The sequence below is a fragment of the Neoarius graeffei genome, chromosome 2 (genome assembly GCF_027579695.1).
Source record: "Neoarius graeffei isolate fNeoGra1 chromosome 2, fNeoGra1.pri, whole genome shotgun sequence".
Classification (NCBI taxonomy): Eukaryota; Metazoa; Chordata; class Actinopteri; order Siluriformes; family Ariidae; genus Neoarius; species Neoarius graeffei.
The window spans coordinates 77,017,164-77,089,252 of record NC_083570.1 but is presented as its reverse complement, the minus strand read 5'-3'; positions in this window follow the sequence as shown (position 1 = coordinate 77,089,252).

Here is a 72,089-nt window from a genome sequence, read left to right as displayed (position 1 = left end):
TTTGGTAGAACAACTTGTGTGCTTAGGGTTGTTGTCTTGCTGCATGATCCACCTTCTCTTGCGATTCAGTTCATGGACAGATATCCTGACATTTTCCTTTAGAATTCTCTGGTATAATTCAGAATGCATTGTTCCATCATTGATGGAAAGCCGTCCTGGCCCAGATGCAGCAAAACAGGCCCACACCATGATACTACCACCAAGTTTCACAGATGGGATAAGGTTCTTATGCTGGAATGCAGTGTTTTCCTTTCTCCAAACATAATGCTTCTCATTTAATCCAAAAAGTTCTATTTTGGTCTCATCCATCCACAAAACATTTTTCCAATAACCTTCTGGCTTGTCCATGTGATCTTTAGCAAACTGCAGACGAGCAGCAACATTCTTTTTGGAGAGCAGTGGCTTTCTCCTTGCAACCCTGCCATGCACACTATTGTTGTTCAGTGTTCTCCTGATGGTGGACTCATGAACATTAACATTAGCCAATGTGAGAGAGGCCTTCAGTTGCTTAGAAGTTACCCTGGGGTCCTTTTTTGTACCTTGCCAAATATTACACGTCTTGCTCTTGGAGTGATCTTTGTTGGTTGACCAGTCCTGGGGAGGGTAACAATGGTCTTGAATTTCCTCCATTTGTACGCAATCTGTCTGTCTGTGGATTGGTGGAGTCCAAACCCTTTAGAGATGGTTTTGTAACCTTTTCCAGCCTGATGATCATCAACAGCGCTTTTTCTGAGGTCCTCAGAAATCTCCTTTGTTCGTGCTATGATACACTTAAAGTCAGGTGTTTTCAATCAATGGGATGACAATCAGGTGTGAGTGGACACCCTGTTTTATTTCAAGAATAAGGAGCTATCAAAGTCTGATCCTCACAATACATGTTTGTGGAAGTGTATCATGGCAAGAACAAAGGAGATTTCTGAGGACCTCAGAAAAAGTATTACTGGCAGTAACTGGTTCCACCAATGCTGTATGGAACAGTTCCGCTGGATCCTGAGATGAAGACTTTTCTTCCTCAGTTGTCAACAGTGGGAGCCATGACAAACCATCAGCATTACTTTGTTGCTTTGTCCTTTTGAACTTCATGTCATAAGAGTGTGCTCCCAAGAACAGTGCCCACCGTTGTAGTCAGGTAGCTGATATCACAGGGATCCCTTTCCTGGGACTGAAAATGGATGCAAGAGGCTGGTGGTCTGTCAATAAAATGAACCTCTGGTCATAAAGGTAGTGATAGAACTTCTTTATGCCCCACACAAGACCAAGGGCCTCTCTGTCGATCTGTGCATAATTGTATTCTGTGCTCGTCAGTGACCTCGAAACAAAAATTAACCATATTGAAGACAGATTAAGTCTTGCTTGCATGAAAAAATGATGTCTGTCTGACCCCAGCTGTAATTATCACGTGATGTGTGACATCATGCACAAGGGGTATATAAACAGTAGGCATACCATTCTACAACAGCAGGGGTATGTAAAATAACTTGGAAAGCAGTAAATGAAACCAAGATTAAGAAAACAGCCAAGACATAATGGCGGATACGTAGAGAGGGATGTTTTTAGGAACTGAAATAAAAGATCAGAAAGCTTAATATTTGTGGTGCTGGTTCGTGATATATGCTCATTCCAACTTGCCCGGTCAGGCATGTCGGGGACATATCGCACTTGCCCGAATGCATGTTTCACTTGCCCCGGGCAAGTGGGCAGTGCTTAATGTCGAACCCTGTTCACTCTTCTTTTGTAGCTCTGAAGCATCCTTGGCTGCAGTATCCACTGAAATAGCAATAGCCAATGCTTTATCCAATTCCAAATCCTTTTCTGACAGTAGCCTCTTTTGTGTGCTTGAGCAATGCATGCCACATACCAGCCTGTCCCTTAATGCATCAGAAAGTCCATCTTTGAAACCACAATACTGTGAAAGTTTGTGTAGTTTGGCAATATAATCTGTACAGAGCCGCTCGAGCTGACCTGAAAAGAGGAAATAAAAAAGCCAAGGTGGACCATAGGCTGCGTATAGAGTCCCACCTGTCTAGCAACAACACACAGGAGGTGTGGCGGGGCATACAAGACATCATGAACTTCAGAGACTGTGATGCATCAACAGGAGACTGGAGTGCGCCACTGGCAGAGGAGCTAAATTGCTTCTTTGCTCACTTTGAAACATCTCAGCAGCACGCAGCACTCATCTGCTCCAGCCCTGCCCCACCACCACACAGTTCCTACACCACTCCATTCACTGTACAGGAGCATGATGTCAGACGGGTGTTCCTGGCAGTGAACCCCAAGAAAGCTGCCGGCCCAGATGGAGTACCTGGTAAGGTGCTCAGAGCGTGCACCCACTAGCTCGCCCCTACCTTCACCAGGATCTTTAACCTCTCCCTGGCTCAGGCAGTCATCCCGCCCTGCCTACAATAATCCCAGTGCCGAATAAGTCTCCTGTCACCAGCCTGAATGATTACCATCCTGTGGCCCTCACTCCGGTAATCATGAAGTGCTTCGAAAGACTAGTTCTTCAGCACATCAAGGACCACCCCCCCCCCGACCAGTTCGCATATCGTGCAAACAGATCTACAGAGGATGCCATCGCTGTAGCTCTTCACTCTGTGCTGAACCACCTGGAGCAGCAGCAGAGCTACGTCCGCATACTCTTTGTGGATTACAGTTCAGCTTTCAACACAATAATCCTGGACATCCTCATCAGTAAACTGGACACTCTCGGCCTCCCCCCCTCTCACATGTGCCTGGATAAAGGACTTTCTTACCAACCGGCTCCAGACTGTGAGACTTGGACCCCACTTCTCCTCCATCTGCACGTTGAGCACTGGCTCTCCACAGGGCTGTGTGCTGAGCCCCCTCCTGTACTGCCTCTACACCCACAACTGTAGTTCGACCCACAACAACAACCACCTCATCATCAAGTTTGCTGACAACACCACAGTGGTCAGACTCATCTCAAAGGGAGACGAGGCAGCCTAGGGAGGAGGTCCTGAAGTCGGCAGCCTGGTGTTCAGAGAATAACCTCGCTCTGAACACCAAGAAAACCAAAGAGCTTATTGTTGAATTCAGGAAGCACAACACCGACCTAGACCCCCTTTACATCAACAACGAGTATGTGGAGAGGGTCCACACCTTCCGGTTTCTCGGCGTCCTCATCTCCGCCAACATCTCCCGGTCAGATAACATTACAGCAGTCATTAAGAAGGCTCAGCAGCGGCACACTTCCTGAGAGTCCTCATGAAGCACAACCTAAACTCCAACCTGCTGCTGACCTTCTACTGCTCATCCATCGAGAGCATGCTGACATACTGTATCACAGTATGGTAAGGCAGCTGCACTGCTGTAGACAGGGAGAGGCTCCAGAGAGTAGTAAAGGCAGCACAGAAGATCACTGGCTGCCCTCTCCCCTCCCTGATGGACATTTACACCTCCTGCTGCCTTAGCAGAGCTAAGAACATTATCAAGGACAGCTCCCACCCTGCCTTTGATCTGTTTGACCTGTTGCACTCAGGGAAGTGCTACAGGTGCATCAGGACAAAAACAAATAGATTCAAAAACAGCTTCTTTCCAAAAGCCATAACTGCCCTGAACTCAGATATGCTCTGACTTTATAGCCTAACCCCCCTGTGCAATACTTCATAATGTGCAATATTTTATTTTACAATGTGACTCTCTTCATGCAATAATTTATAATGTGCAATACTTTATAAGGTGACTCTCTCTGTGCAATACTTTATAATGTGCAATACCTCACTCCATAATGTGAAACGCAACACATACACCTCAGGACTGTGCACCCTACACACAACACATACACCTCAGGACTATGCACCTTACACACAACACATACACCTCAGGACTGTGCACCTTACCTTAACTTGCAATACTTCATAATGTGTAATATTTTATTTTATAATGTGACTCTCTTTGTGCAATAATTTATAATGTGCAATACTTTATAATGTGACTCTCTCTGTGCAATAATTTATAATGTGCAATACCTCACTCCATAATGTGAAACGCAACACATACACCTCAGGACTGTGCACCCTACACACAACACATACACCTCAGGACTGTGCACCTTACCTTACCTTGCAATACTTCATAATGTGTAATATTTTATTTTATAATGTGACTCTCTTTGTGCAATAATTTATAATGTGCAATACTTTATAATGTGACTCTCTCTGTGCAATAATTTATAATGTGCAATACCTCACTCCATAATGTGAAACACAATACATACACCTTAGGACTGTGCACCTTACCTTAACCCCCTTACAACCTCTTTTTTTTTCTTCTCTACATGCTGTTTGCACTGTTATTGGAGTTGCTTTTAATCTCATTGTACATGTGTATAGTGACAATAAAGGCATTCTATTCTATTCTAAATGCTCTCATCCTTTGACTGATTTCTTTTATGAGATTTGAATCTTTCTGCTATCACTAGAGGTTTGGGGTTCAAGTGGTTTTGCAAGGTCTTAACAATTTCATCAAATTTCTTGCTAAACAGTTTGTCTGGGCTTACTAGGTTGCATAGGAGATTGTATGTCTCATCTCTCATCTCTAGCTGCTTTATCCTGTTCTACAGGGTCGCAGGCGAGCTGGAGCCTATCCCAGCTGATTACGGGCGAAAGGCAGGGTACACCCTGGACAAGTCACCAGGCCATCACAGGGCTGACACATAGACACAGACAACCATTCACACTCACATTCACACCTATGGTCAATTTAGAGTCACCAGTTAACCTAACCTGCATGTCTTTGGACTGTGGGGGAAAACGGAGCACCCAGAGGAAACCCACGCAGACACGGGGAGAACATGCAAACTCCACAAAGAAAGGCCCTCACCGACCACGGGGCTCGAACCTGGACCTTCTTGCTGTGAGGCGACAGTGCTAACCACTACACCACCGTGCTGCCCTCATAACCCCATAATTTCAAAATTTCCAGGTTAATCACTTTAAAGAAAAATAAAATGCACCTTGAGTTGTCAAGCCTGTCTCCAATTTCCTCATTTCCCAAGACCCTTTGACTGTTACAAACCCCTATTCTAAAAAAGTTGGGAAAAATATGTGCTCATTTTGAAGTTAATGCCAGCAACGCATTAAAAAAAAAAATTGGAACAGCAGCAACAAAAGACTGAAAAAGTTGTTGTTTAATGCTTAAAAATTTTAATTAATTAAAAAAAATCTAATTGGGTTCATTGGCAACAGGTCAGTAACATGATTGGGTATAAAAAGAGCATCTCAGAGAGGCGGAGTCTCTCAGAAGTAAAGATGCCCACTCTGTGAAAGACTATATGGACAAGTAGTGCAACAATTTAAGAATAACACTCCTCAACATAAAATTGCAAATAATTTGGGGCCCACATCATCTACGATACATAATATCATTAAAAGATTCAGAGAATCCTGAGAAATCTCTGTATGCAAGGGACAAGGCCAAAAACAACAACATTGGAAGCCCATGATCTTGGGGCCCTTAGACAGCATTGCATTAAAAAAAACATACGATTCTGTTGTGGAAATCGCTGCATGGACTCACAAACACTTTCGAAAACCATTGTCTTTGAACATAGTATGTCACTGTATCCACAAATGCAAATTAAAATCATATATAAACAATATCCAGAAACACTGAAACCTTCTCTGGGGTCATGCTTATTTACAACAAACTGAGGCAAAGTAGAAAACTGTCCTTTGGTTGAAATGATTCGAAATTTGGAATTCTTTTTGGAAATCACGGATGCCGTGTCCTCTGGGCTAAAGAGTAGAGGGATCATCTGTTTTGTTTTGTTTTGTTTATTTGGCCATAAACGTACAATAAAAACGGTACAGGTGTGGCAGGGATAACACAAAAAAGCATAAAAACTTGTTTCCATTGTGGTCCCTTACAAGTCCCATCTGGCTTGTTATCAGTGCACAGTTCAAAAGCCAGCATCTTTGATGGTATGGGGTTGCACTAGTGCACATGGCAGGGTATGAAATGGCACAGTAGCTTGCACATCTGGGAAGCCACCATTAATGCTGAATGATTTATACAGGGTTTGGAGGAACATGCTGCCATACAGATGACATTTTTTTTCACAGAAGGCCTTGCATGTATTACAACTGCATGGCTCCATAATAAAAGAGTCCAGACCACATTTCACTTTCAAAACTACAGCAGTTGGTCTCCTCATTTCCCAAAAGTTTACAGAGTGTCATTAAAAGAAGTGGTGAAGCAACACACATGCCCCTGTCCTAACTTTTTTGAAACATGTTGCTGGCATCAAATTCAAAATGAGCACATGTTAAAAAAACAAAACAAAACATAATTTCTCGGTTTCAACATTTGATATGTTTTTGTACTATTTTCAATAAAATATAGGGTTTCTATGACTTGCAAATAATCATACTCTGTTTTTATTTACATATTACACAGCATCCCAACTTTTTTGGAAACAGAGTTTTAATTATCTAAAATCTGTTAACTTAGAATATTTTACCCCATGTGTAAGATTGATATTTCATCAGGTAAATGGAAAAAAAAGGCTGAAAATGGCCCACTACTTCCTACATAAGTGCCATACATTTAGCATGAATACTGGCTTCCATAGCCTTTGTCGTTAGTACATGAAGTCATTTGGGTGTCAGATTTTGATTCCATTACCAGCTATTTGAATGGACATGCCAGCATTTGGGTTTCATGGCTATCATGTTTTGAATTCATGAGCAATTTGTGAGCTAAATCTAGTTACATTGCATTACAAGCGTGCTTGACTTTCCCAATGATATGTACTGTAATTTGAATTAAAGACAATAAAACCTTTTTCAAATCATTACCTGTCTTCGGATACACTTAGTGGGAGCTTTATTCAGTAATATTTACTATTTTAAAACATTATCTGTGTTATTTCATGACATCCTCCTCTCTACACTCATCACACACTGCATCCCACTTTCACATGCAAGCTTAAGAGATAATGAATTTTCCCCCTATACCGTATTTTCCAAATTTGCAGAAAAGGCAAGAAATCAAGGGTGGACATACTCTGTCTTATATAGAGTTGTGTTGTCCAGCTTATATGAACAATAATTATGAACAAAGTTTGGTTATGTCACTGACTCAATCACCACACTTTTTCCTATCACCACCATTTTGTGGGAAAAAGATCTTTTCATACTGAATGAAGCCTTTTTTTTTACTTTCACATCAGGTTTTATCAGAGCATTAGTTAAACTCCAAAATTGGCTGCAAACACGAGAAACGTGTCCACAGAAATATATTGGGGTCTTACTTAGCTCATAACCAGAAATATTCCAAAGAATTTTCCAAGCATAAATGACCTGGAAGAAGGATCACCACTGTATGGCTTAAAAAATAAGCTGCTTTTAATGGACTGAAATAAGTTTGTCCCAAAGGGGAATTTTATTTTATTGCCATTTTGTGTGTTTTACATGGTGTCAGTGATTGAGATTGTGATCCATTTTAATTACATTCACATCACACATCACATTATCTCTAGCCGCTTTATCCTTCTACAGGGTCGCAGGCAAGCTGGAGCCTATCCCAGCTGACTACGGGCGAAAGGCGGGGTACACCCTGGACAAGTCGCCAGGTCATCACAGGGCTGACACATAGACACAGACAACCATTCACACTCACATTCACACCTACGGTCAATTTAGAGTCACCAGTTAACCTAACCTGCATGTCTTTGGACTGTGGGGGAAACCGGAGCACCCGGAGGAAACCCACGCGGACACGGGGAGAACATGCAAACTCCACACAGAAAGGCCCTCGCTGGCCCCGGGGCTCGAACCCAGGACCTTCTTGCTGTGAGGCGACAGCGCTAACCACTACACCACCGTGCCGCCTCACTGTAAGCTTGCAGTTCTTAATTAGGCTTGTGCAATGACAAAGTTTTGTAACTTTGTGTAACTGGCTGCTTCATTATACCTACAGCAGTTGTGGAATTAAATTGATATACAGTACCAGTCAAAAGTTTGGACACACCTAGTCCTTCATAGGTTTTTCTGTATTTTGGCTTTTTTTTGACATTGTAGAAAAATATTGAAGACATCCATCCATGGGCGGCACGGTGGTGTAGTGGTTAGCGCTGTCGCCTCACAGCAAGAAGGTCCTGGGTTCGAGCCCCATGGCCGGCGAGGGCCTTTCTGTGTGGAGTTTGCATGTTCTCCCCGTGTCCGCGTGGGTTTCCTCCGGGTGCTCCGGTTTCCCCCACAGTCCAAAGACATGCAGGTTAGGTTAACTGGTGACTCTAAATTGACCGTAGGTGTGAATGTGAGTGTGAATGGTTGTCTGTGCCTATGTGTCAGCCCTGTGATGACCTGGCGACTTGTCCAGGGTGTACCCCGCCTTTCGCCCGTAGTCAGCTGGGATAGGCTCCAGCTTGCCTGCGACCCTGTAGAAGGATAAAGCGGCTAGAGATAATGAGATGAGATGACATCCATCCATTATCCATAACCGCTTATCCTATGCAGGCAAGTTGGAGCTTTCCCCAGCTGACTATGGGCAAGAGGTGGGGTACACCCTGGACAAGTCGCCAGGTCATCGGAGGGCTGACACATAGAGAAAAACAACCATTCACACTCACGGTCAATTTAGAGCCACCAATGAACCTAACCTGCATTTCTTTGGACTGTGGGGGAAACCAGAGCACCTAGAGGAAACCCATGCAGACATGGGGAGAAAATGCAAACTCCACACAGAAAGGCCCCTGTCAGCTACTAGGCTCGAACCCAGAACCTCTTGCTATGAGGCGACAGTGCTAACCACTACACCACCGTGTCAGCTATATAGCAAAGACATCGAAACTATCAAATAACATATGGCACATATATAGAATTGTGTGGTAAACAAAAAAAAGTGTTAAAATATGTTTCATATTTTAAATTCTTCAAAAAAGTAGAAGATAATTTTATATCTCAAGACTGCTGTTGAGAGCATCACAATGTGTTCAGATTTCTATTTCTGTGGCCACAGTTATATTATCTTTTGTGCCAGGCTCTGTTTTACAAGGGTCAGTAGGTCACACTATGGAATGTACCTCTGTTAGCTAGTTTAGAAAGTCAGTACTCTCTCATCCCAATATTGTATAGGCCTGACACACATACACACACAGAGCTGCATTAGTTTGCTACAATATTTTTTCAAAGATCATGGTGAAATTATGTTGCAATATTTCTCCTTAATTTATGATATACTTAGGAGGTATTCTGACACTAGGCTCCATTAAGCTGAGCCTAGGAACAATTTGTTTAAATATTTAGAGGCATTTGTGTGTAATTATCTCAAGTTCTTCACCACTGATTGTCATCATTGTAAGGGCATTTCGCATGACAAAAACAGACTCACCATTGTGGCATAAAACTCTTAAAATATCATGGTAAGAAATACAAATGGGTTTGTTTTATTTGAAAGATAGTGGAAAGTATATTTTAGCCAATGAGAAGCCTGTACTGGGCAGCCAATAAGAAGTCTGTGTTCAAACAAACAAACAAAAAAAATTACAATGATTTTAGGGTGGTTTTGGGGCAGTTCTAGGATTGGTCTCTTGTAGCGGGGAAAAATATTTAAAAGCTTATGTCAGAACTTTAGAATTTTCAGTGTGTGTTCCAGACCTACTCAAGTGCTTGAATTGTGAATGCAATAAAGGCACTTTTTCAGGTAACTTCTTTTGTGTAAGTGTATGTTTGGCTACTTTTGAGGTTTAGACTTCCACAACAGCAGGCACCATTTACCTTGATGACAGCTTTGGACATTATTGGTATTATGTTAAACAGCTTCATGAGGTGGTTACCTGGAATGCTTCTCAATTAGCAGGTGTGCTTTGTCAAATGTTAATTAGTGGAATTTTTCCCATATTAATCTGTTTGAGATGACCAAATAGTAAATAATAAAAGTAAATATTCCTACTTGACAAATGTAATTATGTCCAGAACCACTCAAATGAGTAAAGAAAAATAAGTCCATTGTTATTTCAAGACATGAAATGTCTTTTAATTAATTAAACTAAATAAAATCCATTGAATTAGGTGTGTCCAAACTTTTGAGTAGTACTGTTCATCAACATGTATTTCCAATCTTTACCAGTGGCAGGTTGCTGAGGACTGAAATTTTCCCTTTTACTGCCTAAAATATGTTTTAATGTTATCACTATGTGGCAAGCTACGGTAAGTTATATTTAGGATAACAAACTTACTGTATTTCTTGGGAGGAAATTATAATACACTCTGTGTTGTGTTTTTACCCTTACACAAATGGTCAGTAATACCGGAGTCAGGTTTATGAACGTTACTTGCTGCTTGCAACTCGTACAGCTTCACTTCAATGTGTTTCTTCATTCACTCTGAACAATATCAATGCTTAATAAGAAACATATAGGGCCGCATTACTCAACATAAAATAGCTCCTTTGAACATAACAGCTCCTCCCTTCTAGCATTGAGGTACATTACAGTCGAGGCTCAAAACACATTGTACAGAATACACAAACTTTCTTTTATCATAGTAAACATTTTCTCAAATCATAGTCTAACATGTAATGGCATCACAAACATGTTAAATCACACAACAGTACTTAGTATAAAACAAAGTAGCTACTTTAACTACATATCTAATCTACATGTTGGTTGTCACACCTGGTCAGGGTAACGCCATTCTTGGGAATCAGGAACTAGTCTAGACAAATCTGGATCAGCAGTCTCTGAAGCAGGTGTGTCCACCACAGCCTATGATGTATCTGATGTGAACTCCTCAGAATTCTCTGTGCTGCTTACACCACTTCATGTGTTGTTGTTGTTCGTGGAGTGCAGGGTTGTGATTTCAAGTAACTGATCCACATGTCTGTGCCAGATCAATCCAGGTGACATGTTTATAGTGTAGGTCAGTGGGCCGGTTTTTGAAACAATCTCACCAGGTTGCCATTTCTTGTTTACTTGACGATAGTCTCTAGCAAGCACAGATTGTCCCACTTCAAAGGTTCTCACTGGTGACTGCTTTGTCTCTTTGACAGATCCCTGTGCAGGTCCAGCTTTAAGAGGTCCAGGAGTGATCTTAACAATCTCCCCATAAACAGGAAGTTGGCTATTTTCTCTGATAAGGACATTTTTTTTGTGTTTGCCATAGCTTTCATGGATTGTTTGAAAGTTTGGACAAATCGCTCGGAGTCCATTTGTTGCAGGATGAAATGGCATGGTAGTAATGTGCTTGATTCCATTCCTTTTTATAAATGACTGGAATTCTTCTGATGTAAACTGACTCCCATTATCGATAATGGCAGTCCTGTACAAGCAGAGTACAGTGAGCATCTATCATCCCTGTTGTTGTTGCAGTCTTTACTGGGAACACGTCAGGCCATTTAGAGTAGGCATCGACCACCACTAGAAACATCCTGTCAAGAGAGGGACCAGCATAGTTGATGTGGACTCTCTGCCACACAGTCGTGGGCCACTCCCATGTGTGTGGGGGAGCTGCTTGTGGCTGACGCTGGGTTTGCTGGCATCCTGAACATCACTTAGCTATGTCCTCTATTTCACAATTAATGCCAGGCTACTAGACATATCTTCTGGCCAAGCTCGTCATTTTAATAACGCCTAAATGCCCTTCAAGAAGAGATTCCAGCACTCTGTGATGAAGCTTGGGCGGTATAATGACCCTGATACCCCACATGATACAGCCTTGACATACAGACAACTGATCTTGTTGGCTTGCATATTCAGGTAAGTGTGCATCACCTTTCTGAGACCACCCCTTCACTGTAAGATCAAAAGCTCTTGTCATTGTTGGATCTCAGCCTGATTCTCTCTTCACTTCCAGGCAAGTAAAAGGTAGATTCTCCATTTGCGTCAGATAAAGCAGTTCAGCTGGACCTGTGGACACAGTAGTGTCTCTTGGCTCATGATGTAGATGAGAAAGATCATCTACATTTCCATGTAGCTTTGTGCATTTAAAATAATGGTGTAATCACAGGCACCTAAGAATGATGCCCATTGCTGCAGAAGTGCTGCCATCATGGCAGGGACTGACTTGCTGAGGTTGAAGATTGCCACAAGAGGCTGATGGTCAGTAATCAGTGTGAAAAGTTTGTCATAGAGGTACTGATTAAATCACTTTAACCCCCAGACCAGGCTCAAACCTTCCTTATCAATTTGGGCATAATTTTGTTTAGCCTTGTTGAATGATCTTGAGGCAAAAGCAATAGGCCATTCAGTGCCATCCATCATCTTATGGGAAAGCACAGCCCCATTTCCATATGGTGAAGCATCACAGGCTAAACACAGTGGCAAATCTGGGTTGTAATGTGTCAGTACCTTCTCTGGTGTTATGAGCTGTTTTGCAGTCATAATTGCCTGCGTACAGGCTTTTGTCCATTTCCATGAATTTTTCACTTGCAGTAAGCTGTTCAAGGGGTGCAGCACTGTAGATATATTTGGTAGGAACTTGGCATAAAAGTTGACAAGGCCCAAAAAGAAGCACAGTTGATTAATATTTTCAAGACTGGGTGCCTCCAAGATGGCATCCATCTTGTCTTGTGTTTTATTGAGACCTTCTTTGTCAATCCCGTGGCTGCAATATTCTATTGAGTCTTTAAAGAACTCACAATTTTCTTTGTTTGCTCTGTCAGAACTCTGCTAGTCTCTTTAAGACTAGCTTGAGGTTAGTAAGGTGTGCATTTTCATCACTACCAGTCACTATTATGTCATCTAAATAGCACGGAGTGCCAGGAATGCCCTGATGGACTTGGTCTATGGCTCTTTACCATACAGCAGGGGCAGATGTTACTCCAAAAACAAGCCTGTTGTACTGGAAAAGCCCTTTGAGTGTTTCAGATATTTCTTTGACAAATCATCCAACTCCATTTGCAGACAGGCCTGCACTAAGTCTATCTTTCAGAAATGCTGACCCCCAGCCAGCAAGGCAAAGATGTCCTCTACATGGGGTAGCAGATACTGGTCTGTATAGAGCACTGGATTTATACTGACTTTAAAGTCACCACAAATGCATAGAGCACCACTCTTCTTTACCACAGGTATGATGGGTGTTGCCCACTCTGACCACTCCACCTTTGACAAGATTCCTAGGTCCTCTAGGCACTTGAGCTCTGCTTCTACCTTTGGGCATAAGGCATAGGGTAGAAAGCATGCTTTGTGGAATTTTGGTTGCACATTTTCTACTATGGCTATTTTGGCATTTATTTGTGCCAGAATTCTAATTCCATCTTGAAAAACAGGTGCAAAACTATCCAGTAAGTTTCTCAATCTTTTGGGGGTAGGCTGAGTGCTTTGCTTAGAAGTTTCCATCACTTTGATTGATTTTCCAGTTAAGATGGATGCTTTGCAGCCATTCTCTTCCAAATAAGGGAACATTCTCATTTTGCATAACAACATGTAGGTCCAGCACTCGTCTTGTGTTCTCATATTTTAATTTCACTTTTAATTTTCCCAGTGGGTTGATTTTTTTTTTTTCTCCTGTATAAGTCTTAAGTGTCAGTGAGGTGTGCTTCATTTTGATTTTGGCGAACCTGTCTTTATAGGCCTTGTATGAGATGATTGACAGGGCTGACCCTGTGTCTAAGGCCAAGTTTACATTAGGCTGCTGGGCCATAGAAGGTTCACGCTGCACGCTACACGTTCACGTGAAGAACCGGACCCTGGGCCATTAAACTTCATGCTTGGATGTTCACGTGTTGCGTCTGTTCTACTTTGACCGAGTAACCAACAATATGGACTCTTCGGATGACGACGATTGCCTCATTCTGCTTTTACTGAGACAGAGGAAGAGAAAAAGGAACAGAATTTGGAGCCGAGAACACTTCCTTCTGAGAGAAACCCGTGGTGAATTTCACCGAACATTCTATAATCTGCTTGACAATCCCGATGAAGAACTATTTTTCAATTATACCATTCAATTATATTTTTTCTGAAGTTTTCCCCTGAAAGCATAGAGTTATCTCCCTAGACCCGTTCTGATTGGCTGGCGCGGCGGTGACTGCATGCATTGACTGGAATTTCCGTCTTCACGCCTAGAAAAAAGTGTGCATGTTCATTTCATGCTTCACGCGTGAAGTGTGCAGCGTGCAACGTGAACGCCGTTCTATGGCCCAGAGCAAGTCATGCTACGTTTGTCCACTTTTCTTTACACGCGTGTAGCGTGCAGCGTGCAGCATGCAGCGTGCAGCGTGAACCTTCTATGGCCCAGCAGCCTTAGACCATATCTGTCTCGTTTTCTTCGCGGATGCACTGTCCGTTTACATTAAAACGCCGGGAAACGGGAATCCGCCAGGGTCCACGTATTCAATCTAGATCGTGTCTGGTCCGGTGCTGTGTAAACATTGAGAATACAAAGATACGCGGATACGCTGTGCTGAGCTCTAGCTGGCGTCGTCATTGGACAATGTCACTGTGACATCCACCTTCCTGATTCGTTGGCGTTGGTCATGTGACGCGACTGCTGAAAAACGGCGCGGACTTCCGCCTTGTATCACCTTTCATTAAAGAGTATAAAAGTATGAAAATACTGCAAATACTGATGCAAATACTGCCCATTGTGTAGTTATGATTGTCTTTAGGCTTGCCATCCTTCCACTTGCAAGTGGTAAGTGATATGCACTGGGATCACACACACACACAGCGGCTCAGTCCCAAATCACTGCTCGTGCGCTATACTCGCGCACTCTGTGAGCTGCGCAGGGCCAGAGTGCGCACCCTCCAGAGGGCACTCGCTGTTCAGGGCGGAGTGATTTGGAGCGCAGGATGCCTGCAGAGCCGAGCGTATCCGTGTATTGGTGTTGCTGTGTGCACGCGAATCGTGTATTAGTGTTGCTGTGTGCACGCTAATCGTTTTAAAAATGTTAATCTGATGATCCGCTGATACGGTCTAGTGTAAACCCCACCTAACTCCATTTTGAGTTTCTGCCCTTCAATTACTGGTGTTGCCCCAATGACTTTGTATTGATTTTCTTTGACAGAGTGAAGTTCTAGGCATGCCAAGCTCTTTTCATATTCATCCGAATCAGTTTCATTCAAATCAGCTTTATTCAGTTCATTAATCTTTTGGTTTCTCATTTAGAATTTTGGCTCTCATTTTGTTTGGTGCTGCATATTTTCTGTAATACCTTTTTCTGTTGCAACAGTTAGTCTTTGAACCAGCATTTTGCATGGCTATTGCATTTCTTCCAGCATTGAAAACAAGCTGCCATTTTCTCAGTGTTTTGTTGCAATTTTGTTTACTGTGCATGCACTAGTTTTCTTTTGCAGTTCTAGTGCATCTTTTTATAGCTGTTTCCATTGATATGGCTATTTCCAGAGCATGGGCAAGTGTAAGGTAATGAGCCTCTTCTGTGTGCCTTCATGTTGGAGGCCACACACCAATCTATCTCGCAACACGTCTGACAATCCTTTTCCAAACTGACAGTGCTCTGATAGTCTATGTAATTCAGCAATGTATTTCATGATAGACTCTGTTTTCTCATCTCATTATCTCTAGCTGCTTTATTCTGTTCTACAGGGCCGCAGGCAAGCTGGAGCCTTTCCCAGCTGACTATGGGCGAAAGGCGGGGTACACCCTGGACAAGTCACCAGGTCATCACAGGACTGATACATGGACGCAGACAACCATTCACATTCACACCTACGGTCAATTTAGAGTCACCAGTTAACCTAACCTGCATGTCTTTGGACTGTGGGGGAAACCGGAGCACCCGGAGGAAACCCACGTGGACACGGGGAGAACATGCAAACTCCACACAGAAAGGCCCTCGCTGGCCACGGGGCTCGAACCCAGGACCTTCTTGCTGTGAGGCGACAGCGCTAACCACTACACCACCATGCCGCCACTCTGTTTTCTTTTGATTTCAATTGTGAAACCTAAACCTTTCTGCTATAACCAGTGTTTTTTAGTTTAAATGGTGCTTTAATACATCCACAATCTCTTTTAAACTCTTCTGTGCAGGTTTAGTTGGTGCTGTTAAATTACAAAGTAGATTGTGCATTTTTGTGCCAATTACCCTCAACAGCACGGCTACTTTTCTGCTGTTCTCTATCTTGTTAGCAAGACAATACTGCTCAAGTCTCAATGTATGTAGCCCATTCTTCAAGTGTTATCAAAAGCATCCATCTGTTCTACACAGCTGGCCATCTCATTTAAATGTTTGCTGGTTTCCAAATACTCCATAACTTAGTCCATGTTTTGTTTTCTTCAGTCATCTTGCTTCACATTACTTGCTGTTAGGCTTCATGCATTCTGTTTCCCTCTTCCAGTCCTAGCTAGTTGGTCCTTCCAGAGAAACGTGTTTCAGTGTGGGGATAAGCAAAAAAAAAAAACAGACAGAAAAAAAAGTAGACCCATTTTCTTTGTGTTATATCCACTGCACATATGAATAAAGTCTTGTTGCCAGTTGTTGTGTTTTTACTCTAACATAAACAGACAGTAATACCAGAGTAAGGTTCATGAACTTTATTTGCTGCATGCAACTCAAACAACTTCACTTCAATGCATTCCTTCATTCACTCTGAATATCAATGTGTGGTTTAATAAGAAACATATAAGGCCACAGTACTCAACATAAAATAGCTCCTTTGAAACCAACACTCTGCTTACATGAGAGCAGCACCATTCTGTCACTGTAGAAATTATTTGTTAGAAACAGTTGTGCTTTCCAGTCTCAGATTTGTAATACCACTATATTGTACATTCAAATATGTTTGTTTTTTCTGCTCCACCTTTGCTGAATTCATTAAACTTTTTTTTTTTTTTTTTGCCAGTGAAAAGGTAATGTGATGGTTATTTATTTGTTTGTACAATTGCCTTAAATGAACACACTTTTTAAATCCACTTTGTTACAAGAATGTGTGTTACCATTTCCTGTGACTCCCTGTTAATACAGACGCGAAGATAACGTGGTACATTTGCAACCCAAGTTCAATAGAAATAGGCTACTTCATCCAAACTGACCACATCCTCAGATTTTATTGTTTCAGCTATAAGAAAGGAGAACAATAAAAGCTCAGTTATGCCTACTAAAGGTCATTTCACATTGAACACTTATATCAAGAACTTTTTAGCCATGCAAAATGTACTTCTTTTTCTATTTATTGCACTTCATAAGAGATCAGATCACCTCTCCTGGATTGCACTTCACTTATTTTCTCTCTCTGAGGGCCTGCATTTAATGCCTTACACGTAGGGGCACTTAGATGATGACAATCAAAATTCCCAACTCTATATACACACACACAAAACTTAAAAGAAAAGAAAACCCATTTTTAAAATACAGTTATGAAGATACATGATATAAACTAATGATTCATGTGAATAATTGAAAATAAGGAGCTCACACAAGTAAGATATCCATCTCCAAAACTCAGTTTCTATGCAGAATGGATGAGTTCACAGAGGCCGCCATTGAAAATATTTTAACCAATCAGAAAAATCCCCGGGGCGGCACGGTGGTGTAGTGGTTAGCGCTGTCACAGCAAGAAGGTTCGGGTTCGAGCCCCGTGGCCAGCGAGGGCTTTTCTGTGTGGAGTTTGCATGTTCTCCCCGTGTCCGCATGGGTTTCCTCCGGGTGCTCCGGTTTCCCCCACAGTCCAAAGACATGCAGGTTAGGTTAACTGGTGTCTCTATATTGACCACTAGGTGTGAATGTGAATGGTTGTCTGTGTCTATGTGTCAGCCCTGTGATGACCTGGCGACTTGTCCAGGGTGTACCCCGCCTTTAGCCCGTAGTCAGCTGGGATAGACTCCAGCTTGCCTCCGACCCTGTAGAACAAGATAAAGCAGCTAGAGATAATGAGATGAGAAAAATCCCTCCGATCGTTTCCGGCAGTTCTCTGACATCATTTGGGTGCAAGATACGGAAGCTCCGCATAGCGAGTAAGACTTGAAGCTGGCCCTGGCTGGAGATTATTTCATTAAAAGTTTACATTAAAAAAATGAGATTCCATTTCTCTAACAAACAAGTGGAGGGGGAAAGATAATACTGATGTCACTGATAAACAGCGAGAGAATAGTGAACAGCTGATCTACTCATATGTGACTGAATGGGGAAGGTCACTTTTCATATTTATATCCCCGGTACAAGTAGTGCTGCCCTGATAGCCTCATTCTGCGGACTGTAACCTTGCTAGACTACCTACAAACAGATCTGGATAGAATCTGACTAACCTAAATCTGTTGAAGAGGCAAGTGGGCGAGTTTTTACACATTCCTGGCAGCATAAGCACACTCGTTAGCATGCTTAGCATGCTTTTGACTCATTCATGAAAAACTTCCTCATCAAGACATCACCAGGCTAGCCTACCATAATTACTGTAGTAGACAGTCCAACCCCCATGACAATGCAGAAAGAGGGTAAACAAACACTGCTTTACGCAGCTCGTGTGCTCGGAACATTTTGAAGAAAATTGTTTCACTCAAACAACTTGGATGCACTGGCATTAGGAATACTGCACAAGCCAGTGCTGAGTCCAGATGCAGTTCCCACAATCTTCAGCCAAAAAACAGACAGACAAGACAAACGAAACACGGTCAGTAGTCTGCAAAAGAGAAGTTCAAAGGGTAAGAAAACAATTGTTATGCCTTCCCTAACTTTTTTTTATTAAGCATGGTATGTTATTTTGAGTTTCTTTGGGCATAAACGTAATAATTGCTCATGCAGCTAAGCAGCTTGATATTTGCTGGATGTCTTGATTTGATTTAGTGTTGTCAGAAAAGCTTCGGTAATGACTAACTAAAATAACTCTATAAATATTGTTCACTTGTGTGTAACTAATTGATATGGTAATGCTTGTTTATCATGATCATTGCTATTCATGTCATTGTCTGAAATACTCGAGTAAATCAGTAAAGAAATGTCATTTGTATTGACAAAAGTTATTTGTATTGTATTCAAATGTATTTTTTTTTGTTTTTGACTTTCATCATTGTTTATATAATTTTGTCAATTTATTAGTGTCTCTTATTGTTTCCTGCTGTCATCAAGAGGACCACATTGGAAATAAGTGTATTTTATACTTTGTGTTATCCTCGGTGCTATTTATACTGTATCTTTTTACATGTATGAATTTTACCAAATAAATCTCTACCATACCAGCAGCTCAGGTGTTTCTGGCAATATTTCCACCTTTTTCCCATACAAGTGCATCTTCCTGTAATGTTCACATGAATCCTGTATAGTAAAGCAGTGTTTGGTTACCCTCTTTCTGCATTGCCACAGGGGTTGGACTGCCTACTACGGTAATTACGGTAGACTAGCCTGGGGATGTCTTGATGAGAAATTTTTTCATAAATGAGTTGAAAGCATGCTAAGCATGCTAGCGAGTAGTAGAACACAGTTTCAGCCTGGTTTTACAGGTAAAGAGTTCAGGTTTGTCCATAAATCAGGGTTGCAGCTCATTAATACACTATTTCAAATGTATAGTGAAAAAAAAATGTCACCTTAGTAGACCTTTCACTTTGCCCCTTCAGTACTGAAGTATACACTCAGCCTTGCATGCAAATGATGCCACGCATCGCCCTTCCAACAGGCAACATGGCAGCCTCCTGGTGGCATTAGAGAGTAGTGATACAAAAACACTCATAACTTTCTTATAATTGGTCAAACATGCCTGAAACCTTTCTTACGGCCTCTCAACATTACAAGCTACCAACCCATGCATGTATTTACTCTGCATTTTCTATTCCTTTAAACAAATTTGTGAAATTGTCCTTCACTGTTAAAGTTGGTATCAAACAGATTATCTAATATATACAAATTTCTGGGGCTTGGGGTTGATCTGATGGCATTCTGAATAAAATCAGATGGAAGCATCTTCATCAGAGGGGAAATTTGAGACTTTTTTTTTAACATACACTCTGTTATACCCTTAACTGCAGTACCTGATCATGTGATACCATACTTACGTAGATACACTCAAAATCTATAAGATTGACAATTTAATATTAGCAATTAAACTTTTAAGCAGACTTGAACTATACTAAACTTTGTGACGAGTTCTTGTGTTTTCCTGAAAGACCATTAAAAAAGCTTTCAAATGATGCATAGATCAAGAATTTTGACTGATACACCATTGAGATATGGGCATTTGAAATAGTCAGATTTTACTTCTTCTAAACGTCAGAAATTGAGAAATCTGCTTGTAGCCCTCGTCTCATCTCATCTTGTCTTCTTCTGCTTATCTGGGGCCGGGTCGCGGAGGCAGCATTCTGAGCATGGAAGCCCAAACTTCCCTTTCCCCAGACACTTCGGCCAGCTCCTCGGGAAGAACACCGAGGCATTCCCAGGCCAGCCGAGAGACATAGTCCCTCCAGCATGTCCTGGGTCTTCCCCGGGGCCTCCTCCCGGGGGGAGATGCCTGGAACACCTCCCCAGGGAGGCGTCCAGGAGGCATCCAGGAGGCATCCGAAAGAGATTCCTGAGCCACCTCAGCTGATTCTTCTCGATGTGGAGGAGCAGTGGTTCTACTCCGAGCTCCTCCTGAGTGACTGTGCTTCTCACCCTCTCTCTAAGTGAGCACCCAGCCACCCTGCGAAGGAAACTCATTTAGGCCGCTTATATCCGCGATCTTGTTCTTTTGGTCATTACCCAAAGCTCATGACCATAGGTGAGAGTCGGAACGTAGATCGACTGGTAAATAGAGAGCTTCACCTTTTGGCTCAGCCCCTTCTTCACCACGACGGACCGGTAAAGTGACTGCATCACTGCGGAGGCCGCACCAATCCACCTGTCGATCTCACGCTCTAGCCTTCCCTCATTTGTGAGCAAGATCCCAAGATACTTAAACTCCTCCACTAGAGGCAGGACTTCTCCACCAACCTGGAGAGGGCAAGCCACCCTTTTCTGGTCGAGAACCAGGGCCTCGGACTTGGAGGTGCTGATTCTCATCCCAGCCACTTCACACTCAACTGCAAACCACCCCAGTGCATGCTGAAGGTCCTGGTTTGAAGAAGCCAACAGGACAACATCATCTGCAAAAAGCAGAGATGAAATCCTGTGGTTCCCAAACAGGATTCCTTCCGGCCCCTGGCTGCACCTAGAAATTCTGTCCATAAAGATTATGAACAGAACTGGTGACAAAGGGCAGCCCTGCCGGGTTCGGGGATTGCCGCCACGACAGGCACCGGAGACCTTGTGGCCACAGCTCCGAACAGCTGCGTCGACAATGAAGGCAGAGAACATGGTCCACTCATACTCAATGTCCCCTGACTCCCTTGGAAGCTGGGAGAAGCTCTCCTGGAGGTGGGAGTTAAAGACCTCCCCGACAGAGTGCTCGGCCAGATGTTCCCAGCAGACCCTCACCATACGTTTAGGCCTGCCAGGTCTGTCCGGCTTCCTCCACCAGCGGATCCAACTCACCACCAGGTGGTGATCAGTTGACAGCTCAGCCCCTCTCTTCACCTGAGTGTCCAAGACATAGGGCCAGAGATCCGATGAAACGAGAACAAAGTTGATCATCGACCTCCGACTTAAGGTGTCCTGGTGCCATGTGCACTTATGGACACCCCTATGCTCAAACATGGTGTTCGTTATGGACAAACCATGACTAGCACAGAAGTCCAATAACAAAACACCACTCGGGTTCAGATCGGGGAGGCCGTTCCTCCCAATCACACCCCTCCAGGTATCACTGTCATCGCCCACTTGAGCGTTGAAGTCCCCCAGCAGAACAATGGAGTCCCCAGTCTGAGCACCTCTCAGCACCCCTCCCAGGGACTCCAAGAAGGCCGGATACTCTATACTGCTATTTGGCCCATAGGCACAAACAACAGCAAGAGCCCTCTCCCTAATCCGAAGGCGCAGAGAGGCGACCCTCTCGTTCACTGGGGTAAACTCCAACACATGGCAGCTGAGCTGGGGAGCTATAAGCAAGCCCACACCAGCCTGCTGCCGTTCACCATGGGCGACTCCAGAGAAGTGGAGAGTCCAGCCCCTCTCGAGAAGCTGGGTTCTGGAGCCCAAGCTGTGCATGGAGGTGAGCCCGACTATCTCTAGCCGGTACCTCTCAACCTCCCGCATGAGCTCAGGCTCTTTCCCCCCCAGTGAAGTGACATTCCATGTCCCAACAGCTAGCCACTGTGTTCAGGAATCAGGTCGTCGAGGCCCCTGCCTTCGACTGCCACCCAATCTGCACTGCACCAATCCTCTACGGCTACCTCTGTGGGTGGTGAACCCACAGGAGGTCAGGCCCACGTCACCGCTTCGGGCTGAGCCCGGCCAGGCCCCGTGGGCAAAGGCCCAGCCACCAAGCACTCGCATATGAGCCCCAACCCCAGGCCTGACTCCGGGGTGGGGCCCCAGCTGCGCCATACTGGGCGACGTCACGGTCCTTGATCGATTGTTATCCATAAGGGGTTTTGGTGAACTGCTCTTAGTCTGGCCTGTCACCTAGGACCTGTCTGCCTTGGGAGACCCTAACAGGGGCGTAATGCCCCCAACAACATAGCTCCTAGGATCATTCAAGCAAGCCACCCTTGTAGCCCTGTGCTATATATTTCTTTTATTTTGTTTTCTATTGTAAAATATTAAGAAATGTAAGTTTTGAATGCATATGTCGACATGTATTTATTTTTCTAAGGCCTGTATTTTATTTGAATTTTGAATGTTTAAATTTAATTTTTGTATTTTTATTGGTTAAATCTTTATGGTGAACTTTGAACCCTGACTGGTTAGAACAGAAATGGGGGAGTTATGAGAAGAAGAGGAGAGAGGATGGCGGAGAGCAGACAGCTAGTCTGAGCTCATGAACATTACCATTAGAATTACACGGATATTTTCCACATGTAGGCTTTAGAAGTGGAGAGTTACTAATGATAGTTTATCGGACTTTAACTGCACTTTTGGTGACCGTGTATGTTGAGTACTGTCCGAGTTTAATTCAACGACAGCCTGCCTCAAGAAGACGCCTGGCCGCCATCTTAGCAATGTGCTCCAGGCACATCACAGCTTCATCGTTCTCTGTGCACAGAGAGATACTGCTAAGACAACAGCGAACCCCGTGTTCATCTGGACAAGTTGGATGCATTAGGGATTTGACGCCAGCGCGAGTCTGCGTGAGGAGAAATTCTTCTTGTCCGAATTCAGGTACCTGCTCTGTTTTATTTTGCTCCTTGAGTGAAGCGACCACTCACATTTCTGGGTCTCACTGCTCACAAGCACCGAAATCAGGCCTGCAGCAAGGGTTTTATTTTCATTTACTTGCCAGCATAGGGGGTTTAATTTTGAACTGTTTGAACTGAGTTATTAAGAACTGGTTGAATTTTTGTGTGACGGCGTGACGCACGAGGGTGTGTGCGACCTTTACATTGGGTGCGCTAGTGGGCGTATTTCAGTTTAAAGATGCGATAGCCTATTTGGTTATGTTTAAAGGGACAATACGTCAATTTTCCCATTGAACGGGAACTTAGGATTTTTGACTTTAAAAGAAGTTTGGAGGTTCAAGGAACCCATTTCCATTTGAAAGACATTTTGTTATAACAGCATAACATTTGAAAAGGTAAAAAAAAAAAGTATAATTTCATATATTTTGTTTTTGTGCAATTTCATTTTTGATATAAAAAAACAATACAGGAGAAAGTAAAATATTTTATTTCATTTAATTCATTGTTCTGGGAATTGATTCTTTAAAAAAAAACATTAATAGTTAAGTACAACATTGAGAACTATCAGAGCACATTATAAAAAACCCTTTAGATATACACATATATTGTGTTGTCGCTAAAGTTACAAGAACTTAGGGTGCCCCATAGTGAGTTTGAAGGTTAATATTATTGCATGCCAGTTCCAGTGGCATGGGGATGCGACATGCTTTTAAACTTTACTGCATAAACTTATTCACAATACATTTCAAAAAAAGATATTAAAATAAAAATCGGAGGACATGCTCATTATACCTTCACAGATGCACACACCAAATTTGTTTCACTGTACCTTTTGAGGAACATGTTATAAACATTTACAAAATGTAGATTTTTTTTTTTTTTACTGGTACATGATGTTGCAGGAGGGACATGATCAAGCGCTGGTTTGTGAATGGAGAGCGAAGCCAAAGAGTGAGCTGCAAAGTGATCACACCTGTGGGTAATTAATGTGCTCTTTGCTCTGTGTGTGTGTGTGTATACTACTGAGGACCAAATGTCCCCACAAGGATAGTAAAATCTGACAATTTCGACCTGGTGGGGACATTTGGGTTGTCCCCACAAGGAAATTGCTGTTGTGTTTTGTAAAAAAAAAAAAGTGTTTCCTTTTCATTACTGAGGTTAATGTTAGGGTTAGGTGCAGGCACAGCATTAATTAACTGCAAAAATAATTATGTCAGTGGAAGATCCTCACAAGGATAGTTAGACAAGCATTGTGTGTGTGTGTGTTTTATCAGTGACAGAGAGCAGATAAAAAGGTGGAGTGGAGAGAAGGAGAGAAATTACTTGTGTACTGTGTTTGTGTGTGCGTGTGTGTCAGTGTGACTATTTGAGAGCTGAAAAGCTTAAATAAAAAAGGTTCCATAGTACCCTGTCCACCTGTCCCAGTGCTTCAGTGTCCCACCAGTCCCAACAAGAGTACTACACTGGTGTTGAAACCCAGGAGAATTGAAGCAAACCACCATCATGAAGTCCTCACCATTCAAGGAGCTCATCCATGCCCTCACTGCCATACAGCAGAACTAGCACCAGATGCTGGGTTCAATGCACAGTGAGCAGGAGCGGTGCTTTAGGAGTGGTGCAGACCCAGCAGGAGGACTGTCAGACACTCCTGCATCTCATGCCTGCAGGTGCATCAGCCAGAGTCATTGGGCTTCCCCGATGCCACCCTTGTGAAAATCAGGCCCAATGATTACCCTGAAGCTTTCATCATACTCTTCAAGTGAGCTGCAGAGGTGTGGGAGTGGCCAGGCGAGCAGGAAGCAGCTCAGCTTCCGTCGCTCCTCACAAGCAAAGCGCAGTTTGTGGCCCAAAAACTGCTTACTGACAGCAGGCTGGACTATGTAGGCTTGAAGTATGCTATCCTGCAGTGAGTGACCTGTGCCCCTGAGCAACGCTGTCAGTGCTTCTGCGTGCTGATACTGCAGGAAGTCAGCTGGCCATTTGCCTATGGCCAGCAGCTGCAGGATGCCTGCCAGCAGTAGTTGGGGGCAGAAGACCATGACATCAAGGGGGTCACCAATGCAGTGGCACTGGAGTAGTTCATCATGGAAGCCCTGAGTAGTTCATTCATGGAGAGTGGGGAGCACGCCGGCCCTCCCCATTCTCTCAGGGATTCCCTAACATATTTCCCTCTGGAGCAGGTGCAAGATGAATCCCTGCAGCAGGAGTTTGACCAAGTGACCGTAGTTGATGGTCAGAACCTCCAGCCGAATGGTGCACTCTCCCACCCACACTTTTCTATAATTAAAAGGTTATATTGAGTGAGGCATAGACTCAAACCAGAGAGCAACTCCAGGAGGGAACTCCTTTTCCATGCAGCTCATGAAAACCCAGTGGCCAGTTACCTTGGGCAAGACAAAACATGAACTTGAATCATGGCTTGGTTCTAATGGACAGGGATTCACAGGGATGTCTGCAGGTGGTGTGTCGCATGCAGTGAGTGCCAACTGGTAAATCCAACAGCCACTCCAAAAGTGCCATTGTGCCCTCTTCCCCAATCAAAACCCCCTTTGAAAGAACTGGGATGGATCTTGTCAGGCTATTAGATCAGACTGCATGAGGGTATCACTATTTTAGTCTTGATGGATTATACAATGTGTTACCTGGAAGCAGTGCCACTGCCTAACATTTCAGCACATAGCATCACAGAGGCACTGTTTAAAGTTATCTCCCGAGTCAGGATTCTGAAAGAAATCCTGACTGAACAGAGCAAAAGATTTATAAATCATGCACACTTGGCAAACACCAAGTTATTAAGGGTTAAATCAGTCTGCATGTGTTTATCGTCCATAAACAGACAGCTTGGTCAAGTAATTTAACCAAACCCTTCAGAACTAAATAAGTTTGTGCATGAAGACACTCGTAATTGGGATAAATGGCTCAAATCTCTGTTGTTTGCAGTACAAGAGGTCCCACAAGCCTCCACAGGGTTTTCTCCATTACATTTGAATTTCTATCCAGTGGTGCTTGAAGGTTTGTGAACCCTTTAGAATTGTCTATATTTCTGCATAAATATGACCTAAAACATCAGATTTTCACACAAGTCCTAAAAGTAGATAAAGATAATGCAGTTAAACAAATGTGACAAAAATATTATACTTGGTCATTTATTTATTGAGGAAAATGATCCAATATTACATATCTGTGAGTGGCAAAAGTATGTGAACCACTAGGATTAGCAGTTAATTTGAAGGTGAAATTAGAGTCAGGTGTTTTCAATCAATGGGATGACAATCAGGTGTGAGTGGACACCCTGTTTTATTTAAAGAACAAGGATCTAGCAAAGTCTGATCTTCACAACATGTTTGTGGAAGTGCATCATGACACAATCAAAGGAAATTTCTGAGGACCTCAGAAAAAGCATTGTTGATGCTCATCAGGCTGGAAAAGATTACAAAACCATCTTTAAAGAGTTTGCACTCCACCAATCTGCAGTCAGACAGACTATGTACAAATGGAGAAAATTCAAGACCATTGTTATCCTCCCCAGGAGTGGTCGACCAACAATGAACACTCCAAGAGCAAGGCGTGTAATAGTTGGCGAGATCACAAAGGACCCCAGGGTCACTTCTAAGCAACTGAAGGCCTCTCTCACATTGGCTAATGTTAGAGAGAACTTTTTGGTTTAAATGAGAAGCGTTCTGTTTGGAGAAAGGAAAAAAAAACACTGCATTCCAACATAATAACCTTATCCCATCTGTGAAACATAGTGGTGGTAATATCATGGTTTGATATTACATACAGTTTACAGTTGTTTACATACAGAAATACGCATGAATGTCATGGCAATATTGGGCCTTCAATGAGCTCTTTAAACTGTTCTGTTTCTGGGGCATAATGACTGTACAACAGACAGTATAGTAGAAAGTTTTTATGAAATCAACACAGGGTCATATATATATATATATATATATATATATATATACATATATGTGTGTGTGTAGAAGCTGCTCAGATGTGGGTGGAGCACAGAAGTACAGCAGGCATTTGTTAGCATTTAGATGCATTTTTTTTTATTATGGTTTTCAGTACAACACTTTCCCAACTAGGACAGTCACACACAGACACATGCACACACCATCGTGTTCTAGTCCCAATCCACCACTCCTCTGCTCTCTCACTCCTTTTATGCAGCACCGTCATTGCAAGAGACACACAGACACACATTAATTGACAACAGGTGTAGCGATTTGGCCACTCATCTTCCCGAATCCGAATTCCATTCACAAACTGATGTTCGGCCACACCCCTGCTGCCACATACCCCCACCGCCCAACTCAGGCCTGGGAGCTGTCCAGCCTACAGTGGACTCCGCCCTCCCCCGACGGGACAGGAAGTCCGCCACCACCATCTGCGCCCCCGGCCTGTGGAACACCTCAAATTTGAATGGCTGGAGAGCGAGATACCAATGGGTGATCCATGTGTTGGCATCCTTCATGTGGTGGAGCCACTGGAGGGGCGCATGGTCCAAACAGAGAGTGAAAGGGCATCCCAGTAGGTAGTACTGGAGGGTGAGGACCACCTACTTGATAGCCAGGCACTCTTTCTCTATTGTGCTGTACTTGCTTTCACGCATTGGTAACTTCTGGCTAATGTACAGCACAGGGTGCTCCTCCCCCTCCACCTTCTGGGACAGAAGGTTCGTTTTATTACGAATGCCAAACCACACACTCATCATTGCACTCTCTATGAGTTGACTGGTTTCAGCTCTCTCTCACTGCGCAGATGGATCCACTGGCATATTTTTTATCTATAAAGGTATTATTGGCAAATTGCCTTCATATCTTTCTAATCTACTGACTCAAATGCACTCATCTTATAGTTTGCGTTCAAATAACATTATATTCTTAGACATACCACGAACACAGACTGAGTTAGTTAAGACAGCTTTTAACTTTGCAGCTCCCTGGTGCTGGAATCTCCTTCAAAAAGATCTTAAGTTATCTGTTGCTATTCCTCTTAACCATTTTAAAAAGCTACTTAAACACCTTAGATCTGACCGTTGTAAATGCTTTCACTAACTAACCATTCAGTTATTTTTACTGTAGGTCTGCAAAACAGGCTTTTCTTGATCCATTGTTCGAAGTAAAATGGGTCATTCCATGTCAATTCACACACCCTCCTCAGTGACACCTCTTCAATTTGCCTGATATTTATTTTATTAGTGCCTTATGATGTCAAAAGAAAAAATCCAAAATTTTAGCTTCCTAGCTGGAATGGTTTTTGAATTTTGGCCCTTCAAATTTTGGGTGCCACGCCCACTTTTGGGGTCCAGGAATTGTACACTTAATTTGCAAGCACTTTTGGAGGCCCATATCTTTTGTTCTAAGGGGAATATAGACCTGTAAATTGCTATATCTATGTATTCTGGCCCTATCTATCTGATTCTGCACCTAAAAATAGCACAGGTTTACTAACTTTATAGATATTAACCCCTTAAAAGTGGATTTTTTTTAATGACAATTTTTTTTTGACATTTCAGGGGTCCATATCTTGGAAAGTTTTTTTGTTGATAGGGTTTAAACTGATTTATCATCATATTTGGGAACTCTACTGTGTACTTGGAGAGTTTCAGGGCACTCAGAGCTTTGGTGGGGGTACAGGAGGGCCCCAAATATGGCTTCGGGACAAAATAACCATTTGGTACGTCCTACTTCAGGCTATTAGTTGGCCATGTGGGCACATGATGAATAGAATGAGCCTTTAACCCTATTAACAGACACCTTTTATCAAGCTTTTAAGCCAAAAAAAAAACCCTTTGATTATCCAACTCCTTCAATATAAACTAAGCATTTGTATATGGTACTGTTTTTGTATATTTTCTGAAAAATCCGAAAAGTCTGGAAAGTCACACACACATCACATTATCTCTAGCCGCTTTATCCTTCTACAGGGTCGCAGGCAAGCTGGAGCCTATCCCAGCTGACTACGGGCGAAAGGCGGGGTACACCCTGGACAAGTCGCCAGGTCATCACAGGGCTGACACATAGACACAGACAACCATTCACACTCACATTCACACCTGCGGTCAATTTAGAGTCACCAGTTAACCTAACCTGCATGTCTTTGGACTGTGGGGGAAACCGGAGCACCCGGAGGAAACCCACGCGGACACGGGGAGAACATGCAAACTCCGCACAGAAAGGCCCTCGCCGGCCCCGGGGCTCGAACCCAGGACCTTCTTGCTGTGAGGCGACAGCGCTAACCACTACACCACCGTGCCGCCAAGTCTGGAAAGTAGGTCAGCTATTGTTTTAACTGCCAATTCAAATCAGAAGGTACTAAAACACATTCAGATTATAAAATAGTAAGATTAAAACAAGGATCATATCACTGAACACATATATTTGAATATATAAACTGACAGTTTACATTTCTTAACCCTTTGCACACTGTACACACACACACGTAACTTAAACTACACTTACTTAAGAATAAATTAGTCATGTGATCAGATCAGACAATTTTAATGAGGCATGGATGCCATTTACTGCTGTAAAATGCATGTAGGCACAATACAAAATGATTCAATTCAATATAAAACCATAACCAGGCTTGCTGACTGACACTGACAGTTAAGCATGAATGTACTTTGGAAGAAGCATCTCAATTCTTCCTACATCAACTGCAACAAGTTTATAATGCCGAGCACTACGACCTTGAATCTCTGGCGCATTTACACAACATATAATGTCTTGAAATGGCACCCAGCATGGTGGATTTTGGCAGTTTTCAGCAGGCCAAAACAGAGTCGTGTTTGACCGTTTCATGAAATGACAATATACATCGTGTTCATCAGAACGGTCAACAATGTCTGCCACATACCAGTTGTTGTCATACACACAAGCAATATATTGCTCAGGCTGATATGAACTGAAATCCTCTGCACAATCACAAGCATGACTTGGGGTTGCAGTAGAATCAGTACCATCAGTGGCACCACGGGCGATTGCTCTAAGACAACGAGGGAGGCTCAGCCTCCTCTAAAAATGACGAACATCGTGTAGGATGAATTGCGCTAGGCTTATGTTATAGCCGACCTTATAACATTGCTATTTCAGATCCAGAATCATAGAAATATATGTGCTCAACCCAACTACAGTGCAAAATCATTCCCTTATAACTTTCCCCAGTTCGCCTAATGTGCGTGTGAGTTTTTCCCCCTCGTGACAGCGCGATGCAGCCCAGCCTCAGTGGATTGGGAGCTATGTGCTTGTCAATCTCAAAATGCGAGACGATTATTGGACAAATACTGCGAAAACGCCCGCCCACGGAGTCTCACGGACTCCCAGCCTCAGTGGACTTCAACGGCATTTGGGAGCTATGCGCTTTTCAATCTCAAAATGCAAGACGGTTATTGGACAAATACTGCAAAAATGCCCGGACTCCCAGCCTCACATGGGAGGGACATAGCAGTTTCCGCGAGGAGACTGGTGATTGGTGAAAGCGGCCGGATATTTTCTTTGATTGAAAGCTCATTTGAACTATAGACAGGCAGCACAGTGTTGCCAGATTGGGCAGTTTTAAGTGCATTTTGGCGGGTTTGAACATATTTTGGGCTGGATAACATCAGCAGTATCTGGCCACATCAGTTCAGTCCCATGCAGATTCGCAAGTGCTGTGGTGTATTGTAAGAGATCGGCTTACATTTCGATTTCATTCATTACATACGGTTTCTACCAGCTTTTTTAGTTTGTATATATTTTCAGTGTAAATATAGTGTTGTCAAGTTTGCTATCTTAGTTCCAGAAATTTCGTTTATTTGAGTGACTGAACTTGAACTTGAGGGGGCTAGTCAGCTAGCAAGAAAGCTGCACACGGATGCCAAGCATTGCTGATTTAATTTTGGCGAAGCCATTTGCCAGTCTTCCTTTCGAGGAAAAAATTAAAATTAAAGAGCAGCGTAGACCAACGCCTCAAATTGACTTGGTGAAAAAGGTAGGGAATAATACTTGTTCCTTCAGCTCTCCTGGTACGAGAAAGTGAATTGGCTAACAGCAAGTGACCCACATCAACAACAGTAAATAGGCTACTTTAGTAATATGTCATGGATGGACCAAAAATATAGAATCTATTTAAAATGTTTATGCTGAGTATATTATATTGGAATATATGTTTTTCTGGATATGAATTAAACACCGCTACAATTTGGAAAACATTTTTAAACAAAAACACAGCCGAGGTCAATTTTTAAACAACATGCCACAATTTTAAAATATAAAATGTTAAAATATACCCCCCCCCAAACACCACCATCATGTATATTGGACAGTAGGCTAATGGGCCAAAAGAACCTGTTATTTCACAGTTTGTGACCCTGCCAACAATCAGCCAGATCAGAGGCAAGAGTATGGGCAAAATTGATGTTTTTTCTTTTAAAATCTGGAAATATCGTAACCGACCAGCCTCCCCTGTTTGAAAGACTACTAGCCGCCACTGATTTCTATATGTCCAGGTTTGAATTAAGTCATTTTGGCAAGATTTAATTTAATACAAAACAGAAATGGTCAGACACAAGCACGCCAAGCACATGGGAATGTATTTTGCCAATTTTGACAGCGCATGTTTTTTTAATGCCACACCGTAGACAGTGAACGTTTAAACATGATCAAACATAGGAAATGAACGACACAAAGCATGGCTCAAAAACAAAAAAGTTAAATAAACCCTGCTGATAGTTGATGGTGTTGCAACACATCAGTGTTATAACCCAATCTCTACCCAACCACCCGTCATTTTAATTCTCCTCGGATCAGCACCTACCTCACATTTGGCCTTGGGAGAGTTCAGTTGACGGAAATCCGTCACACAACGGAAAACTTTAATCCATGTGTTTAGATACGCTTCTTCTTTGAACTATAGAGTTTTAGCTGGCAACGGCAGATGGCATGGTGAATTGTATTCACAGATAATGTTCTCTGGAAATATTCTTGAGCCCATTTTGTGATTTCCAATACAGAAGCATGCCTGTATGTGATGCAGTGCCGTCTAAGGGCCCGAAGATCATGGGCACCCAGTATGGTTTTCCGGCCTTGACCCTTATGCACAGAGATTCTTCCAGATTCTCTGAATCTTTTGATGATATTATGCACTGTAGATGATGATATGTTCAAAATCTTTGCAATTTTACACTGTCGAACTCCTTTCTGATATTGCGCCACTATTTGTCGGCGCAGAATTAGGGGGATTGGCGATCCTCTTCCCATCTTTACTTCTGAGAGCCGCTGCCACTCCAAGATGCTCTTTTTATACCCAGTCATGTTAATGACCTATTGCCAGTTGACCTAATGAGTTGCAATTTGGTCCTCCAGCTGTTCCTTTTTTGTACCTTTAACTTTTCCAGCTTCTTATTGCTCCTGTCCCAACTTTTTTTGAGATGTGTTGCTGTCATGAAATTTCAAGTGATCCAATATTTGTCATGACATTTTTCAAAATGTCTCACTTTCGACATTTGATATGTTGTCTATGCTCTATTGTGAATACAATATCAGTTTGAGATTTGTAAATTATTGCATTCCATTATTTACAATTTGTACTTTGTCCCAACTTTTTTGGAATCGGGGTTGTAAAATGTACAGTAGCAGGCCTGATGCGGTGCTCGTGTTCGTTGTGGCCCAAAACTTAATGGACACTTCACTCGTCAGTGAAGCGAATGAAAGGTATCAAAATGAATGATACCCAAGTTAACGTTCCAGTCCCATCCTTCCTCCCACAGTCACAGGTGCAGCTCAGCATCAGATCAGCATCTCACCACAGACTCCACCTGGTTCTCTGTTCTCTTCCCACATTGCCAGAATAACTCACGAGTGAAGTCCTGGTTGCTCTAAGCGCTGTCTGGGTCTCTTCTCTGTCTTCAGGTTGAAAGCAGCAGATAAACCCTTCAAACAGTTCATTTGATGGAGTCAAACTTTAACTAAAAAATGTCTGTTCACTTGTAATGGACTGACTCAAGCTTATACGGTACTCCCAGGTGGCTAAGCGTTAGCATTAGCGGTGGCACAAACCGTAAACAGTCTCTGAACTTTGTGTAGAAATTCCTCCCATTTCTCAACATGCAGCTTGTCACTCTTCTCACTGATTGTCGTGCAAACAATCATAAGACACAAGTTACACACTGGTTTGGGCACTCCTAACTTTCAAATTAAAACAGAAAATCTCTGTGTCACGCTCACTCTTTAGCTTCACTCTAGTTACTCTCTCAGACTGTGTCTTGCTCTCTTGTCCATTCTGAAACCTGACACTTCTACCAATTGTTATTAATCCCATAAATGCTGGTTTAGACAGTTTTCAGAAATACATTGTCTTTTAGATAAACAATAAAGATAAGGTTAGAAGCAGTTAAAAATCATCATAACTTAAAATTTCAACCTTTTTAATCACACTATTTATATGCTTTGAATACTAAATGATCACTTAATACCTCATGTTTTTAACCGGGTTATACAAAGAATGGTTAAAGAAGAATTAAGTTAATGTTTTGGAATGGCCAAGTCAAAGTCCTGACCTTAATCCAATCAAAATGCCAGCATGCAGGACTGATCAACAGTTACTGGAAGTTGCAGTTATTGCTGCACGGGGGGGGGGGGGGGGGTCACACCAGATAATGAAAACAAAGGTTCACATACTTTTGCCACTCACAGATATGTAATATTGGATCATTTTCCTCAATAAATAAATGACCAAGTATAGTATTGTTGTCTTATTTGTTGAACTGTGTTCTCTTTATCTACTTTTAGGACTTGTGAAAATCTGATGTTTTAGGTCATATTTATGCAGAAATATAGACAATTCTAAAGGTTTCACAAACTTTCAAACACCACTGTATATAAACTTGAGTTAAATATCCAAAACTTGTCATTACAATTGGAGTTAAAGAGAAAGAATTAACTAATAACTTAATAGGGTGTGGCAGCAGGGGCATGGTCAAGCATAGGCTTGTGAATGGAGAGTGAGGCCAGTGAGTGGCACAACAATCACCCGTGTCTAACTGATGTGTGCGTGTGCCTTTCAGTGATGGCCAAGGGCTGATAAGGGAGAGAGAACCAAGAGGAGGCAGTTCTCCAATCGAGTATGCATACACATGCTAGTCTTAGGGCACCTGCAAAGCTGCTGCATTTAAAATAAATAAATAAATAAATAAATAAATAATTTCAGTTGATGGTTAACATTATAGGTATGACCAGGGTCTTTGAGGAATCGATAGAGGGTATAACTTGCTGGGGGGGGCTGAGCACATTCAGAACATGAAGTGATGAACTGGTTGATTTCTGTGAGCAAGTTCTCCCACCACTACTTGTTCCTTAACATTTGGTATGTGCTTTGACTGACCAGATGTCCAGTGGCTGGAGATGCATGCACCCAGGTGTTGAGTCTGCTGCAATTGCTTGGGTATATAGAGAAGACCAGGTGGGAGATGAATGGGATGGATTTGAGGTTGTGACTTGCTTATTTCCTTGTCCAGTTCCCAGGTGATGGATTGTACAAAACACTGTGGTGGGAGGATGGGATGAGAAACTGAGTCTTGGTGGGATGGACCAAAAACTCTGGATAGAGCATCTGCTTTGGTATTCTTGGAACCTGGATGGAATGAAATTGTGAAGTCGAATCAGGTGAAGAATAATGCCCACCTGGCCTGGCGTGGATTTAAACTTTTGGCTTTCCTGAGATATTCTAGTTTTTTCTTTTGTCTTTTCGAGATATTCTTGTGATCTGTGAGAATTATGAAGGGGTGAGTGGCTCCCTCTAACCAATGCCACCACTCCTCAAAGGCTAGTTTAATGGCTAGCAGTTCTCTGTTCCCCATGTCATAATTCCTTTCTGCTGAAGTTAGTTTCTTTGAAAAAAAAGCTACTGGGTGTAGCTTCTGTTTTCCCCCCAAAACCTTGGGAAAGGATGGCCCATACTCCAGTGTCAGATGCATCTACTTCTATGATGAACGGCTTAGTAGGGTCAGGATGCTGGAGCATGGGGGCCGAAGTGAAGGCAAGCTTGAGCCAACTAAAGGTTTCTTCTGCTGCTGGGTTCCACTGTAGGTGCTTGGGACCCTTCTTCAGCAATGTGGTTAAGGGAGCTGCCAGTGTGCTGAAACCTCGAATGAACCAGTGGTAGAAGTTTGCAAAGCCCAAGAATCGTTGAAGATCCTTTATGGATTTGGGCATCAGCCAGGAAGTAACAGCTGATACCTTAGATGAGTCCATGCTTACTCCTTCTGCGCTGATGATGTAGCCAAGGAAGGAGATTTTACTTTGATGAAACTCACATTTTTCAGGCTTTATGTAGAGATTGTTCTCAAGTAGACACTTGAGAACTGTTCTGATGTGTTCCTGGTGACTTTGGACATCTGATGAGTATATCAGGATGTAGTCAATATAAGCGATGGGATATTTTCCTAGCATGTCCCGTAGCACGTCATTGATAAGGCATTGGAACACACTGGGTGCCAAAGAAAGGCCATAAGGCATGACCCAGTACTTGAAGTGTCCAGCGGTAGTGCTGAAGGCTGTTTTCCATTCATCGCCCTTCTTTATCCTGATCAGATTATATGCACTGTGCAGATCAGGCTTAGAAAAGATCCTTATGGATCTGAGCTGCTCCAGAGCTGCTGGAACCAGGGGAAGAGGATAAGGGTACTTTACTGTGACCTGGTTTAAGCCTCTGTAATTGATGCAAGGCCTTAGTCCACCTCCTCATTTTTCCACAAAAAAGAAACCAGCAGACGCAGGAGACTTAGAAGGGTGAATATATCCCTGTTTGAGGGCCTCCTGAATATACCCCTTCATGGCAATGTGTTCCTTCTGGGATAGAGGATAAATACAACCACATGGAGGTGACATACCTGGCAATAGGTCAATTATGCAGTCATATGGCCAGTGTGGTGGTAGCCCACAGGCCTTCCCCTTAATGAAGGCCTCCAAAAGGTCCTGATAACAGTCAGGAACATTGTCCATGGAGTCTGGTTGAGGACTTTCCACTGAGGTGGAAGATACTTTGATCAGAGGACAAAAGAGACAGCTCTGGAAGCAAGTGGGTGACCATTGAAGAATTTCTTTACTTTGCCATGAGATCAGAGGGTCATGCAGCTGTAGCCAGGGATATCCAAGGATAATGTCATGATCAACAGTTGTGGTCACGTACAGTGAAATGAGTTCTTTGTGCAATGCTCCTACTTGAATCTGAACTGGTTGGGCACATGTGGTGACAAGCCCATTGCCTAGGAGTCGTCCATCAAGGGTCCTAATGCTGAGTGCACTGTGCAGAGGGCTGGTAGGGAGGTTGAGCTTCTGCACAATGGTACTGCTGATAAAGTTCCCCTCTGCCCCTGAATCAACAAAAACAAATAGGATGTATGTGGAAGACACCACCTTTAGTAAGACCGGTATCTTAAAAGATTTAGAGTTAAATTCTCTCACCAGAGTTGTAGATCTTGCTGGTGTTTCTGCTGGGGTCGCATGGGCTGGTCAGACCGGACAGTGCCGGATGTTATGTTTGGAGCTCCCGCAGTAGAAGCATAACCCCTCCTTGCGTTGTCTAACACACTCACACTGTAAAATATAATAAGTTGACTTTACTTAAAAAAAATATGCAAAGTCGTTGCCTCAAAAAAAGTCATTTATGTTGATTTAGATAAATTAGATTGGGTTATCTTATTTTTGTGAGTTTGCAGTACTCAAATTAACTTAGATTAGTTTGATTACATTAACTTATTTATTTTGAGTTTGCAGTACTCACATAAACTTATATTAATTTGATTACATTAACTTATTTATTGTGAGTTTGCAGTACTCATCTTATATAATTTTGATTACATTAATTTGTACTGTAAACTTAAAATAAATAAGTTAATGTAATCAAAATTATATAAGATGAGTACTGCAAACTCACAATAAACAAGTTAATGTAATCAAATTAATATAAGTTTATGTGAGTACTGCAAACTCAAAATAAATAAGTTAATGTAATCAAACTAATCTAAGTTAATTTGAGTACTGCAAACTCACAAAAAATAAGTTAACCCAATCTAATTTATCTAAATCAACATAAATGACTTTTTTTGAGGCAACGACTTTGCATATTTTTTTTAAGTAAAGTCAACTTATTATATTTTACAGTGCAGCATGGGTTAACCTAGTGCGTGAAACCTCCATGGGTGAGCTGTGCTCCGATGACTGAACAGACCTGGCACTTTCGTGGACAGAGGGTCGGTGCTTTAACAGTTGGTTGAGATGAATAGCTAAGTCAATGAGGGAGTCCAGAGTGAGGTTCATCTCTGCAGGCCAGTTCACTGATGATCTCAGGGTGCAAACCCTGGCAAAAGACTGGTTTCAGTGCTGGATCGTTCCATCCACTGGCAGTGGCTAGCGTCCTGAAGTCCAGAGCATATTCAGCAATACTTTGGGAACCTTGAGAGTTGGCGAGTAGACTCTCCCCAACCTCAATCCCCTCTGGTTCATGGTCAAAAACTCTCTTGAATAGGGAGAGGAACTGCTTATATGACTTAGTTTGCTCACTGCCCTTGATCCAAATGGCAGTTGCCCAGTGGAGCACTTTGCCAGTGAGAAAAGATAGAAATTTAGCAATTTTGTGCCCATTAGATAGATTTAGCATGGTGGAGAAATACATAGAACATTGAAGTACAAAACCTTTACATGCAATGGCGTCTCTGGCAAACTTCTCTAGCGTGGGGAGCTGTAGCGCAGGGCTAGGAGGAGACTCGGGGTGTGCTAGGAGGGTCTGCGACATCACAGTTGCGAGTTGTGTCATCCGAGTGTTGAGGTCGGCGAGCGCCTGTTGATGTTCTCCAAGTAAGTGGCCCTGTGCGTTAAGAAAAGTCTGCTTAGTATCCTCAGCTACATCCATATTTGGCAAAGTATCCTGTTACAATGCAGGCACTTACAGATGTATGCATAGAGGAGAGGGGGTGCAGACCACGGGCGATTGCTCTAAGACAACGAGGGAGGCTCAGCCTCTTCTAAAAATGACGAACATCGTGTAGGATGAATTGCGCTAGGCTTATGTTATAGCCAACCTTATAACATTGCTATTTCAGATCCAGAATCATAGAAATATATGTGCTCAACCCAACTACAGTGCGAAATAATTCCCTTATAACTTTAATGTGTGGGTGAGTTTTTCCCCCTCGTGACAGCGCGATGCAGCCCAGCCTCAGTGCACTTCAATGGTATGCACAGAGGAGCTGTGCGCTTTTCAATATCAAAAGCTCTGCACTTTTCAATATCAAAATGCAAGACGATTATTGGACAAATACTGCGAAAATGCCCGCCCACGGAGTCTCACGGACTCCCAGCCTCAGTGCACTTCAATGGCATTTGGGAGCGATGCGCTTTTCAATCTCAAAATGCAAGACGGTTATTGGACAAATACTGTGAAAATGCCCGCCCACGGACTCCCAGCCTCACATGGGAGGGACATGGCAAAGCTTTCCGCGAGGAGACTGGTGATTGGTGAAAGCGGCCGGATATTTTCTTTGATTGACAGCTCGTTTCAACTATAGACAGGCAGCGGTGAATTTCAGTTCAGTCCCATGCGGATTCACTAGTGCTGTGGTGTATTGTAAGAGATCAGCTTACATTTCGATTTCATTCATTACATACGGTTTCTACCAGCTTTTTTAGTTTGTATATATTTTCAGTGTAAATATAGTGTTGTCAAGTTTACTATCTTAGTTCCAGAAATTTCGTTTATTTGAGTGACTGAACTTGAACTTGAGGGGGCTAGTCAGCTAGCAAGAAAGCTGTGCACGGATGCCAAGCATTGCTGATTTAATTTTGGCGAAGCCATTTGCCAGTCTTCCTTTCGAGGAAAAAATTAAAATTAATGAGCAGGGTAGACCAACACCTCAAATTGACTTGGTGAAAAAGGTAGGGAATAATACTCGTTCCTTTCAGCTCTCCTGGTACGAGAAAGTGAATTGGCTAACAGCAAGTGACCCACATCAACAACAGTAAATAGGCTACTTTAGTAATATGTCATGGATGGACCAAAAATATAGAATCTATTTAAAATGTTTATGCTGAATATATTATATTGGAATATATATATTTTTCTGGATATGAATTAAACACAGCTACAATTTGGAAAACATTTTTAAACAAAAACACAGCCGAGAACATTTCACACTACAGACCTGGATTAAAAGTGAAGGGTTATCAAAATTGTCAATAAAACATTTCTCAGTCAAAATAAGTAAAATATAGGGAAAGTGTCATTGAATGAAATGTGTGGCACCCAGCTCTACTGCTGAGGTTCCTGACAAAGAGCTGTTTTCAGTAATGATCAATTTTTAAACAACATGCCACAATTTTAAAGTATAAAATGTTAAAATATACCCCCCCCCAACACCACCATCATGTATATTGGACAGTAGGCTAATGGGCCAAAAGAACCTGTTATTTCACAGTTTGTGACGCTGCCAACAATCAGCTAGATCAGAGGCAAGAGTATGGGCAAAATTGATGATTTTTCTTTTAAAATCTGGAAATATCGTAACCGACCAGCCTCCCCTGTTTGAAAGACTACCAGCCGCCACTGAGTGGCACCCACCGACACAATGGAAAATGTCAAGTCCTGAGAAATCCTCCGCATCTCCAGTTTTCCATTGGAAATAGGTATGAAGCTGTGATGAGACCGAGTACCAGATATTGCCTTGGCTGATGAATACCTACCCTCAAGTTCGAATTCTCTCTCATGAAGAGAGATACCCTTGCTGGTAACAAATAAGAATTTCACATTCTCAATATGTTTGCTTGCCCATTGATACATCTGTTCAGCAGTGAGAATGTGATCATCAGTGGCCTGCAGACTTGCTCGGGCAACCAGGCGCTTCACAGTGCCACCAATACCATCACATGGGCTCTTGCCATGCGATGTGGCAAAAAAAAATGCCATTCAGCCTTCACACCAAAATCCTTTTCATGATTGCACAAGTTCAAAAAGTTCTTACAGTTTTTGTACTGTGATCCAGCCCTATCACTGAAGTAGATGACTTTTTTCAGATCAGGGATGCTCTGGCGCACTCTTGGCAGAACATTTGCGATGAAGCAGTGAACAACAGTTGTGTTATGTTTCAGGCAGTTGGATATTACTGCCAAACTATCACACTTAAGTTCATCACTCTCTTTGAAGTACACAGCAAAGGGGTGGTTAGTGGCTTGACTTGTCCCAATGGTGTCCCTGCACAGCATCCTGCACTATGAAGCTGTAATTCTCAGCAAAGTCAAGCAGCATGACAGCAACATTTGGCGTCAGTTCCTTTTTCAGTAAACGCAGATAGGAAGCCTGTGATTTCATCACAAAGTGATCGTCAAAGTGATGGTGTCGGAGCAGATCAATTGCATCACATACAGCATCAAGGAAACCAACCTTGACCAATATAACTAATGGGGTATTGGGTATAAATAATCTTCCCATATATTAAAATCACTATATGGGTGTGCTTTTACTACCTTAAATATGAATAGGCAGTCATAACAACAGTTGACCTACTTTCTGGACTTAGGATTTTTCAGAAAATATGCAAAAATAGTACCATATACAAATGCTTAGTTTATATTGAAGGAGTTGGATAATCAAAGTTTTTATTGGCTTAAGAGTTTGATAAAAAGGTGTCTGTTGATAGGGTTAAAGGTTCATTCCAGTCATCATGTGCCCACATGGCCAACTAATAGCCTGAAGCAGGACATACCAAATGGTAATTTTGTCCCGAAGCCATATTTGGGGCCCTCCTGTACCCCCACCAAAGCTCTGAGTGCCCTGAAACTCTCCAAGTACACAGTATAGTTCCCAAATATGATGATAAATCAGTTGAAAGCCCATCAACATAAAAAAACTTTCCAAGATATGGACCCCCAAAATGTCAAAAAAAATTGTGTCATTAAAAAAAAAATCCACTTTTAAGGGGTTAATATCTATAAAGTTAGTAAACCTGTGCTATTTTTAGGTGCAGAATCTGATAGACAGGGCCAGAATACATAGATATAGCAATTTACAGGTCTATATTCCCCTTAGGGCAGCACGGTGGTGTAGTGGTTAGCGCTGTCGCCTCACAGCAAGAAGGTCCGGGTTCGAGCCCCATGGCTGGCGAGGGCCTTTCTGTGCGGAGTTTGCATGTTCTCCCCGTGTCCACGTGGGTTTCCTCCGGGTGCTCCGGTTTCCCCCACAGTCCAAAGACATGCAGGTTAGGTTAACTGGTGACTCTAAATTGACCGTAGGTGTGAATGTGAGTGTGAATGGTTGTCTGTGTCTATGTGTCAGCCCTGTGATGACCTGGCGACTTGTCCAGGGTGTACCCCGCCTTTCGCCCGTAGTCAGCTGGGATAGGCTCCAGCTTGCCTGCGACCCTGTAGAAGGATAAAGCGGCTAGAGATAATGAGATGAGATGAGAATGACCCAAATGTCTGTTTTCCTTCCTCTGACAGACAGTTGTTCCATGAGCTTCTCTGTACAGAATGTTGTGGAACTTCCAGAATCCAGGAAAGCATATGTTTCAACAATGCAACTACCTTTGGCTGTTTTTACCTTTACAGGTACGATTGGCAGTTTGTGGTCCATTGTGCCGGCCCCTGTTTGGACTGTAGAGGCCATGCCCAGGATGATTGAGTCTGTGCCACTGCTGGCATCTTTCTTGGCTACTGAAGAGACAGTCATATTCCCTACAGCGCCATCTGGAGGACTCTTTGCTATGTGCACGATGGTAGAGTGTTTCTTACCACACGAGCGGCATATCAGACGGTTCTTGCATGACTTACTTAGATGCCCTTTAAATCAAGCATGCAAAACAGAATCCATTTCTCTTCAGAAAATCAACTCTCTGATCATGAAGAATCTTGGTTATCTTTTGACAAGTCTCCATGGCATGGTTTCCTTTACAGTACATGCAAGGCTTGACAAATGCATCCTTCATATCGGCAGTGGTCCTTTCAATTCCATTTTAACATGGCAGGTTTTGTTGGTGTCAGCACTACTAGCAACTGGGGAGACAGTGGTTGCAAAACTTTTCTTCATGCCAGATTTTACATGGAGCAAGTCTGTCACAAGCTGTCTTGGTTTCATATTTCTAGTGACATCTTGAATGTCACTAAACACAGGATCTTGCATTATTTTGACCTGCTTTTCAATGAACTTGACAAGGTCACAGAATTTGGGTCTTTGCTGTGTCTGTTCCATGAGGTCACACACAACAGATCTCCATCTTTCTCTGAGTTTGTATGGAAGTTGACACTATTTGTTTCATATTTGATGGTAAATCAAGTTTGGACATGTATTGGAAGGATTGGGCAGCATTATTACAGCTTCTTAGATATAGTGCATAACTGTGCAGGGCTTTCCCATCATCTGGTCTGATTGTAGCCCAGTTCAAGGCCTTTTCCATATAGGCTGTTGCAATTTTAAACTCATTGCCAAAATGATGCTTAAGCGGACACTTTGCTTCAGTGAAACCAGTTGCAGCATCCATATGTAAACAGCTTCTGATAAGTTCTTTTGGTTGACCCACTGTAAACTGTTCTAGGAAATACAGTCAGTCCTTGTTATGGTCAGTCTTGTCCTCTATGTTGTGTCTGAATGCCTGCATGAAGAGCTGAAACTTTAAAGGGTCACCACTGAATACAGGAACCTCTTTTTTAGGGAGGGATGTCTGTGATACAATAGACACAAGCAGATTGCTCAAGTGCGATGGTCTTTGCATTGAAATGTCCATCTGTTCAGACTGCTCCCTTCCAGGAGTGGATTGCTTTCTTTTCTGTTCATTGGTAACAGTGATCCTAGATGGACCCAGTTGTGTCTTTGGTTCTGTAGCAGTTGTTGGATGCAGTGGTGCTGCAGACATCTGATGAGCATGCAAGGCTGTCTGTAATGGTGTTTTAGGTACTGCTCCCAATTCTGCAAAGTAAGGTGGCGATAACACTGAGTCAATTCTGCTGCTTTCCATAGATTTGGCTTTAACAGGTTCGCTCGTGTGTCTTTCCAGGTATCCTTCCAGGTAAGTGTTCATGTCGTCCTCTGGTCTATAAGCTGGCTTTGTTTCCAAGCTTGGCTCAAATTCCTCAATACAATACAATAAACTTTATTTAAATACGAATTTAAAATAGCAAATGCATGCTAAGGGTGGCACGGTGGTGTAGTGGTTAGCGCTGTCGCCTCACAGCAAGAAGGTCCGGGTTCAAGCCCCATGGCCGGCGAGGGCCTTTCTGTGCGGAGTTTGCATGTTCTCCCCGTGTCCGCGTGGGTTTCCTCCGGGTGCTCCGGTTTCCCCCACAGTCCAAAGACATGCAGGTTAGGTTAACTGGTGACTCTAACTTGAGCGTAGGTGTGAATGTGAGTGTGAATGGTTGTCTGTGTCTATGTGTCAGCCCTGTGATGACCTGGCGACTTGTCCAGGGTGTACCCCACCTTTCACCCATAGTTAGCTGGGATAGGCTCCAGCTTGCCTGCGACCCTGTAGAACAGGATAAAGCGGCTAGAGATAATGAGATGAAATGCATGCTAATATCTCAGAATATAATAAAAATATACACAAATGTAATTAAAAAACCCATAATACAATTAATAAAATTAAATAAAAATATTCATCTATTTAGGCGGCACGGTGGTGTAGTGGTTAGTGCTGTCGCCTCACAGCAAGAAGGTCCGGGTTCGAGCCCCGTGGCCGGCGAGGGCCTTTCTGTGCGGAGTTTGCATGTTCTCCCCGTGTCTGCGTGCGTTTCCTCCGGGTGCTCCGGTTTCCCTCACTGTCCAAAGACATGCAGGTTAGGTTAACTGGTGACTCTAAATTGACCGTAGGTGTGAATGTGAGTGTGAATGGTTGTCTGTGTCTATGTATCAGCCCTGTGATGACCTGGCAACTTGTCCAGGGTGTACCCTGCCTTTCGCCCGTAGTCAGCTGGGATAGGCTCCAGCTTGCCTGCGACCCTGTAGAACAGGATAAAGCGGCTAGAGATAATGAGATGAGATTCATCTATTTAAAAATTACAAAATAAGCAGCACTATGCTATAAAATTTAATTCCTTAATGGCAGATCTAAAATCATTAAAAGAATTTGTGACAAGAATCAGATAAAGAATTCCAAAGCTTAGGTCCGAAATACCTTAAGGAATATAAACCATATTTGGTGGTATAAAAAGGTATTTTTAGAGCTCGCTCCCCACGCAAATTATATGATGTCGGTCTATTATTAAAAAGTTTACTTATATAGGGAGGAGATAAAACAATGTAAAGCTTTGTATACTAAAATCAAAATGTCACAACTAGACTGCAATAGGCTGGGTTGATCAATGCATTTAAGTACTGTAAGTAATCATAACTATCCTGATAATTGTTAAATACAAATCGTAAACAGTTCTGATTTAAATTCTCTAGCTTGTCAGAATTTCACTTACCACAATGGTGCCAAACAGCGGAACAATAAATTTGATTGCGATAAGAAATATGCTTTATACAGCGCAACCTTGGCATGTTCAGGAATTAGATGCTTATGGTGTTTTATAACTTGAAGTTTATTACTAACCTTGCAAACTATATTGGTAACATGCTCATTAAAATTAAATTTATCATCAATAGTAACACCTAGTAATTTCATAGTGTTGGAAATAGCAATATCTTCATTACATAGCTTAAATGAGATTATCTAGAGAACTAGGATTATGACTCAAGCATTGAAGTACTCTTAAAGCATTGACAAGCATACCATTATTAGTAAACCATTCATTGATAACAAGATCAGCATTAATTGCTTGTTACAATGAGTCAGCTTTAGTGTTGCTGGAGTATAACTGCATGTCATCAGCATAGGAACTAATACTAGAAGTAAGGTCAAGAAACATAAGATCGTTAATGAAAATATTAAACAACAAAAGGTCCTAGGACCGATCCCTGAGGGATACCTCTGGATACGGTGGACCACTCCGATGTGGTGTCACCGATTTTAACCCTCTGGGATCGATCACTAAGATAACTAGTTAAAAGGCCTATACTATTATTAGATAAGTTATAGGCCTTAAGTTTAGCAAGTAAGTGGTCATGAGGAAGAGAATCAAAAGCCTTAGAAAGATCTAAACCAACAATCGCAGATTATTTCTTATTGTCGAGTGCAAGTTTAAGATCTTCAACAATACGTAATAAAGTAGACTGGCAACTATAAAACTTACAATAAGCTGACAGAAAATCAGATAACTTATCGGCTAAGAAAAAAATTAACTGATAAGCTAAAACACATTCAAGGATATTACTTAAAATAGGAAGTACAGTAATAGGTCTATAATTAGTTCTATAATGTTCAGTTCCTTTCTTGAAAATGAGAGTAATTTGACCATACTTCCAGCAAGTAGGATAGTAATTAGCATCAATACACAAGTTTAACAATGTGGCCAATGGTTTAGCAATAGCACCAATACCGTCCTTGATGAGATGAATGGATATGTTGTCATACCCCATAGACTTGGATGAAGAAAGTGCCATAACAATATCAGTAAGAACACCATGATGAACTGATGTAAAGGTAAAGGCATCTTGTGAATGATTTATGCATATCTTGTCTTTGATGAGTCGAATACTTGGATGATTGAAAAAGTCAGTTCCATACTGAAGAGCATCAGGTTGTTGCACAGAAACAGCAATGTTAGTAAAATAGTCATTCATCAAATGAGCAATTTTGGTCTCATCAGATATGAGATTATACTTCAGAATGATGACAACAATGTCATTAATGTTATTGTGAAACAGAGGACCAAATGTATTCCAAAACTGCTTAGGCTTGGATGACAAATTTAATGTCTTATGAGAGAAATAGTTAGAGATCGATTTTCTTCTCATAGAAGTAGTAATGTTCCTTTGTTGCTTGTAAGACTTCCAATTTTCATCTGTAGGAGATTTCTTGTATTTGTTCCATTGTCTTTTATGATGTCTAATGGCTTTCCTCCAGGCAGGAGTCATGTATGGTACATGTCAACCTCAGATATGAAAAGTCTTGACTGGTGCAGGTTCGTCAATCACATTAGACAACAGCTTCTGAAAAGCCCATACTCTCATCTGGATCATCGAAGATAGATGAAACATGAAAAGGAACAGTGTTCAAGTAGGCAAAAAAAAAATCCATCTTTGTCGTAATTCTTAAAATTACGACACGTGACTTTTCTTGACCTTTTAAATGTGGATTTAATTCTGATTACAGTGTAGACCAAACAATGATCACTAATGAGACTCAATGATACCAGAAGATAGGAAACGACACTTATTGTTGGTCAAAATAAGATCAATTAAGGTTTCTGTTGTTGGAGTAACTCTTGTAGGTTCTTTAATTAAGCAGTGGAGATCAAATGCATCAAAGGTCAAGTAAGTCTTTACCCTCTAGTTTGTGATCAGGATGTAAGATGTCACAATTTAAATCCCCCAAAAACATCATATCATAAGCTTGAGACGATGCACATTCAAACAGATTGAAAAGCTCTTGTTGCCAAATTGACTTAATAATATTAGGTGGTCTATATATACACCAGCAATAACGATCCAAGAATTACAAATCTTCAGTTTGAACATGAGTGTTGGTAATACTGTCACAAGCATTTCGAAAATTGTGAAAAGTCAAGTCCGAACGCCAATATATCATAATTCTGCCTCCATTTATGTTCCGGTCTTTACGCAAGAATCGATAACCATCAATATTAAATTGCGAATCTGGAAATGCATCATCCAGTTTGGTTTCAGAAAGAACCAGAACATCAAATAAATATTTACTTAGCCAGAGCTTCACATCGTAAAATTTACCTCCAGCCAAGCTGTTTATATTGAGATGACCAAGCTTAACGTTTGCTTTATAGTTTAAGTACTTGGAAGTCAGGAGTGTCGGAAACATTAAATGTCAAAAGTTGAAAGTCAGCTTAATCTTCGAAAAAAAAAGTCGGAGAAATTAAAAACCCAAGAACCAGATGTAGTACAATTCGAGCAGTGCCACTCAGGAATATCACTGGAAAGAAGCCATTTATATTCCACAACGGAGAGTCCACCACATTTAATATGTAGAGTTGATTCACAAGTAGAACACATTATGCTTCAGTGACTTCTGGCAATGATTCTTGTACATGAGGAGCATTTTAAATGGTCTACAGGACCAGAATTGGGCTGTATTCCAACTAGCTGGTCACCACTGAAGCCCAGGAGGAAGATGTTGACTAGGAGCTCAGTTGTTAAATTCAGTAGAAAAAAAAAACAGCGATTGTTCGGCAGTAACTTCAAATGTTTCAAACTGTGCTTGGATATCTTCGGTTGAAAACTTGGAAGAATAATTTGACAAGCTAAGGCCAGCATTTAGTCTAACAGATCGACCAGCCAAACTGTTAAGTTTTTCCTCTCTTCTGAGCTGATAAAAATGCTCAAAAACGGTTAAGTAGAAAAGTAAAAATATCATTTTATGCGAGAGGTTTAAACAGCCCGCCATTACGTTCTGGATCATGTCAACGCATGTCACTTCCTTCTCTGATGCAGAAAGGCACACCCTGAACACCTTTAACTTAGCATTTGAGACGGCAAGATCTTTTAATTGCAGGGTTTCCATCCTTGCTTGCAACTTGACTTTCTCCATTTCAATTTCATGCTTCGCCTTTAAAGCTTTGGCTCTAGCTAATAAACCAGCTTTGTCCACTGCTATTTGAATACGAGCCACAGAGACCGATGAGGATTTTGAAGATGTGGATGAACTAGTTTTAGACACCCTTGATACACCGTCAGTCACGTCAACAAGTGTTTGTAGATCTAAGTCATGTTGCTTTAACCAAGTATCTACATCAGCAAGGAATTCATTATACTTTGATACCTTAGGTTCATACCAATCAAGATTTGCATTCTCTTTCATATCATCAGACAGCAAGGCTTGAACAGATTCATGACAATTTAAAGTCATTCAGTATTTTGTGGAACTCTGCCACTTCTTTTTTCACATCCCCAACATCAGCATTCTCACTCATCATAGATTTGATCTCGTTCATTTTACGAGTACAATACCCAAGTTTGCCACGCCGCGTTGCGCTGAGAGCTTTAAAAGACAGCCCGCTTTTATCCAGTTCTTGCATTTCCAAGCTGGTGGCCTCTGAGGCCTCCTTTTGGCTTTCTTTTAGTTTAGTCAGCGCTTCAAGTAGCCCACTAACCACAGTCTGTTCATTAGCTTTAAAACTGGCCAACGACATTAAAAGTGTCCGCTTCGAATAAACACGTCGGGATCTCAGTGATCAGGAATATTAGATGAGCGATTGCGTAATTGTATTGTCCATCCAAACTTTTCAAAGTCTCTCGAAATGCTTGTGCTCACCTGGGTCCATAGAACAGTGATAAACGCCAGGTTACTCACGAAACAGTTGAGACGATGAAGGCCATTCAAGGTAATTCCAAACAAGTCTTCAAGTAATCCGAATGCGTAAGGTTGTTAATCCACAAAGAGCCATGGCCCAACATTTCGGGAAAGAGTTTTTCAACTTAATGTAGCGGCAGCTTCGCAGCAACCGCTTCAGAGCGGAGGTTAACTTGGACAACGCGCGTCTTTAGAAAATAGAGAGATTTATTCATCCTAAATTAACTAAAGCATACAAACAAACCGTTCCATTGCATCACACGGTTGAAAAACTGTTTGCCACTTCCACTCTACCTGACCTTCAGGTGACGGCGCATATACTGAATGTCAATCAAGACAGACATCATGCTCAACAAGACAGGCAGAGCAGCAAACATGCACAACAGTACAAAAGCACAAAATATTTCAAATAAAGATCTAAACATATTGCACATATAAATCAGTATTTCATCAAAATGCAAATTATGATCATATTAATTTTGAAAAAAAAAAATGCGAAACGGCTCCAACAAATACCCTTAATCTTTCCATGAAGCTTGTTCAAAAATGTGAAATAAATTGAGAGCCCCGGTCACTGCCTAGGAATACCATAGTATATGAAGATTTGTTGGAACAGTAGTTCTGCAGTTTGAGAAGCTGTGGGGATGCCAAGTAAAGGAGTGAGTTTTAATGCTTTAGAAAATCAAATCGATGGTTACAATTATAGTGGTGTTGCCTTGTGATGGAGGGAGATCCATGATAAAAATCAATGGCTATGTGGGGCCAGGGTCTCTGAGGAATAGGGAGAGGGCACAGTTTGCCAGCAGGGGGGATTCTTGGAACCTTTGCTTGGGCACATTCAGAATATGAGGCGATTAACTGGTTAATTTCCATGAGCATGTTCTCCCACCAGTGTTTTTTTTTTTTTTTTAAGCATTTGGTGAGTGCGTTGACTGCCAGGGTGCCCCATGGCACTTCCTGCACAAAGCCACAATAACACCGGCTCCACCAGGCAGGCTCAAGTCTTGCCATCCCTACAACAAGGCAGCACAAGAAATGCTACAGTCTATCCCTGAGGACTTGTCCAGAGACGCCTAGCTGGCAGCACCCTGGAAACAGACATGGGAGATGGCTGCACCCTCCTGCATCCAATAATACATCAGGTACCCAGGAGGCGGTGTAAAAAAAGACCTGCCACACCACCTGTGGACCTCGCTGAACCATCTACGCACTGGGGTCAGCCGCTTCAAGTCATCTCTGAAGAAGTGGGGCCTATCGGACAGCGCGGCATGTGAGTGTGGTGAACCTGAACAGACTGCCGAGCACAATCACCGGCTGCCCCCCATGCAGCCCACCCTCAGAAGCTGGCTGCTTTGACTTAGGACCAGAGATGAGGGCTTGGCTGCACAACACTGAAATGGTCATCTGATGATATATTGGGGGGGGGAGGCAGGAGATGTGTGGGCCCAGGTGATGAGTCTGCTGTGAAGATGCTTAGGCACATAGAGAAGACCAGGTGGGAGATGAATGGGACTGGTTTGTGGTTGTGATCTTATTTCTCTCTCCAGATCCCAGGTGATTTTTTTTTAAACAATCACCTGGGATCTGGACAGAGAAATAAGATCACAGCCACAAACCAGTCCCATTCATCTCCCACCTGGTCTTCTCTATGTGCCTAAGCATTTTCACAGCAGACTCATCACCTGGGCCCACACATCTCCTACCACTCTCTCTCTCTCATCTCATTATCTCTAGCTGCTTTATCCTGTTCTACAGGGTCGCAGGCAAGCTGGAGCCTATCCCAGCTGACTATGGGTGAAAGGTGGGGTACACCCTGGACAAGTCGCCAGGTCATCACAGGGCTGACACAGACAACCATTCACACTCACATTTCACACCTACGGTCAATTTAGAGTCACCAGTTAACCTAACCTGCATGTCTTTGGACTGTGGGGGAAACCGGAGCACCCGGAGGAAACCCACGCAGACACGTGGAGAACATGCAAACTCCGCACAGAAAGGCTCTCGCCAGCCAAGGGGCTCGAACCCAGGACCTTCTTACTGTGAGGCGACAGTGCTAACCACTACACCATCGTGCCACCTGCCTCTCTCTCTCTCTTTAAAAAAAAAAAGTGGTGGGAGGATGGGATGGGTAACAGAATCTTGGTGAGATGGACCAAAGGTTCAGGATAGGACATCTGCCTTTGTATTTTTGGAGCCTGGACGAAATGAAATTGTAAAATTAAATAAAGAAAGAGTGCCCACCTGGCCTGACATGGATTTAACCTTTTGGCTTTCTTGAGATATTCAAAGTTTTTGTGATCCATGAGAATTATGAAGGGGTGAGTGGCTTCCTCTAGCCAATGCCGTCACTCCTTGAGGCTAGTTTAATGGCGAGCAGCTTTCTGTTACTCACGCCATAATTCCTTTCTGCTGAAGATAGTTTCTTTGAAAAGAAAGCTACTGGGTGCAGCTTATGTTTCTCCCTGACATGTTGAGATAGGGGGCGGCACGGTGGTGTAGTGGTTAGCGCTGTCGCCTCACAGCAAGAAGGTCCTGGGTTCGAGCCCCGGGGCTGGCGAGGGCCTTTCTGTGTGGAGTTTGCATGTTCTCCCCGTGTCCGCATGGGTTTCCTCCGGGTGCTCCGGTTTCCCCCACAGTCCAAAGACATGCAGGTTAGGTTAACTGGTGACTCTAAATTGACCGTAGGTGTGAATGTGAGTATGAATGGTTGTCTGTGTCTATGTGTCAGCCCTGTGATGACCTGGCGACTTGTCCAGGGTGTACCCCGCCTTTCGCCCGTAGTCAGCTGGGATAGGCTCCAGCTTGCCTGCGACCCTGTAGAAGGATAAAGCGGCTAGAGATAATGAGATGAGATGTTGAGATAGGATTGCCTCCACTCCTGTATCAGATGCCTCAATCTCTAAGATGAAAGGCTTGGTTGAGTCGGGATGCTGAAGGATAAGAGCCAAGGTGAAAGCTAGCTTGAGAGGACTGAAAGCTTCTTCTACCTCAGGGTTCCACTGGAGGCGCATGGGTCCCTTCTTTAGCAGCACTGTTAAGGGAGCAGCAATTGTGCTGAAACCCCAAATAAACCACCGATAGAAGTTTGCAAAGCCCAAGAAACACTGAAAAGCCCTTATAGACATGGGTGTCTGCCAGGAAGTGACAGCAGAGACCTTGGATGAGTCCATGCTTACTCCTTCTGCACTGATGATATACACTGTGTGCACAATTATTAGGCAAGTTGTATTCCTGATGATTAATTTTATCGTTGAACAAATACAGTGCTCTCAATCAATTCAAATTGTTAATAAACCTAAAACCAGAATGATTAACAAAGGAAAGGGGAGTTTAGGCCTTCTCAGGGGAATATATAAGTGTGCAGAATTATTAGGCAACATTTAGTGTGCAGAATTATTATGCAACTAAATGAAAAGCTTAAAGTTTCCCATCTCACTTGTTTATTTTAATTTTCAGTGTAACAAATAAACAACTCAGAATTAACAAATAAACACTTCTAGCATTTCAAAAATATTCAGTGACCAATATAGCCACCCTTCTTTTCAATAACTGCCATGAGCCTTCCATCCAGTCTGTTAGTTTTTTGATTTGTTGACGATCAACTTTTTGTGCAGGAGCAACCATGGCCTCCCAAATGCTATTCAGAGTGGTGTATTGTCTTCCCTCGCTGTAAATCTCATGCTTAAGAAGGGGCCACAAGTACTCAATAGGGTTTAAGTCAGGTGAGGAAGGGGGCCATGTCATTACTTTGTCATCTTTAAGGCCTTTGTGGGCGCGCCAAGCAGTGGAGTACTTGGGTGCATGTGATGGTGCATTGTTCTGCATAACAATCATGGCCTTCTTGAATGATGCAGACTTCTTCCCATACCACTGCTTGAAGAATGTATCTTTTAGAAACTGGCAGTAGGTTTGGAAGTTGATGTTAAGTCCATCTTCAACCTGAAATGGTCAAACTAGCTCATCCTTAATAATAGCAGTCCATGCCATTACCCCTCCACCACCTTGCTGGTGTCTGAGTCAAAGTGCCCTGTGTCCATTAGTTATCCAGCTATGGGCCCATCCATCTGGTCTATCCAGAGTCACTCTCATTTCATCCGTCCATAAAACCTTTGGAAAATCTGTCTTCAGATATTTCTTGGCCCAATCTTGACATTTCAACTTGTGAGTCTTGTTTAGTGGTGGCCGTGTTTCAGCCTTCCTTACCTTGGCCATGTCTCTGAGCACTGAACACCTTGTCCTTCTGGACACTCCAGGTCGGTTGCAGTTCTAGAATATTGTGGCACTGGAGGATAATGGGTTCCTGGTAGCTTCATGTTTAATCCTTCTCAAGTCTTTTGTGGTTAATTTGTGTCTTTTCTTCTCCACACATTTTTTGCGACCCTGTTGACTATTTGCAACAAAACGTTTGATTGTTCTGTGCTCACATTTCTATAGCTTAGCTATTTCAAGAGTGCTGCATCCCTCTGATAGGCATTTTACAATTTTTGTCTTTTCAGTGTCTGTTAAATCTCTTTTTTGGCCCATTTTGCCTGAGATAAAGAAGCTGCCTAATAATTATGCACACCTTAATATAGGGTATTAATGACTTTAGGTCACACCCTCCCTCATTACACAAATAAATACCACCTGAGAATGCTTAAATCCAATTAGCATTCAAGTGTATCTAGCTTGCGGTTGGAAAACATGCATAGAAATAATGGTAGGGTCAGAGTACTCACTTGCCTAATAATTGTGCACACAGTGTAATCTAGGAAGGAGATTTGGCTCTGATGGAACTCACACTTCTCTGCTTTTACATAGAGATGATTCTCCAGCAGATGTTTGAGAACAGCTCTGTGTTCCTGCTGGCTTTTCTCATCTGGGGAGTATATCAGGATTTCATCTATGTAGGTGATGGCATATCTACCCAGCATGTTGTGGCAACGGGGGCATGGCCAAGCAGCAGTTTGTGAATGGAGGGTGGGGTCAGGGAAGGTAAATGGCTAAGTCATTACACCTGGTGTCAATTAATGTGTGGGCGTTTGTTGCAGGGATGGAGCATAAAGGGGGGGGGAAGCAGAGAAGTGCTGACCCCCGACCAGAATGCATGTGTGTGGGATTGAGTGAGTGAAGCTGAAAAAAAGTGTCTAAAAATAAAGTTTGCATGAACTTTAGTTCCCACCTGCTGTGCTTCTGTACTCCACCCACATCAGGGATTCACTACAGTGGTGCCGAAACCCGGGAGTGAGTATGGAAGGGAACCACCCCGTGGAGTCCTCCCCAATTATGGAGCTCGTCCATGCCCTCGCTGCAGCATTAAGCACTAATCTGTAAAAGTAGATAAAGATAATGCAGTTAAACAAATGACAAAAATATTATACTTGGTCATTTATTTATTGAGGAAAATGATCCAATGTTACATATCTGTGAGTGGAAAAAGTATGTGAACCTTTAGGATTAGCAGTTAATTTGAAGGTGAAATTAGAGTTAGGTGTTTGTGGGGAAACTAAGGAGGGGTTGGATGGCTGAAAGGAGTGGAGGAAGTGGCGTAAGGGCAGTTGGTGGCAGCTGGTCTGGGAATGGTCAGGAGACAGGAAGTGATGTGTCAGGTAGTGAGGAGGAAGATAAGGGAATGGATGATAGTGGGAGATTTGAGACAGACAATATAATTAATTTGGATGGCCCATGGAGCATAGTAGGGAGGGGTAATAAACGGAAAAGTGGGAAAATGCATAACTATGGTGATGGAGAGAATAAAGCAAGAGTTGACAGAATCAGAGCGGACTTCAAAGTCTTTGTGAAACTGCTAAAGGAAGAAGGAGCAAATTTTGACGATTGGAGTCCAACACTACTTACCGTTGCCCTACAAAAGGAGTTTGGTGAGGTGAGTGCAAAGAAAATAAGAAGTGGTCTAATAGTGGTATGCAAGAACGAGGAACAGCAAAGACGTGCAGTTAAGGTGAATAAGTTAAATGGCCATAAAGTTCAGTGTTCGGTGGCGTATGACAAGCAGGTGAAAGGGGTAATCTCAGGCATCCCATTAGCAGAATCAGTTGATGTTGTCAAGCAAAGTATCAGTAATGTCAAGGTAAAGGAAGCAAAGCGGCTGAAAACAAAAAGAGATGGAGTCTTAACTGATAGCTTGTCAATTGTGTTGACATTTGATGAATCCCAACTTCCTAAAAGGGTCTTTATAGGCTACATGAGCTTTGAAGTGAAACCGTATATTCCACCTCCACTTAGGTGTTTCAAATGTCAAAGGTTTGGACACGTTGCTGCGGTTTGTAAGGGAAAGAAAAGGTGCAGTAAGTGTAGTGGAGAGCACGACTATGGCCAGTGTAATAAGGACGCAAGGTTAAAGTGTTGTAATTGTGGGGGAGAACATAGCTCAGCATATAGAAGCTGCGAAGTGAGTAAAAGGATGCAGGAGGTGCAGAGAATTAAAGTCGCCTGTGGTATTACATATGTGGAAGCAGCAAAGTCTGTAAAAAGGGTGGTAGCAGTACCAGTGGAGGATGTTAAAATGAGAGGACAGTGCACAAAATGCGAGGCTATCAAAGAAGAGACGTTGATTGTTCCTAAAAAAGATTTTGTTGTGTTTATGGCCTATGTCATTAACTGCACAGCACAAACCGACAAGCGTACAAAGAAAATTCAATATATAGTCAAAGCAGCTAGTAAGTACCTCAACATTCATGATATTGAGGTATTTCACCTGACGTCACAGGGTCACGTGATGCCCCGGTGTCCGCCATTTTGAACGTCAAGCTAGCTAATGTCAACAACAGTAGCTAGTATGTTACTGTAGCAATGTTTACGTTCAGTCATTTGGATGACTGTTAAAACCTTTCAGTCTCAAGTTTTTCCTTTACTGGATTTACTAGTTTACTGAGCTAGCGCGCGCCAGCCGCCGGGGAGCTAGCGCACGCAGTAAACTAGTAAATCCAGTAAAGGAAAAACTTGAGACTGAAAGGTTTTAACAGTCATCCAAATGACTGAACATAAACATTGCTAGAGTAACATACCAGCTACTGTTGTTGACATTAGCTAGTGCTAACAGCTAGCTGCTAGTGCACTGCTACAACTACACCGACCCTAATAATACAGTTCTTGGTCATTGCCTGGTAACAGCAAATTTATAACGGGCCATGTCTCAACAGACTAAGAAGTTATTTCAATGACATTTAATAACATTTTGTTTATCCTGAGGACCGAAAGTAAATGAAAATGTGAACAAACCTTAGCTGTAATAAGATGGCGACCACCGGCTCCAGGGACGACCCGCTGATGTAGGCATGTTACCCAGCCTGACACAAAATATTTTTAGGCATCCAAACTCTTATACGCTTTCAGATCAATACCTGTGTATGGCGATGGGTTTTTAACGACATAGGTATACAAATCATGTGGGCCGAAGTCAGGTAAAGACAAGGGCTTCGTGTACTTCCGTACGTCAGTGAGCAATCCTGGTGGAAGCAGGTAAACGTCGTTCTCTAAGCCTGCTAACCTCAATTTTTGCAAATACCTCTCCCTCTGCTCGCCCTGTAAATGCCCTACGTCGCTGGATAGTGAAGGTGTTTTCTGCATCTCGCTCCTTTTTCTTTTATGTTTTTCGTTTGTCGCCTTCCTCGCATTCAAACTGATTCGAGCCGTGCCATCCAAAATGGCAGCATCACATGACTTGGTCACGTGGGTGAAATACCTCAATACAGTGGGAGGCAGTCAGACGCTCTGAATCTGTCTGATGGACCACAGTATTCTCAAGAATGTGGTTGTTCTGGTTAATGGGGTTTTTCATACTGCAATGGAATGCAAGGAGTTTAATAAAGAATGGTCAGGAATTTAAGAAATATATTGACAATCTAAGTGTGAAACCCAGTATTATGTGTATACAAGAAACTTGGCTGATTCCAACACTGGATTTTAGTATTAAAGGGTATTCGTCAGTAAGGAGGGACAGAGACAGTGGTAAGGGTGGGGGAATCATAACATTTATACAAACTGGTATCCAGTATAGAGAGGTTAAAAAAGGGAAGCAGCTGGAATACTCAATGATAGAGGTATGGTCAGGGAAAGAAAATACTGAGATTATAAATTTTCATAACCCATGTAGACAATTGCAATTAAACCATCTGGAAGAAATTTGGAAGGGCACAAAAGGGAGGGTAATATGGTGTGGTGATTTTAATGCGCATAGTTTTTTGTGGGGAGACAAGAATGATGCCAATGGGGATGTGATATTAGAGTTCATTGATGGGGAGGAGCCGGTATGTTTAAATGATGGTTCAGGTACCAGAATGAACATGGCTAGAGGAACAGAGTCTGCAATAGACCTAGCGTTGGTTACAAAGTCATTAGCAGACAAGTGTGGATGGGAAGTAATGAAAAGTAATGCTGTAGGCAGTGACCACTTCCCAATAAAGGTAGAAATAGGAATAGAAGTCACATCTGAGGAAGAAGTTTACAACGAGAGATGGATTTTGGGGAAAGCTGACTGGGAAAAATTTAGAGAAAGCAGTGACGCTTTACTGTCTATTGTGGATATAAATGGCGGCATTGAAGATGTATGTACAAATATAAGTGCTAGTATATTCAGTGCAGCTATAGTAGCTATTCCTAAAACCAAACCTGTGTGCCTTGGTAGGATTGTCCCTTGGTGGAATAATGAAATGTAGACTAGCAGTTAAAAACAGAAATAAGGCATTTAGAGTATTGAAGAAAACCCACAACTTTCACAACTTAGTCATATTCAAGAAAGCTCAGGCTGTAGTGAGGAGAACCATCAAGCAGGCCAAGAAAGAGTGTTGGAGAAGGTTTTGTGATTCCATAGGTCGAGAAACACCAGTGGAAAGAGTATGGAATATGATAAAGAGAATGAAAGGGAAAGGGAAGCAATATGGATATCCTGGATTAATTGATGGTGATACTATAATAACAAGTAGTGTTGGAAAAGCTGAGATAATGGCAAAGACACTAAGTAAAGTTCATAGCTCTGAAAACCTCACTCAACAGGAAAGGACAGCAAGAGCTGATACAGTTGAAAAATACCGGAAGGAATGTATGAGAGCAGATAAAAGTGCAGATATGATAGAAGGGGAGCTGAATGCGCTATTTACAAGTACTCAACTGAATAATGCCCTTAGGAAATTAGGTAAGTCTTCTCCTGGGGGGGGATGGAATTTGTTATTCTATGCTGGAGAACCTTTCTGATAAGGGAAAGGAAGTTTTACTGGCTTTTTATAATAAAATATGGACACAGGGAGTTATCCCAAAAGCTTGGAAGGAATCCATTGTCATTCCTATTAAGAAGCCTGGTAAAGACCCGCAACTCCCAGGTAACTATAGACCGATAGCTCCAACCTCTCAGATAGGGAAAAACAATGGAGAAAATGATAAATGACAGGATGATGTATGTAATCGAGTTTAAAGGCCTGATATGAAATTACCAGAGTGGATTTAGAAAGGGTCGAAGCACAATGGACTCATTGGTGGTCTTAGAAGATGTAATAAGAAGAGCGCAGGCAAACAAAGAGACTGTTGTAGCAGTTTTCTTTGAAATTAGAAAAGGCTTACGACATGATGTGGAAGGAGGGTCTACTGATAAGGTTACATACCATGGGTTTTAGGGGAAGGGTGCTTAACTGGGTTAGGGATTTCCTGACGGATAGAACCATGATGGTGAAGGTAAATGGAGTGACTAGTCAGAAGTACATGACTGAAAATGGTATTCCACAAGGAAGCATTGTCAGCCCTATGCTGTTCTCTATTATGATTAATGGGATTTTTAATGAAGTTGAGAGTCAGGTGGGGGTAGCCTTATTTGCTGATGACGGGGCCCTTTGGAAAAGAGGGAGAAACACTGAGTTTGTGTATAAAAAGATTCAACAAGCTGTTACCGCAGTGGATAAATGGGCCATTCGATGGGGTTTCAGGATTTCAGTACAAAAAACTAAGATGATGTTTTTTTTCCAGGAAAAAGGTTACGGAGGATGTAAAAGTCACAATATCAGGTCATGAGCTGGAAAGAGTTGAATCGTTTAAATACCTGGGCATATGGTTTGACCAAAGACTGACATGGACATTGCACATGGAAAATATGATTGGTAGATGTAAAAGAGTTCTTAATGTGATGAGGTGTTTACGTGAAATAGAGTGGGGAGCAAGTAGACATGCTTTAAGGACCGTCTATACAGGACTAATAAGGTCTGTGTTGGATTATGGGTGTTTTATATATGGGTCGGCAGTTAAATCAATGCTGACTAAGCTAGATGTGGTTCAGAACCAAGCTTTAAGGTTGTGTTGTGGTGCTATGAAGACCACTCCAGTGGCCGCAATACAAGTTGAAATGGGAGAAATGCCCCTTAACCTCAGAAGGGAGCAGCTAGCGTTGGTATACTGGGCGAATCTGAAAGGTCACAGTGATGATCACATGAGCCAGTGTTTTACTGCCTTGCCAAGAGCGGTTGAATGACCGAATAAGAAGTTATGGTTGGACGATCAATGATAGAGTGAGAGATATGAGGATCACTGATGTGAAAATAAGTCCCACAGTGTCATTGCCGGCTGTACCTCCATGGGTCATTGGAGAGGTGCCTACTGACTTTCAACTTTTAGAAGACAAGCAAAGTATGGAAATGGATAAGCATAGGGTGCAGTGGTATCTAAATGAAAAGTATGGTGAAGAAACTAAAATATTTACAGATGCATCTAAGCACACAGATAGGACAGTAGGGGTAGCATATGTCATCCCAGAACTTAAAATTGAAGTTGGTAAGAGAGTTACTGATGATTTGGCAGTCTATACGGCTGAATTACTAGCCGTGTGGCTAGCATTGCAATGGGTAGAGGCACATAGGCCTGGAAAGGTAGTAATTGCCTCAGACTCAAGTTCAGCATTGATTAGTATTAAAACTTGGCAATCAACTTCTAGGCAAGATATAGTGTTCAAAATAGCACAAGTCACCGATAAACTATTAAAGGATGGGATTAAATTATCATTTGTATGGGTTCCTGCCCACTTAGGTGTGGTTGGCAATGAACTTGCTGACAGGTGTGCTAAGGAGGCTGCTGGTAATGATAATATAGATTTAAAGGTGGACTACAGCAAGTTTGAAATCAAAAGCATATTAAAGCAGAGAATGAGAGAAAGATGGCAAACCCTATGGGATAGTGGGCAAACTGGAAGACACTTCCATAATATCCAGGGCATCTTAGGACGGTCTAGATCTTCAAACAGGAGTAAGGGGGAGGAAGATGTGCTCTCTAGAATGAGATTTGGACACACAAGACTAAACAGTACTTTAGCGATAATTAAAAAACATGCTGATGGAAACTGTGAGTTCTGTGGTAGCCCAGACTCTGTAGAGCATGTGCTCTGTCATTGTCCCAAGTATCAGGAAGAAAGACAAATATTAACAGAACAGCTGGAAAGGGAAAAGTTGAGACTAGACCGGAAGGAAATTTTACGAAGAAGTTCAGGAGATATTTGTGACCGCTCACCGAATCCAGGGACACATGTCGGCTGAAACGAATCCGAGATAATCGCAAAAGAAGCATTTTTTTTTTCGAAATTTGTGATTTTTGTTTTTTTCCATCATGTGCAAGTTGATATCTTGAAGAATGCAATCAGTATTTCAGATAATAGATTGTTTTGTTGGAAAAGCATACATTTTTTGTTGCAAATTGTCTCGTTTTTGTCAGGACTGTAGCCTGCTGGGGGGTGTGGGTAAATTACCATATGGGCCATTCACATGAAGATTTAAGTCATTTGTTTTTTTTTTTTTTCCGCGAATCAGCTGTATGATGCGGGCTGAGCGCATGGCTACTTAACCTGCATACAGGCGTGTGATTTCACTATGGAATGAGTTACTAAACAGAGCACAGAGGAGCCCCGCGAAGCAAACAGACACTCAGTATTTACATCGGAGATCACCATTTCTAGCAAAAAAAACACAACCTCGTTTTCCAGATTGAATGGAATACTTGAATGATTGGATGATACACGGACCGTTCTAGGATTATATTCCATCGGAGGCATTGGTGTGTGCAAGGCGCCGTTTCTCTTTCTGATGGGGTAAGTTTATTAATCTAAGGCTGTGTGGTTATTTTTGCATGTAACGGAGAGTGTTGTGGTTTGGTTAAACCTAGGTCACAACCGGACGTACGATTTTTTGGCCGTGTGATTTTTGGCGTTTCCCAAATCGCTGCGGTTTTTTTTTTGTTCACAGAGAAAGACGCGTGTTGGCCGTAAGTTTGTCTTGCAACCTGAAAAAAACGTAAGCGCCTGTAGAGTTTGTTTGACATGACAAAGAACCTCTACGGTTCGAAAATCAGCACATCACACGCGCGCTCTCGTGCGTTTTATGCGCGCTCTCCGTGTGTTTCTTGCGTTTTTTGCATGTAGACCGGCTGTAGGAGCGCGTACTGTACGGCAGGTTGTGACCGAGGCTTTACATGAAACTAGTGTTGTGTTAGTTGTGTCATCATCGTGCTATCTTTCTTTCTTACGGTGTGAGTAATTTTTCAACCATAAAATGTTAAAGTATACTTTAGGATTTATTTTTGTACTTCATGATTGTGTTGGGCATACTTTGCATGGAAGGAAAATTGACTTGGTGATCTTTGTTTACATGAAAGTAGTATCGTGCTAGCTAGTAGGGGGAAGGGCTTTCCTTAATGTCATGCACATGAGCACCATTATGTGCCCGCCCTACACCCAGAGTAGCTGAGATGGAAAACTTGGAGGGCGATTTTCTCCCTTTTCTGTTTTAAGATGTATACACTTTCAAAAGGCCACACATTCTTCAAATATTGTTAGATCTCCACATGGAAGGCATCATTGGAAAGCTTAGAAACTGTACTTTCTGAATCTGTCAATAACTCAAAATGCCCCCGGGCCGACATGTGTCCCTGGGTTCTGTGATCTGCCACATTTGCTTCAACTTTGTGTTTAGATTTCTCAAAAATACAGGCCTTATTCACAGAATTTAGTTCTTTTCCCTCTTTTTTTATTTCCCAATTTTATTTTATTTCTTATTTTCTTTATTTACTCCCATCCTTATAGGGATAGAATAGGCTTCTGAACCAGACCCCAGTCCAGCAAGTGGCAGTAATGCTGCTTTTACGCTAAGCTGCCAACCGCCATAAAAACCAAAAAATAAGAAGTTAGGTGTTTGTCATCCCATTGATTGAAGTCAGGTGTGAATGGGCACCCTGTTTTGTTTCAAGAACAGGGATCTATCAAAGTCTGATCTTCACAATACACATTTGTGGAAGTGTATCATGGCACAATCAAAGGAAATTTCTGAGGACCTCGGAAAAAGCATTGTTGATGCTCATCAGGCTGGAAAAGATTACAAAACCAACTCTAAAGAGTTTGCACTCCACCAATCTACAGTCAGACAGACTATGTACAAATGGAGAAAATTCAAGACTATTGTTACCCTCCCCAGGAGTGGTCGACCAACAAAGATTACTCCAAGAGCAAGGTGTGTAATAGTCAGTGAGGTCACAAAGGACCCCAGGATAACTTCTAAGCAACTGAAGGCCTCTCTCACATTGGCTAATGTTAATGTTCATGAGAACACTGAACAACAATGGTGTGCATGGCAGGGTTGCAAGGAGAAAGCCACTGCTCTCCAAAAAGAACATAGCAAACTGCATACAAGCAGCAAAAGATCACATGGACAAGCCAGAAGGCTATTGGAAAAATGTTTTGTGGATGGATGAGACCAAAATAGAACTTTTGTTTAAATGAGAAGCATTCTGTTTGGAGAAAGGAAACACTGCATTCCAGCATAAGAACCTTATCCCATCTGTGAAACATGGTGGTGGTAGTATCATGGTTTGGGCCTGTTTTGTTGCATTTGGGCCAGGACGGCTTTCCATCATTGATGGAACAATGAATTTTGAATTATACCAGCAAATTCTAAAGGAAAATGTCAGGACATCTGTCCATGAACTGAATCTCAAGAGAAGGTGGGTCATGCAGCAAGACAATGACCCAAAGAACACAAGTTGTTCTACCAAAGAATGGTTAAAGAAGAATAAAAGGTAATGTTTTAGAATGACCAAGTCAAAGTCCTGACCTTAATCCAATTGAAATGTTGTGGAAGGACCTGAAGCGAGCAGTTCATGTGAGGAAACCCACCAGCATCTCAGAGTTGAAGCTGTTCTGTATGGAGGAATGAGCTAAAATTCCTTCAAGCCGGTGTGCAGGACTGATCAACAGTTACTGGAAACATTTAGTTGCAGTTATTGCTGCACAAGGGGGTCACAGCAGATACTGAAAGCAAAGGTTCACATGCTTTTGCCACTCACAGATATGTAACATTGGATCATTTCTCAATAAATGACCAAGTATAATATTTGTCTTATTTGTTTCACTGGGTTCTCTTTATCTACTTTTAGGACTTATGTGAAAATCTGATGTTTTAGGCCATATTTATGCACAAATATAGAAAATTCTAAAGGGTTCACAAACTTTCAAGCACCACTGTATGCAGAGGACACCACCTTTAATAAAACTGGAACCTTAAATAATTTTGAATTGAACTGTCTCACCGGACTCCCAGGTCATGCTGGGCCTTCTGCTGGAGCTACACAGGGTGGACGGATGGGACAGTGGCTGATGTTATGCTCGGAGCGCCCACAGTAGAAACACAAACCCTCCTTTTGTCTTCTCTCATGCTCTGCACAGGTTAACTGGGTGCATGACACCTCCATGGGTGAACTATCTTTGGCGGGTTGAACAGGCTTAGCACATTATTGGATAGAGGGTCGGTGTGACAACAGATGGTCTAGATGAATAGCTAAGTCAATGAAATAGTCCAGCATGAGTTTCTCATCTCTACAGGCCAGTTCGCTAATGATCTCAGGGCACAGACCTTGGCGAAAAACTGCTTTCAGGGCAGGATTGTTCCATCCACTGGCAGCCACTAATGTTCTGAAGTCCAGGGCATACTCCGCAACTCTTCTAGAACCTTGAGAACTGGTAAGCAGACTTTCACTGACCTCAATCTCTTCAGGTTCATGCTTTTTCAAACCTTTACATGCGATAGCATCTCTGGGAAGTTTATCTGGCATGGAGAGCTGCAGTGCTGGGCTAGGAGGAGACTCAGGATGTGTTTGGAGGGCCTGCGGCATCACAGTTGCGAGTTGTGTCATTCAAACATTGAGCTCTGCAAGCATCTGTTGATGTTCTCCTAGTCAATGCCCCTGCACGTTCAGAGTAGTCTCCTTCTTCCGTTACATCCACATTTGGTGAAGTATCCTGTCAGAATGCAGGCACTTATGGATGCATGTGCAAAGGAGAGCAGGTTGCAAACTGTAAACAAAACCAAGATGTGAAACTGGAATCGGAATCAGAAAACTAGCAAGGGTCAGGCAATCGGCAAACAATGTAGTAGAGGGAAGACAAAGAACGAAACCATGAGACGAAGAGCAAAGGGTCAGAAACTTGAGAGGCATTTAGAAAATACAAGGCTTGTTATGAACTGAGAGTGCAGAATGATACTCCACAATGGCATCTGTGTGAGAGGGAAGCTTAAATAGGGAGACGGGTAATTAGGGAGATGAGTGACAGCTGATTGAGGTATTTCACCTGACATCACAGGGTCACGTGACGCCCCGGCGTCCACCATTTTGAACGTCAAGCTACATACTAACGCTGCAGACAGAGAGGGAGAACCAGCTTGAAAAAAAACGTGTTACAGACACCTAGAATAGATTAATTTGTCAGTAAGCACTCTATAAATAACCATGGTGTTTGCTTGTTGTGCTGTGGGCTGCCACAACAGACAGGGACAGCGTGCAGGACGCTCCTTTTACCGGTTTCTAGTGATGGGAATTTCGGCTCTTTTTCGGGAGCTGGCTCTTTTGGCTCTTCTTACTATAAGGAGCCTGCTCTTTCGGCTCCCAAACGGCTCCTGAGATTTTATTTTTAATTTAATTGCTGCAATTAACTAGTTAATTAATTACATTATTATTTATATTTTATCAATAGGATGTTTTCCATTTTATTTTTTAGTTTTTGTAGCCATTGTAAAGCTTTGTAAAGTATAGCAGTGTAACAATGTTCTAGCTATAGAAATAAAACTTACTTACCAATTAATAAATTATTTTCTCACAAACATAATGCAAAACTGTGTTATATTACCAATATAAAATACACAGCTGATTTTCCCCTCCTCAGGTGCCTCACAGACTCCTCTCCCCTGCGCTCCACAGCTTTTTTCCCGCGAGTGCCGGCGTTAATTACTAATCCTTTTTTAACTTTTTTTCTATAAATAAATTTCCAGTATCGTCTTCATTTTTATTATACTGTCGCTTTCATTTTTGTGCTTTTCACTTTCGCTTTCCTTTTTCCGGTTTTTTTTTCCGTTTTTTTCTCTTTCTTTTTTCGGAAGAACCCCGAGACCGGAAGCTTTCTTTTTTTCTCCTCCACAAGCGGAGGCCATCTGATCTGCTTTAATATCAACAGATCTTCATTTAAGGTACGTGAATCTTTTCATCATGGCACACCTTCAGCCTGTTCAGTGTGCTGAGTGCAGGATGTTTAGTCATTCTTCCTCCGTCACTAGCGATAGCTCTATTAGCTTTACTTGTGATAAGTGCAGATTAGTTAGCTCTCTGACGGAGAAGATTTCAGTGCTAGAAGCGCGTGTCCAGGCTTTAGAGCAGGTTAGTGAGCGTGAGAACAGTGTAGTTTCTGTTAGGGAAAGTCTGGATGCCCTAGGTGGAGTTAGCAATCCCCCAACTCCGGCATTAGAGCCCTTACAGCGGGGCGAATGGGTGACGGCTCAGCGGCATAAGCGTAGAGCCAAAGCTACCGCTGAGGCTCGCCCACGGGAGCACCACTCCTCTCCGCGTCACGTGTCGAACAGGTTTGCTCTCCTTAGTGATGCACCCACTGAGAAACCTGAAAGAGCTCTGGTTATAGGGGACTCTATCATACGGCACGTGAAATTAGCTCAGCCTTTAGGGGCACCAGCAGCTTTAGTCAGGTGTATACCGGGAGCCAGGGCGCCGGACATAGCAGGTAATCTTAGGGTCCTAGGCAAGCACAGGTTCTCAAAGATAGTTATCCATGCAGGAGCTAATGATATACGCCTTCGTCAGTCTGAGGTTACTAAGAGTAACTTTGTAGAGGTGTTTAAATTAGCGAAGGCGATGTCCGATGCTGTAGTATGCTCTGGCCCCATCCCAATGCGGCGTGGCGATGTAGCTTACAGCAGGTTATGGTCGCTGAACTGCTGGCTGTCCAGGTGGTGCTCTGAAAACAGTGTGGGCTTTATAGATAATTGGGCTAATTTTGAGGGCACTGCTGGCCTGTTAGGGCGGGACGGTATCCATCCCACTCGGGAAGGTGCTGCTCTCATTTCCTGCAGCATAGGTCATAGTCTCAGAACAGGCCTAGTTAATTTCTGACAATCCAGAGCCAAGGCCAGGGAGCAGACGAACAGGCTAAACCGACTGTCTGCTAGCTGCACAGAGTCGTCACTCAGGGCCCACTACATCGAGACTGTGTCTGTTCCCCGAGCTCAACAAAAAGGTAGAAATTTTCAGAGAGTTTGTTCCAGTAACCTAATCAATATAAAATTAGATCAGACTGACTGTACAGCTGCTGCCAGCACCTTTGATCTAAAGGTGGGGCTATTAAATATTAGATCTCTTACATCTAAAGCGCTAATGGTTAATGAACTCATTACTGATCAGGAGTTTAATGTACTGTGTTTAACAGAAACATGGATTAAGCCAAATGAATATATAGCATTAAATGAAGCGAGTCCTCCTGGATACAGTTATATACACCAGCCTCGTCTAACTGGCAGAGGAGGAGGCGTCGCGGTTATTTATAACGATTATCTAGGTGTAACACACAAACCTGGTTATAAATTTAATACATTTGAAGTTCTTCATACTCATATAATGTATGTAGCCTCAAAAAATAAGTCTACCCAGTTAATTCCATTGCTTATTATTTACAGGCCCCCGGGGCCATATTCTGAGTTTCTTTCTGAATTTGCAGATTTTATCTCAGATTTGGTTATTTCCTTAGACAAAGCTTTAGTTGTCGGAGATTTTAATATTCACTTTGATAACCCAGAAGACCCTTTAAAAACAGCGTTTGTGTCCATCTTAGATTCAGTCGGGATTAAGCAGAATGTCATAGGACCGACCCATAATGGTGGTCACACCCTTGATCTAATACTAACATTCAGATTAAACGTAGACAATATAGTCATACTTCCACAGTCTGAAGTTATCTCAGATCATTGTCTCATCTCATTCAAAATATGTCTGAGTAATAATATATGCACCTCACCACGCTACTGTATTAAACGTACTTTCACGTCAACTACTGCACAGAGCTTTATAAATGATCTCCCAGAGCTGTCAACTTTGATTGGGTCACTGTCAGCCCCTGCAGAACTCGATCAGGCAACTGAATGCTTAGAGTCAACATTCCGCCATACTTTAGATAATGTAGCTCCTCTAAAAAGGAAAATGGTCAGAGACAAAAAATTAGCACCCTGGTATAATGATGACACTCGCACATTAAAACAGACCACTCGAAAATTGGAACGTAAATGGCGTCAAACAAAATTGGTAGTGTTCAAATTGGCGTGGAAGGAGAGCTTCCTGAAGTATAAAAAAGCTCTTAGTGCTGCGAGATCAACATATCTCTCCTCCCTAATAGAAGATAACAAAAATAATCCTAGATTCCTATTTAATACTGTAGCAAAATTAACCAGGAATAAGTCCACTATCAACACATGCACACCTGCAGTATGTAGTAGCAACGACTTCATGAATTTTTTTAATGACAAAATTGAGAATATCCGACAAAAAATTCAAACTACTAATTTAAGGTTAGACAATGAAAGCGACCTTGTAGTTAACAATATAACTGTATCAGATCATCAGTTAGAATGTTTTACTCCCCTAAAAGAAACTGAATTACTCTCATTAATCTCTACATCAAAAGCCTCAACTTGCGTACTAGATCCCTTACCGACACATCTATTCAAACAGATAATGCCTGGAGTAATTGAACCGCTTCTAAAAATAATAAATTCTTCTCTTACGATTGGCTATGTACCCAAATCCTTTAAACTAGCAGTTATCAAACCCCTGATTAAAAAACCTGACCTTGATCCCTGTCAGCTGTCCAATTATCGGCCAATATCAAACCTCCCCTTTATCTCCAAGATCCTTGAAAAAGCTGTGGCACAGCAGTTATGCTCATATTTACATAGGAATAACATCCATGAAATGTATCAGTCAGGATTTAGACCTCATCATAGCACAGAGACAGTACTGGTTAAAGTAGTAAACGACCTACTGTTGGCGTCTGATCAGGGCTGTGTCTCGCTACTTGTGTTGCTTGACCTTAGTGCAGCATTTGATACCATTGATCATTCCATTCTTCTGGATAGACTAGAAAATGTTGTGGGAGTTAAGGGAATGGCCCTCTCCTGGCTCAGGTCTTATCTAACTGATCGTTATCAGTATGTCGATATAAATGGTGATATTTCTAGACGTACCGAGGTAAAGTTTGGTGTTCCACAAGGTTCTGTCTTGGGTCCACTGCTTTTTTCTCTATATATGTTACCTTTGGGCGATATTATTCGTAAACATTGTATTAGTTTCCACTGTTATGCTGATGACACACAGTTGTATGTCTCTGCAAAACCTGATGAGAGACACCAGCTTAATAAAATTGAGGAATGTGTTAAGGACATTAGACACTGGATGCTTATAAATTTCCTTCTGCTTAACTCTGACAAGACTGAAGTACTTGTGCTAGGACCACATAAAGCTAGAAGTAAGTTTTCTGATTACACAGTAACTCTGGATGGCCTTTCTGTTTCTTCACGTGCAGCAGTAAAAGACCTCGGAGTGATTATTGACCCCAGTCTTTCATTCGAAACTCACATTGATAACATCACCCGGATAGCTTTCTTTCATCTCAGAAATATTGCAAAGATAAGAAATTTAATGTCATTGCATGATGCAGAAAAACTAGTCCATGCTTTCGTTACCTCCAGGTTGGATTATTGTAATGCCTTACTGTCTGGATGTTCCAATAAGTGCATAAACAAGCTCCAGTTAGTTCAAAATGCCGCAGCAAGAGTCCTTACTAGAACTAGAAAATATGACCACATCACGCCTGTCTTATCCACACTGCATTGGCTCCCAATTAAATTTCGTATTGATTATAAAATACTACTATTGACCTTTAAAGCACTAAATGGTCTCGCACCACAGTACCTGAGTGAACTTCTGCTCCTCTATGACCCGCCACGCCTACTTAGATCAAAAGGTGCAGGCTATCTGCTGGTACCTCGTATAGTGAAGGCTACATCAGGGGGCAGAGCCTTTTCTTACAAAGCCCCACTGTTATGGAACAGCCTTCCAAGTAATGTTCGGGAATCAGACACAGTCTCAGCATTTAAGTCTAGGCTGAAAACATATCTGTTTAGTCAAGCCTTTTGTTAATGGTGTTTATGAGGTAAAGGAGTAGATCTGGAGGGTCCTCAGACATAGAGTGTTTTGGTAAACTGGGATGTATGGATGCTGTCAGTCCCCACTCGCTTGCTCACTCGAGTTTGTTGACGGTGCAGTGGCTGGCTGCTTTATGTCCCGGGGCTCCCTCATGCCTGTGTTACCTTCTGGCTCTCTCCTTTTAGTTATGCTGTCATAGTTAGTTGCCGGAGTCCCTGCTTGTACTCGGTGCAATATGTATACTGTTCCTACTTATTCAGGTGACATTGGGCATACCTAACCACCTGTGTTTTCTTTCTCTCCCCCCCACCCCAAATCTGTCCCTCTGAGTTACATGGAGTCAACAGGAAATCTTTTGGTGGAGACGGTGGGGACCTCGACTGGCTATCGTAGCCTGCAGGGAATCGGCCGTCAGACGTTCTGTCGCATGTCCCAGACCCGGTGAAATGTAACTGAATTGTCTTGGCCAGGCCTAAGGGTCCCATCTGCATCTCATCATTGCTGAGGAGTGTGCTCCCATCACCCAATCAAGCATCCAGCCAGAGCAGGTCATGATATATTTTTTACCATATTAACATGCCATTGTGCGTCATGCCTGATGTAAAGACTCTCCTCTCTGCGAGCCTACCACACAGATTTAATACTTGTCATTTTTAGGGCATACCTAACAACGTGTTTTCTTTCTCTCCCCCCCCATCTGTCCCTCTGAGTTACATGTTGATCCTGGGATTGAGATGCTGGCCTCTTCTGCCCCTCGGACCTGCTTGATCCATCCTGGTGCCCTGTGTCTGGTCGGAGTTTTATCGCCCCATTCCTGTGAAGGACGGCCCCATGAGGACAGTTGAGGGTTATACCTGTTAAAACTGTTAATATTATAGTCAGGCTGTCTGTTGTTGCCCAAATGAGGATGGGTTCCCTTTTGAGTCTGGTTCCTCTCAAGGTTTCTTCCTCATGTCGTCTGAGGGAGTTTTTCCTTGCCACCGTCGCCACAGGCTTGCTCATTGGGGATAGATTAGGGATAAAATTAGCTCATGTTTTAAGTCGTTCAAATTCTGTAAAGCTGCTTTGCGACAATGTTTATTGTTAAAAGCGCTGTACAAATAAACTTGATTTGATTTAAGCATTACACTAATTTTCGTATTTTCGCAGCTGTGAATGACATCAACCCCCCCAACCAAAAAAAGTAGGCGTACACCATGCTACTTTTTTTCCTTTGAATGGTAATAGACAACACAAAGACACAATCGGACAGCAACTTTTTTTGTGAAAGTCTCTCTCTCTGAGGCACCTAAGGACAAAAAAAACGAGTTGGGGAGCCGAATTAGTAATTCGGCTCCCCAACTCGGCTCCCACCGAAGAGCCGGCTCCCGTCGTTCACTTCAAAGAGCCGGCTCTTTGAACCAGATCATTCGCGACCGACACATCACTAACGGTTTCCTACTGACCCAGACAAGAGGGCCAAATGGATTGCAGCTGTGAAGAGACAGGATTGGGAGCCAACAGAGTACTCTAGACTTTGCAGTGATCATTTCATTTCAGGTTAGTTTATCAGTTCAGGCAATTTTGATAAAATATATAGCAAAAAGTAAATGGGTCAGTGTTTGTTAGCCCATCTGAGCAGTGAAACAAGGCAGTGTTAATTTGTCTAGGGTTGCATGTAGCAGACATCAGACATAAAACGCAATAACAGAGGCTAGAAAGAAACGGGACACAGAAATAAATAAACAGGGCTCCATACCAAGGCTGGGTACAGTGTTTGTGATAAAAGACAGATCCAATTTAACACAAATCACAGCTTACTTTCTTGTTAAAATGTGCAACGGTCTCCACCATCTCATACCGCCTTGCACTGAAGGACTTAAGCGTGCCGTCCAAAATGGCTGCGTCACGTGACTTGGTCACGTGGGTGAAATACCTCAATAGGATGGTGATGGGGACGCTGTGGTTCTTGGGAACTGTAGTTCAAGGTGTCCATGTTTGTAGTTTGTTTGTTCTCAACAGGTTTACTGAGATGATACATAAAAACCACGATGTGTAGCCTGGTTATTTTCAATTTACAGTAAAGGGTCTGTAGGATTAGTGTGCCAGGCTAGCTCAAAAGTTTGAGTGGTTTAATGAATATCTCCAGTGGTGGTCTATTTTCCCTGACTAAGTTTATTTAATGGGTCAACAATGTGTTCCTGTAGACACCAATAGTTGCCCTGACATAATTTAATCATATGTAATCATATGTTTTAATTCTACATGTAGCCTATGCAAAACCAGCCAGCCTACCATTCTAGAGCCAGTCTTTGGCATATTAGTCACATAATGGGATAAAATACTTTTTTTTTGCCATACAATACTAATCTTAACATAAATTTGTATTGTCCAGACCCCACACATGAGCTGCTGCACTCAATTGCACAACTGGATGCACTGCAGAAAATGCTATTTGTGTGTGCATGTGTCAGAGAAACTTGGAAGACATATTTATATGATCATAGTCTTGTGAGATGGGATGTCATCTGGGATTATGAATGTTGTAACATAATAATGCATCATAGAATTTGTCTTTGTGGTCCTAAAAAGAGAGAGATGTGAGTGAGAAATACTATATATTTTTGTTAATCTGATAAATATTATGACAGGGATTAAATTTTACTATTACACTACCGTTCAAAAGTTTGGGGTCACCCAGACAATTTTGTGTTTTCCATGAAAAGTCACACTTTTATTTACCAACATAAGTTATAAAATGAATAGAAAATATAGTCAAGACATTTTTCTGGCCATTTTGAGCATTTAATCGACCCCACAAATCTGATGCTCCAGAAACTCAATCTGCTCAAAGGAAGGTCAGTTTTATAGCTTCTCTAAAGAGCTAAACTGTTTTCAGCTGTGCTAACATGATTGTACAAGGGTTTTCTAATCATCCATTAGCCTTCTGAGGCAATGAGCAAACACATTGTACCATTAGAACACTGGAGTGATAGTTGCTGGAAATGGGCCTCAATACACCTATGTAGATATTGCAACAAAAACCAGACATTTAGTAGAATTTAGCTAGAATAGTCATTTACCACATTAGCAATGTATAGAGTGTATTTCTGATTAGTTTAAAGTGATCT